The sequence below is a fragment of the Pelophylax lessonae genome (assembly GCF_965119305.1).
Source record: "Pelophylax lessonae genome assembly, chromosome: 5".
In the NCBI taxonomy this organism is placed as follows: domain Eukaryota; kingdom Metazoa; phylum Chordata; class Amphibia; order Anura; family Ranidae; genus Pelophylax; species Pelophylax lessonae.
Genome location: NC_138772.1, coordinates 315,593,902 through 315,665,990, shown reverse-complemented (window position 1 = coordinate 315,665,990; position 72,089 = coordinate 315,593,902). Strand labels below are relative to the sequence as shown.

General features: G+C 43.0%; 1 protein-coding gene across 1 annotated transcript; it reads left to right on the top strand.

The window, feature by feature from the left end:
• The first annotated feature begins 17,045 nt into the window (after positions 1 to 17,045).
• Positions 17,046 to 70,997, top strand: KDSR (3-ketodihydrosphingosine reductase). Its single transcript, XM_082258293.1, has 10 exons — positions 17,046 to 17,291; positions 23,217 to 23,306; positions 35,854 to 35,910; positions 37,445 to 37,510; positions 38,624 to 38,719; positions 43,530 to 43,721; positions 55,821 to 55,904; positions 56,487 to 56,570; positions 59,966 to 60,067; positions 70,693 to 70,997. The coding sequence occupies exons 1-10, from the start codon at positions 17,184 to 17,186 to the stop codon at positions 70,810 to 70,812; spliced, it is 999 nt and encodes a 332-aa protein (XP_082114419.1). The 5' UTR covers positions 17,046 to 17,183; the 3' UTR covers positions 70,813 to 70,997.
• Positions 70,998 to 72,089: the final 1,092 nt, after the last annotated feature.

The following is a 72,089-nucleotide window of genomic DNA, read 5'->3' as shown; positions in this document are numbered from 1 at the left end:
TGGGTCCGCCTTCTGTATTATCTACCTCGTGCTCGTCTTCGGGTGAACGGTTTTGTGTCGGACCCCTTTCCCATTTTTCGGGGCACCAGGCAGGGGTGTCCGCTATCTCCGCTGTTGTTTGCCCTGGCCATTGAGCCCTTGGCTGCGCAGATCCGCCTTTGTGAGGGTATTGCGGGCTTTGTGATCAATGGCTTGGAAGAAAAGGTCTCCCTGTACGCGGACGATATGTTGATATATCTGGCGGATCCCTATCACTCCCTCCCTATTCTGTTGAATGTTATCGAACGCTTTGGTCACTTCTCTGGTTTCAGGGTGAATTGGAGTAAGTCCACGCTGTTCCCCCTGGATCCCCAGGCTCTGCCCCCTTCCCTTGCCTCTTGTCCCCTCCAGGTTGTGGATCGGTTTCGATATTTGGGGATTGAGATTCAGCTCCCCTTGTCTCGATTCTTTTCCAACAACCTGGATCCCCTGGTTGCCCGTCTTAGGTCCTCACTGCGGCTTTGGTCTACGCTTCCCCTCACGGTGCTAGGCCGGATTAATATTTTTAAAATGATTTTTCTCCCCCGTTTTTTGTATGTGCTCAGCCATTCCCCGGTATATGTCCCTAAGCGCCGCTTTCAGGCCATTGACTCGCTCCTGACTTCCTTTATTTGGGGGGGTCGGGCGGCGCGTGTGGCCAGGGATGCTCTGCAGCTGCCGGTTCTCGCGGGCGGGCTGGCTGCGCCTAACTTGCGTCTATACTACTTCGCGTCTCAATTGGCCCACGCTCATTGGTGGTTCCACCCGGAGGATGCTAATGCTGCGGCTTCATTGGAAGCGGCTATTTTCACCTCCTATGAGTCACTGCAAAACTTGGTACATCGAAGGTCCGTTATGGGCAGACCGAACACTGCTCTTGTTTCTGTCACCCTGCGGATTTTCGCGGCTGCGGCCTTGGATGGTTCCGACCCTCCGGAGCTGCATTCTCCCAATGCCCCCCTTTGGAGCAATCCGCGGCTGAAGGAGTTCTTTAGTCGGGATGATGGCCTTTTCTGGTCCCGCTTAGGGGTGAAATCTATTTCTCATTTGTATGTCCGGGGAACCTTCAGGTCCTTTGCGGACATGCAATCTACCTTTGGTCTGCCCTCCACGGCTTACTACCGATACTTGCAATTGAGACACACGGCGGCCGCACAGTTTGGCCTCCGTGATGTCTCGCTTGAACCGACCCCCTTGGAAAACCTTCTTTCTGACTCTTCACATGAGAGGCTGGTCTCTACATATTATACTCGACTTTTACATTCTCACTCCAAACGGCTCGCGGTGGTTGAGTCTCAGTGGCGGGAGGATATTCCGGAATTGTCGGATGAGGTGTGGCAAGACGTCCTTCCGGAACAAATACCTGTTGTTATCTCCTCTAGGGATAGGGTTATCCAATTGAAGCTTCTTTACAGGGCGTACTATACCCCAGTACTCCTGCACAAAATGGGTACATTGCCTTCTCCGTTATGCTCCAAGTGTAATGCTGCTGATGGTTCATTTTTTCATATGTTCTGGGACTGTCCGCCTGTCCGGGCCTTTTGGTCGGAGGTCACAGCTTTTATTGCAGATATCTCTCAGTTATCCAATATTTGTAGCCCCCTTCGTTGTCTGCTGGGTTATGTGGATGACGAGGACGTCCCTGCTCGTACTAAATTGTTTCTCCGCTTGACATTCTTTTATGCTAGGAAGACTATAGCTACTAGATGGAAGTCTACTGCTCCCCCTGACGTTCCATTATGGATTGCTCTCATTAATCAGGCATTGCCTCTGTATAAAATGACGTATGAGGCCAGAGGCTGCCCCAAGAAGTTCCGGAAAATTTGGTCTTTTTGGGTGGACTCTGACCGGACTGCTTCTTCAGTCTCTGACTAGGGTTTTGTACTAATGGTACGGCTGACAGCTATGTATGTTATTTTTGTCATGGCTTTTGTTGTGAAATGGAATCTTGTGTGTGTCTTTTTTTGGCTCTTCAACTGACATGGTTCTGATTATTTCTCTGTTCTGTATTGTTTTGTTTGTTCAATAAAATACCTTTAAAAAAAAAAAAAGGTAGCACTATTTTAAGCACTATTATATGTAATTTTGAGCGTGGGTTTAAGTTTACGTTTACACATGTAGCATTCTATACCGCAGTAAAATGTGGGGTAACAGTGATGCAGAAAGTAATGAGGATCATAAGTCGGGGCCCTCTTGTGCAAGAGAAAAAAGTTCAGCGCTCAGCACACTGCCACAAAAATTGGGTGTGGTTTTAATTTCTCTGAATATTGGCTGAAGTTAAAACAGAAGCAGAGTGCAGGGGTCCAGTAGTAAGTGATGCAGAGCTCACAGTTCAGTAGTAAGTGATGCAGAGTTCACAGGTCAGTAGTAAGTGACACAGAGGTCAGCAATAAGTGTTGCAGAGTTCACTGGTCGGTAGAAAGTGGCACAGAGGTCAGAGATCAGTAGTAAATGATGAAGAGTTTAGGAGATCAGTAGTAAGTGATGCAGAGGTCAGTAATAAGTGAAGCGGAGTTCACAGGTCAGTAGTAAGTGTTGCAGAGTTCATTGGTCAGTAGAAAGTGGCACAGAGGTCAGAGATCAGTAGTCAGTGATGCAGAGGTCAGAGATCAGTAGTAAGTAATTCAGAGATCAGTAGTAGGTGAGGCAGGAGCCCCTGGTAAAGCTAGTACAAAATAGCCTAATTAGAGCACAACAAATCCCCAAATATTCTACTCATATTACATGGAATATTATCAATGAGGCTTCTGTGACCATTGAAACATAGCATATACAGTTTATTAATGCATACATTCTTAAAAACACACCATGGTGAAATTAAAAGCCCTAACTATATCCACAATCAAAATGTCAGTGGTTAAGCTCCGCTGCTGTGTACCCCCACCTGATGACAGGACACTCTGCTCTCTTGCATATAACCTGGATGGAGCCCTCAAAGTCTCAGTGATACCGGCTTCTTTGTCTTAGGGTGGTGCACCCTAAGCAGTGTAAACCTCTTTACTTGCTTTCCAACAATGATATATATACTACATGGAAGGTTGGGCGGTTGAGCAGAACTCTCAAGCTTAGTTGTTAATGAATACATGGAATGTCCATCTATAATGCCACATGATTTATTTTTAGTGACACCTCCCACCTCCCTGATGAAGGAGAGATTCACTCTCTGAAATGCTTTGGGTGGAGGAAGTTACAGCATATCATCGTTATCACAGTTGGTATTTTTATTGTTGTCCATGTATACACTGTGTTTTGTAATTTTATATTCTATGATGTGTTAATTAAATATATTTTTTGCAATTATCATTTCCATTTGTTGTGTAGCAGGTTTTACAGGCATTGGGCCTGATGTGGGTCTGCCATTGTTACCGGTTACCTCCCCAGCCCATGTAAGCTGTGACCCTGGGTGTGAGAACTGAGACATTGACAACTCCGGCATCTTGGTTTTGTGGTTTTATTTTAGATAAAGGGGATGGGAGAAGGGAATGAGTGGGATACTCATTTAGGCTTAACTAGATACAATTTGGGACTTTATCCAGAAAATGTCTGTTAACGCTGCCTTGACGCCAGCCGACGCTGGCCAACACTCACTGACGTTTAGAACACACTGTAACTTGACAGAAGTGCTGAATCCTCGACTCTAGGTCCAGAAGACTACTCTCTCCAGCCTGGCACTGGCTTGAGGTAGCTTGCTGTGAATTACTGTATAGCTGCAACTCTCAACTGATACTCTGCACAATTCAGGGCCCAAACAGTAGGCGCCCTCTTTACACTTTTAGCTCTTCAGGGTCCACTGACTGTACCACCTCTGTTACTTCAGGGTCCTCAACCTAGGTACCCCCTTTGCAGCTAGCTGACACTGGATCCCAGAACCTCCTCCGGAGTGGTCTCCTCTAACTCTTCAGGTAGACCCCCAGGGGCAATCCTCAGTACTCACGACCTGTGTAGGCTTTCCTGGGACTGGACCCCTCTTGCTCTCCACTGGTTCTCGGCACACCGGATCCCCTCAGCTCAACTCAGCACTCTCTGGATTCTCGGACGGCACCCCGAGACCTCCGCTTCCTCAGACAGGAGGAGAGACAGCCGTTATCTCCCTCCTGGGACTCTGCTCCCGCCAAATATGCCGGGTCACGCGCTTCCCCCAAACTTATAACCACTCCCAAAATCCTTTGCAGCATAATCTGCCTTCTGGGGTAGTTACAAGCTTGGATGTGTCCCCTAATTGGGCTTCCTCCACTACCCTATGAGAAGCCTCTCATAGGAGCCAGTGGGGAGACTTCCCCTTCAGCAGGCACACCTGGAACCCATGACACCCTAACCAAAAGAAATCATGGCCTTGCTGTTAGGCAGACAAGGCCCACTATACATTTGCCTAGCACCTACCTGTAGGGTGCTACAGTTGTATGATCAAAGTGCCTTCAAAGTCCCAACATTACGGGAATTGTCGCATTTTTTCAACTACAGGGAGTGCAGAATTATTAGGCAAATGAGTATTTTTGAGGATTAATTTTATTATTGAACAACAACCATGTTCTCAATAAACCCAAAAAACTCATTAATATCAAAGCTGACTATTTTTGGAAGTAGTTTTTAGTTTGTTTTTAGTTTTAGCTATTTTAGGGGGATATCTGTGTGTGCAGGTGACTATTACTGTGCATAATTATTAGGCAACTTAACAAAAATCAAATATACAGTATACCCATTTCAATTATTTATTTTTACCAGTGAAACCAATATAACATCTCAACATTCACAAATATACATTTCTGACAATTCAAAAACAAAACAAAAACAAATCAGTGACCAATATAGCCACCTTTCTTTGCAAGGACACTCAAAAGCCTGCCATCCATGGATTCTGTCAGTGTTTTGATCTGTTCACCATCAACATTGTGTGCAGCAGCAACCACAGCCTCCCAGACACTGTTCAGAGAGGTGTACTGTTTTCCCTCCTTGTAAATCTCACATTTGATGATGGACCACAGGTTCTCAATGGGGTTCAGCTCAGGTGAACAAGGAGGCCATGTCATTAGCTTTTCTTCTTTTATACCCTTTCTTGCCAGCCACGCTGTGGAGTACTTGGACGCTTCTGATGGAGCATTGTCCTGCATGAAAATCATGTTTTCTTGAAGGATGCAGACTTCTTCCTGTACCACTGCTTGAAAAAGGTGTCTTCCAGAAACTGCCAGTAGGACTGGGAGTTGAGCTTGACTCCATCCTTAACCCGAAAAGGCCCCACAAGCTCATCTTTGATGATACCAGCCCAAACCAGTACTCCACCTCCACCTTGCTGGCGTCTGAGTCGGACTGGAGCTCTCTGCCCTTTACCAATCCAGCCACGGGCCCATCCATCTGGCCCATCAAGACTCACTCTCATTTCATCAGTCCATAAAACCTTTGAAAAATCAGTCTTGAGATATTTCTTGGCCCAGTCTTGACGTTTCAGCTTGTGTGTCTTGTTCAGTGGTGGTCGTCTTTCAGCCTTACTTACCTTGGCCATGTCTCTGAGTATTGCACACCTTGTGCTTTTGGGCACTCCAGTGATATTGCAGCTCTGAAATATGGCCAAACTGGTGGCAAGTGGCATCTTGGCAGCTGTACGCTTGACTTTTCTCAGTTCATGGGCTGTTATTTTGCGCCTTGGTTTTTCCACACGCTTCTTGCGACCCTGTTGACTATTTTGAATGAAATGCTTGATTGTTCGATGATCACGCTTCAGAAGCTTTGCAATTTTAAGAGTGCTGCATCCCTCTGAAAGATATCTCACTATTTTTGACTTTTCTGAGCCTGTCAAGTCCTTCTTTTGACCCATTTTGCCCAAGGAAAGGAAGTTGCCTAATAATTATGCACACCTGATATAGGGTGTTGATGTCATTAGACCACACCCCTTCTCATTACAGAGATGCACATCACCTAATATGCTTAATTGGTAGTAGGCTTTCGAGCCTATACAGCTTGGAGTAAGACAACATGCATAAAGAGGATGATGTGGTCAAAATACTAATTTGCCTAATAATTCTGCACTCCCTGTATATTCACAAGATCATGCAAACATCATAGTCTTTTATAAATACATACAAATTAAGTAGGAATATACTGTATACATGCAACATAATTTTTACTATTTTCTGTGTAAATAAAGTGCATATGCTACTGTATATTTTAGTGGTCACAGCAGCCTCATTCTTTATATGCCATGTATTATAAATAGAATGTTGGGGGTTTTGTGGAACTATAATCTGATATTTTTTTTGTTGTTGCTGACATTACAGATGACCCCAAGCCTGCTGGAAGTGAAGCCCAGTGGGGGCTGAACCCCACAGCTGCCAGGTATCTATACTACGTAACCAGCGGGCACTACCAAAGTGCCTGCTGGTTATTTGACAGTTGTCATCTGGAGAGGAAGGAATGTGTCATCTGATCCTCTTCCCCTGCCACTTCCCTGGCACCCAATCTCCTCCACATCACCAGCACTGGAGCTGCAGCAAAGATTCATATAGCTGCATAGCCCTGCCAGGGTAGTGGCAGGGGGAGAGGATCAGATGGTGCATCCCTTGCTCTCCAGATGACAGCTGTCAAGTAACCAGCAAGCATTTCGGTATCACCTGCAGTTTACACAGTATGGATGCCCAGCAGCTGTGGGGTTTGGCTTCCACTAGGCTCCCCTCCCGCAGGCGTGAGGTTAACTGTGATGTGCATCCCACTTGGCTCTTTCCCCAGTCAAAAAGACAGAGAACCAGCATCTCCCAATGTTGTGCAATGTGTGAGGGCACAGTAGCCCCCCCCCCCTCCCTTGGGTCCCATGTGCACCACACACATTGCACCCATGGATTATACACCACTGAGAAGGTAGATGCATCACATTATTACCAGTGGCCTAAATAAATTTATTTCTAAACAGAGTACAACTATTTCAATAATGAAATCCATAGTGTCCAATTCTAAATAAGAAGTAAAGGACAAATACCTCAGGTACCTTCCTTACCTAATTCCTGCTTTCTCAATGGGTATCTCTGTTTGCTGAGGGAGCCCCCATGTTTCCACTGTCATCCAAGAGAAGGGGAGCAGCATCCTCTGTTAAATCTCCCACCCCTCCTGATGTGGGCATTTTTTTTTCTGCCAATAGCACCAGCTGTGGTAAGGACTGTGCCTGAGACAAAGTATTATATTACCAGTGGGTTCCTCCCACCTGATGGGAATAAGGATTTTATTTCTACCAGCTCCTGTTCTGCTCACTTTCTCCTGCCCACTTCAGGTTGCTGAAGCAGGCAGAAGAGAGTAGAATCCTCCTTCAGCAACTGTTGTAGTCCTGGTCTTTGCTCTCTTCTCCAGATTCCTGAGATGAATTAATGATCACTCCGGTCATTCAGTCAAATGGAGAACGGAGCACTAACACGCTCCCCACACCCCCTCCTTCACATAACCACACAGCGCCCAGGGCAGGTGCCCCCCCCCCCCCTCCACCCCCCCATCCTGGCCCTGACTGTGTGTCAAGAAGAAGCATATAGGAACACTGACCAAGCATCCAAGCCATATTATTTGTACTAGGATGTGTAAATAATACAACAGTTTCATCAAACTGTTTATGGAATTTTCCATTTCTGCAGTTATTCCTAATGACATGCTTGTTGTCAACGGTTTCGTTCCGGGCTTTTGTACTATATGTGTGATATACAAAGTGGGGATCTGGCGCTTCAAATGGTGTATGTGTTCTATATGGTCCTATTTCAGTCATTTTTACCATGTCTAGCACCATTTTATAAAGACGTTTGTTAAATAATATTGGTCTGCTGGCCACTGTAGTCCCATAGCAGCAGACATCATGATCACGTTTGTGTATTTAAACTGCTCTCCTCCAGTAAGCAGTAGGCCAGAAGAAGGAGCTGTGTGCTCCGAGCACGTAGCCTCTATGATTGGCAGCCCTTGGTCCTGACTTCCGCCCTGCTCCGGTAAAGTCATTTCCACATCCGCGTACCACGCTGGTTAGCTCGGAGTCCCTGTTGTTCTGCCGAAAACTCCAACTTGCAGAGAACTCCGATCACGTCACTTCCGATGACTTTACATCATGAATAATTGGAGATTTCGACAACTTGGTGTTTTCACAGAACAGGCGGCAGCGTATGCACTCCTGTACACGCTATAATGAGTGGCGATTGTTAGTCCGCTCACTAGTAACCAAAAACATGGCTGCCTCCAAGGTGGCGACAACTAGCACGCCAACTAACAATGTCCACTCATTATAGCATGTACCAGAGTGTAGAGGCTGCCGGTGTTCTTTGAAAACACCAAGTGGTCGAAATCTCAAATTATTCCTGGTGTACACTCACCGGAAGTAACGTCATTGGAGTTCTTGGCACGTTGGAGTTTTTGGCAGAACACTGGTTATCTCTGGACGGATAGGTATTCCATCTGGCTCTCCTCCTCCCCAGCCTGGAACGTTTGTGGAGCCTGTAGGATGGCAACGATCGCTAGGACTGTACATTACCACGTTGGGCATGAATTTCTTATACTTCTTCTATTTACTTCACTTTCACTTCTTCGTCTTTTATTCTTGTGCAATAAATTATGACTTTTTAATACTACACTTAGTTGTCACCTCCCTCTCTCTGCTTTCTACATGTACTGTATGTGTGAAATCATAGAACTGTGGAATCCTCTGTTTACTTCAATAAACTTCTTTTTACGACAAGTAAAATGTGATGCTATATGTTTTTTTTTTCTTCTATTTATGTTTAGTATTTTGCTCTGAATGATGCAGAAAGCATCTGTCAAATTTCATCAATTTACAGTGGTCAGAACATTGGAAAGGTGTTGGTTGCTCATTGTATTATTATAATGCTTTGTATGTTGCAGATTTAAAAATGCTTTTCTAAAGCCTCATACACACGAAAAGAATATCGGACGATTGATCGTCTGGTTTTTTTTTTTTTTTGCATGCTACTTTCATATCGAAAACCAATAGGTTACTAAAATTACGAAAATTCTCGTACGACAGAATACAATTTTGGAAGTGATATAATATGTTGTATTGTATTGTAATGTATTCTTTCGTTTCCGTGCATGCGTGGTCTTGGTTACACAATTTTTTTCATACAAATACTATACAAATTACTCAAAAATCATTCATTCTGTTATCGTACAAGAAAGTTTTTGGTGCTTGTTCCCGCAGATAATTTCACATGAACTGTCTTGATTGGCTCTCCAAAGCTGTGTACTAATGAACAGATTATCAGATGACCGTTCCAAAAGCGGTATTTTTCGGCCGATTTTTTTAATCGTGTGTACTAGGCATAAGTGTAATCTTTTAAAGTACATAGAAACAGACAAGGTTTTAGCATTTATCATCATTCATCATCAGGAAGTAGGTCATAAGATAAATATGGGGGCTGTCATTGCTAACTGTAAATGCTAGTTGCCTGGCTGTCTCTTGTTTCAACACTGACCTGGAACAAATATACAGATAAGGAATTCTGACCTTTCTTACATTTTTCTAATCTTCATATTTATTCCAGGTAAGTTATTAAATGATGTATTGATGGCAAAAAACATAATAGCCTAGCAAACAGCATTTTTAGAAAGAGAGGTCTACAATAGCCGACTTCATGTTTAACCCATGACAGGTTTCCTTTACCACTTTCACTGTCAGTTACAGAATTCTAAGGATTACAACAAGCTTGTTTTAAAATAATTCAGCCAGCTCCTAGCTTTATTGTAGAAGTGATCATAACCAGTTTTAAAACTACCCAATGACTTCTACAAGCTAATGGAAGTATCGCCTCCTTCTCTGGAGTTCCTGTGCTCTCATGCTCCTCCTTGGAGGCCAAGAACACAAAAACTTAGGTCATAATGGTTGGTGGTGTCTTTGGAGCAGAATGCAAGGGTTACCTCGGAGCTCTTCAAGAAGAGCACCTTTCACCCTAACAATTCTATCACATAGGGGGGTGGAAGCCACATTGTGATGGCAATACAGTTAAGTAAGAAAATCTTTGTTTTAAAAAAAATAATAAAATCTATAAAAAAAAAAACGAATTTAAAGGAACCTAATCTCTCCCACTCCCTGGCACACACAAATATGTAAAAACACATGCACTTAGGATGCACTTAGTTACATAAACACTGAGTGGGCAACACCTACTGGGTATCACCATGCATGCCAAAGTTTAGAGGGATAATTCTAGGACCATAATTTATGATTAAAGATTAAGTTCACCTTTCCAGTAAAAGTTCCCATGCATTCAAGCATCCACAGTAGCTTAAGCCTTTTTTTTCTGTGACCGAAGGAAAGGGGTTGTATGTTTTGAAACTGGTGGAGTACTTATTCCTGCGGTGCTAGGGGTATGTGTCCAATGCATGGTGTGGCCTGGACTCTATGCAAGATGAAGTGGGTGGTTCAGGCTAGGGGTTTTTCTGACAGACATGGGCGAGGTTGTGCATGACCTACAGGTATGTAGAAATTTGACTGGCCTGCACGGAGTCGTGACCTCAACCCGATAGAACACCTTTGGGATGAATTAGAGCGCAGACTGCGAGCCTGGCCTTCTCGTCCACATCAGCGCCTGACCTCACAAATGCGCTTCTGGAAGAATAGTCAAACATTAATTCCCATAGACACTCTCCTAAACCTTGTGGACAGCCTTCCCAGAAGAGTTGAAGCTGTTATAGCTGCAAAGGGTGTGCCAACTCAATACTGAACTCTACCGACTAAGACTGGGATGACATTAAAGTTCATGTACGTGTAAAGGCAGGCGTCCCAATACTTTGTGTATTTAGCTGTTTGCCTGAAATTCAGGAAATTTTGTTTTCTTGTAAAAAAAAAAAAAAAACTGTATAAAATTGCTCCTTTGGCTAAGGTGTGCCTTTACATTTTATTTTATGTATAAAAATCTCTGGCTGTCTTCTGTTTTAACACTGACCAGGAACAAGAATACAGATAAGTGCTTCTGTTTTTTTTTTTTTTTTTTTTCTTATCTTTCACTACCAATTATGGCATTGAAGGGATTAAAACAAGTTTTCTTTAAATGTGATTAGCCAGCTTCTAGCTTCAAAGCCATGTTCTCCTGTTCCTCCTTGGGGGCCAAGAACTCAAAACCTTAGGTTATGATGGTTGGTGGTGTCTTTGGAGGACAGACCTGATGAAGAGTGCAGGGGTGACATTAGGAACCTAACAGACCTCTGGTGTCTCCATGGAGAGCACCTATCACCTGCACAATTCTATCAACTAGGGGGATGTAAGCCTTATTGTGATGGCAATACAGTCATGTAAAACGAATGTAAAAAAAAAATAATAATTTAAGGAAACCTAATCTCCCCCAAATATGTAAAAATGAATGCACATAGCTACCTAATACAAATTGGCAACACATATCGGGTACTACTACACATGCCAAAGTGAGGGGACAAATTCTAGAACCATCATGTATGGTAAAGGTTACAGTAAGTTGACCTTTCCAATGAAAGTTCCCATTCAATTGATCATCCCCAGTAGGTTAAAGAAAACAGCAGTATAAAATTTACATTGTTGTGTTTGCTAAAGTGTACCTTTCCTTTGTAATCTGTAGCCAACAGTTATTTTCTGTTTAGCACTGCCCCCTAGAGGACTGCTGAGAATTGCACTTTCTGGATTCCCCTGGGTTACCCTTAGCAACTTTTAGCAGACAAAAAGCATTTAAAGTCCTTGGCTCAGTCAATAGTCAATCCAGGGTTATGTTGGTTTTTTTTTGTATTTTATTTCGAACAGGGGTATGAGAAGGGATGAGTGGGATACTCCAACTATGAACTATGCACAGTTCTGAGGACACTAGCTGCAATCTGTGCGGCAAGGCCGCTGCTTCACCTTGCCACTGAAGTGAAGATAGAAAGTATGATCCTGTTTAACTACTTCCGGTCCTCGCTATAGCTGAAAGACGGCTGCAGTGCGGACTCTAATTTTCGGGAGGCCGTCTTTAAACGGCCTCCCAGAAACAGACTCCCCACGCGCTCCCGCGAGCGCGCATCGGGGAAAATCTGTGTCGGCCGTGTCCCTTGGACACAGCCAATCACAGATCGTGGTAAATGGCCAATCACAGCGGCCATTTACCACATGATCGGCCCATGCAATGAGAGATGATTTCATATGTAAACATATGAGATCATCTCTCATCGCCAGCGCTCCTTCCTCACACAGAGGCTGCAGTGTGAGGAAGGAGGAGAGCCGATCAGCCGCCGGGGACACAGAAGAATGTAATCAGGGCACTGATCACCAGTGCCCTGATTACACAAGGTAAAAAACATACACACAGTGCCCGCCATCAGTGCCCCCAATCAGTGCCCATAGTGCTGCCAGTCAGTGCCCATCGGTGCCTGCTCATCTAGGCACTGATGAGCACTGACTGGCAGCACTATGGGCACTGAGTGTGGGCACTGATGGTGCTGCCCATCAGTGCTCATCAGTGCCACCCGTCAGTGTCCATCAGTGCCATCCGCCAGTGCCCATCAGTGCCGCCCGTCAGTGCCGGCTCTCAGTGCCCAGCAGTGCCACCTCTCAGTGCCCAGAAGTGCCACCTCTCAGTGCCCAGCAGTGCCGCCTATCAGTGCTCATCAGTGCCGCCTATCAGTGCTCATCAGTGCGGCATATTAGTACCTCCTCATCAGTACCCATAAGTGCCACCTCATCAGTGCCCATAAGTGCCACCTCATCAGTGCAGCCTATCAGTGCCACCTCATCAGCGCACATCAGTGGAGAAAAATGTATTTATTTTCAAAATTTACTCGCAGAAAATAAGAAAAACTTTTTTTTTTTTCAAAATTTTCTGTCTTTTTTCTTTTTTTTTTTGTAAAAAATAAAAAACCCAGAGGTGATTAAATTCTACCAAAAGAAAAAAATGTGATAAAAATGTCATATGGGCACAGTGTAGCATGACCGCGCAATTGTCATTCAAAGTGTGAGAGCGCTGAAAGCTAAAAATTGGTCTGAATGGGAAGGGGGTTTAAGTGCACAGTAGGCAAGTGGTTAAGTTACTCTTCAGGGTCTAACTTGGCACCCCCTTTCTCGCTTGCTGTGTGTGTTGAACTCCTGTCCACTGACACTCCACTGGAGTGGTCCCCTTCCTGGGCAGACCCCTGGCAAGCTTCCCGGTACTCACGGACACTGTTTTTCCCAAGGTTGCTTCTGCCTCAACTCCACTTGTCAGCTTCCTGAACCTCCTGACACAGCACCACACTCTTGGCTCACTAAACCAACTGCCTGTGACCACCTTCCACATCAGACAGGAGGAGAGACAGCCGTCACCCTCCTCCTGGGACCTGGCTTCCCGTCCAGAGACACCCTGTCAAATGTGCCATTAGCTTTTATAACATATCCCAGGATGCACCACTGATTGTGCCAACCCACTGGGATAGTTACAAAAGTCTGTGTGTCACTGGCTGGGTTTCCTCCACTGTCCAACAGGCTCCCCTATTGGATACAGTGGGGACACTCCCTCAGGCCAGATGAATCACACATGGACACATGCAACAGTCAAAACTAACAATCAGGCTCCCCTGATAAGCAGATGGAGTAGTCTATGCTTTACCTGCTACTCCCCTGCCTAGCACCTATTTAGGAGGGTGCTACATCTGTAACTGATAAAAAATACATTTTCTTCCTAGTATGATGGCAACAGTATCGAGTTTGCAGGCAGGATTAAAAAAAAAAAAAAAAACTCTTTTCCCTGTTTGCTACTCCAAATTGCCTGTATACAGTTTGAGGCCAAACTGAAGTCATAAGACTACAGTGTTTCTCATTACAAAACTGGGTCTAATCACGTGAATATAGTACCTGCTACTCAGCACCTATTATAAAAGACTAAACAAATACTTTGGAATGGATTTACAGAACAGAAAAGGATCTACAATGTTTTCCACACTCTAGCATTTTTAGCAGGCCAATATTGGCAGGCTACATATTTGTTGCACTACAGTTGTCCTTTAACCACTTTACCACCGGAGGATTTTGCTGTCTTCCGTCCAGGCCACTTTTTGCGATTCGGCGCTGTGCGACTTCAACTGACAATTGCGCGGTCGTGCGACGCCGTACCCAAACGAAATTTACGTCCTTTTTTTCACACAAACAGAGCTTTCTTTTGGTGGTATTTGATCACCTGTGCGATTTTTACTTTTTGCGCTATAAACAAAAAAAGAGCGTTTATTTTGAAAAAATAACAATATTTTTAACATTTTTTTATATGAAATTCCCCCCAAAAAAGATGTAAAAACCAATTTTTTTAAAAATTTTTGGCCAATTTGTTTTCTGCTAACTATGTTTGGTAAAAAAATCACAATAAATTTTGATTGGTTTCGCAAAAGTTATTGCGTTTACTAACAAAGGGAAAGATTTCTGTCATTTTTGGTGTTTTTTATTTAACGCGTAATGGCGGCGATCTGCGATTTTTTTTGCGGGACTGCGACATTGCGGCGGACAGATCGGACCCTTGACTGACATTTTTGACACTTTTGGGGGTACCAGTGACATTACTGCAGTAATCAGTGCTATATATATGCACTGTTACTGTAAAAATGACACTGGCAGGGAAGGGGTTAATTTTATTGGAGAGGGAGGGGTTAATGTATGCCTGGTGCTTACTGACGTGTAGGGGGGGAGGTGACTGAGTGAGTCATGGACAGATCGGATGTCCAGCTATGCTGAACAGTCCGATCTGTCACTCCCTGTCACTATGGAGATCCGCCCACTGTGTTTACACAGGCGGGCGGATCTCCACACTAGATCCCCGGCGATCGGGGCAGAGCAGCGGCGATCGCCGCTGCTCCTCCCCTGGCCCGACTCCCGCTGTGAATAAAAACAGCGGGAGCGAGCCTCCGGTGGCGCGCAAGCGCCGCCCAGAAGGGGGAGTGTCTGACGACGTAGTACTACGTCGTCAGACGATAACGAGCCACTCTGCCGCAGTAATATTACTGTGGGCGGTGGTAAAGCGGTTAATCTTAGACTTTATGTTTTTTAAAAAAAGCATTTGATTATATCACAAGTGTTATTAATTCACATGTTACCTTTAGTAATGCACACTTGTCACAACTGAGGTTCCAACAGTTGTTATTATTGATTTATTTATATATTTCTTTGATTGTTTTAAATTGATATTATTTAGCGCAGCACTGAGGTTTGTTTTAGTAAATCGTTTTTAAGTAGCCTTGTAAGATTTGATAGTAACTCAATTTTATTTGGGTTCATCATAGCACGACCGCGCAATTGTCAGTTAAAGTAACGCAGTGCCGTATGGCAAAAAATGGCCTGGTCATGAAGGGGGTAAACCTTCCTGAGCTGAAGTGGTTAACTACTTCCCGCAAACCGACATAGCCCTACGTCGGCTGTAAGAAGTGGTTGTACCGGGGAGATGCCTCTAGCTAGATGAATCATCCCGGTACCATTTTTTAGAGCTGGCGGTCGGCTTTCAGGTGGTAATGACCCATGAGGCTCGGGAGCCGCTCGATCATTACCCCAGCGAGCAGGAGGGGACCCCCCTCCCACTACCTTCCGCGGCTCTGCCCGGGTCTCCCGTCCCACCGGGAGACCTGAGCAACCAGCCAGCACGTCCCAAATCCCGAAACAAAGCCAGACTCCGATGATGTAACCCGGAAGAGGCGTTCATGATGTCACGTCCGAGTTACTTGGCGGCTAAAGGCTCCGAATTTAAAAAAGTGACAGTATTCAAAAATGCAGTTTTCGGGATTTTGAATACATTGAAGTGCAGTGGAAGGGTCTGGGGTCTTTTAGACCCCCGATCCCTCCATGAAGAGTACCTGTCACTGCCTATTGCTGTCACAAGGGATGTTTACATTGCATGTGACAGCAATAAAAGTGATCAGTAAAATTGAAAAAAGAAATAAAAGAAATAAGAAAAAAAAAAATTTTTAAAGCGCCCCCGTCGCGGTGAGCTCACGCTTGAAAAAAAATGTATATGGAAGTCGCGCCTACAAATGAAAGCACTGTTCAAACAACACATGTGAGAGATCGCCGTGATCGCCAGAACGAGAGCAATAATTAAAAAAAAAAAGAGCTACTCTGTAACTCTAAACTAGTAACCGTTAAAATTTTTTAAAGCGTCGCCAATGAAGATTTTATTCAATTTTAAACCATAACATGTTAGGTATCTATTTACTCGGCATGACATCATCTTTCACAATATACAAAAAATGGGCTAACGTTACTGTTTAGTTTTAAATGCAGTGAAATGTATTTTTCCCAAAACAAAAATGGCATTTGAAAGACTGCTGCGCAAATACCGCGTGACAAAAAATATTGCAACAACCGCCATTGTATTCTCCAAAGTCTTTGTTAAAAAAAAAAAAATATATATATATATATATATATATATATATATATATATATATATATATATATATATATATATATTAGTATTATTATTATATTATATATATAATAATAATTAGGGGTTCTAAGTAATTTTCTAGCTAAAAAAAAACAGATTTTATCTTGTAAACAAGTATCAGAAATGGGCTCGGTCCAGAAGTGGTTAAACCAGCAGCAACATCCTGTGAAACGCCTGAGGAATTGATAACGGCATTCTTGAATAATGACACTAGATGGCAGCATAACATCTCTCGCACGCCAGAATCCACAGAGAGCCCTCTTGACTGTAGAGAAAGTGAAATATAAACAGGAAGAGCAGCTGAGTGGGGAGGAGCGTGCAGAGGGACTCAGTTTGGGAGAGGTGCATGCTGTCATATAGACTAGGCAGCCTCTGTCAGCGAACTACGATCTCTGCTTTCGGTCCCATCTTAGGAAGGAGCTGTTGACTTGATTTCAGCCTGCATGTACACTGCTGTCCCCTGAATGTTGTGCACACTTGTCCCTGCCATCTTCTTCCTCTTCTAGCATGTGCTAGCTCTGTAACCTGTCCTCCTCCTTCCTCCAGGATATCTGTATTTCTATTCGTTCAGTTATCCATGCTTCTGTCTGTCTGTCTGAGTCCTGCTGCACTTTAGTCTCCCTTCCAAAACCCTTTTTTTCTCTTGCTTACCTCTGGCGCTCTCTATTTTATTCACTCATCCAGTGATCTCCTTCCTGGGGCATCTGTCAGCCTTCCTTGTGTATTGCCCTCATACTGTGACTGAGCCCCTATTTCCCCCTGTGTGCCATCCATTTCTTCAGGCTGGACATCTTCACGCAATCCGTCATGCTGCTGCTGGCTGCTGCCTTCCTAGTGGCGTTTGTGCTGCTGCTGTACATGGTGTCTCCGCTCATCAGTCCCAAACCCCTAAAGCTGACAGGTGCACATATAGTGGTGAGTCTAAACCGACCCTTAACTGTCACTTTTTTTGTGTTTTTTGCAGGTTGTGCGTTATTGCACATATAGTACAGTAAAAGGAACCTGTGTGCGTAGACCAGGGGTCTCCAAACTGCATCCTGCACGCTGAGTGTGGCCCTTTGCCTGCCTTTATCTGGCATTATTCCTTCCACTGAAGCCAAAGATGGGGTACAATTCCTTCCACCGAAGCCAAAGATGGGGTACAATTTATTGATCGACCAATATCGTTTTTTTTTTAACACCGATACCAATATTTTGGTTATCGGATATCAGTATCGGCCGATATTTTCGGACATTACATTTTGTTTTTTTTTATGTCTACAGGTACTGTGGTGGAGGGATTGGGGGTCTAAAAGACCCCAAACCCCCTCCTCTGCACTTAAAAGCATTCAAAACGCCAAGTTTGGCTGTTTGGAATGCTGTAAGTTTTTTTTAATTCGGCGCCGCCAGTTCCCGGAAGTCATGACATCACTTTTCCGGTTACTTGGCGCCGCCTAATTAAAAAAAAAAATGGAGACCCGGTCAGAGCCGAATGCAGTGTCTTCTCTTCGGTGGCCCTGCAGGTAAGATGCCCAGGTCTCCCGGTGGGACTGGAGCCGCGGAAGGCGGCAGGAGGGGGGGGATGTCCCCTCTCGCTCCTTAGAATGACAGCCGAGCAGCTTCTCCGCTGCATCAGCTATGGATGCCGGTACCGGGGTGATGCCTCTAGCTGCAGGCATCACTCTGGTACAAGCAATTTCCCGAAATATCGGTAATATCGGTAAATCCAAAGGCCGATTCCGATATATCAGGGAAAGTGCATATCGGCCACCGATATATCGGTGTTGCCGATAATCGCTTAATCACTAGTACAATTCTTTCCACTGACCCTAGGGATGGAGAACTAATTCTCCCAATAGTTCATATTCCCATCGCACACCTTCATGGATATAGGCACATCAGTTGTGGGTGCTGCAGTGATCACCAGCTGGACACTGGATCCATCACAGATGCATACATATTCGCCAGCACACCAAGGATCTTGCACAGCAGTCCGAAGAAACATTTAATTGCAAAAGGATCACATCAAGATAGGTGCAATGTTTCAGAGTCCTGCAGGACCCCTTCGTCAGGCATCTGAAGATGAAGGGGTCCTGCGTGACTCCGAAACGTTGCACCTATCCTGATGTAAACCTTTTGCAATGAAAAGTTTCTTTGGACTGCTGTGCAAGATCCTTGGTGTGCTGGCGAATATCTATGTATCTAATTCTCCCATTGACAACAATGATGGGGCACGATTCCTCCCAGCCACTGACACCAATGATATACATTTTTACTCCCACTGACCACTGAGCCTATGGCATTGTTTACTTCCACCAATGCCAGGCTACGGTCTGACCAATCTAAAGGGGTTTTTTTTTTTTTTTGTTTTTTGAAGGGCAGTGAACTGACCCTTTGTTTAGAAAGTTTGGCGACCCCTGGTGTAGACTTTAGCCTGTACCTTTTGCTGATTTGTTTCTGAAAGTGTTTGCTTTTGTCATCTTTAAAGCAGTAATGGTCAAAAGCTGAAAAATATAGAAGTTTTGCTAAAAATAACAATGTTATACTTGCCTGCTCTGTGCAGTCGTTTTACACAGAGCAGCCCAAATCCTCCTTCTGGGGTCCCTCGTCTGTGCTTCTGGCCCCTCCTTCCTGTAGAGTGCCTCCACAGCAAGTGGCTTGTGCTCCGTGTCCATTCAGACATGGATCCCTGGCCTGGCCTTTCTCATTTTCTGACTGAATTTGACAGCAGTAGGAGTCAATGGCGCCATGCTGCCATCTCAGCCAACGAGGGGAATCCCGGGCAGCCAAGAGACTCCTGCAACATCACTGGATCTAGGTGGACCTCAGGTAAGTATTAGGGAGGGGGGGCTGCTACGCTCAGAAGCCTTTTGATCTTAATGCAAAGAATGCATTAGGATAGAAAAAACCTTCTGCCTTTACATCAGACTTGCCTGCAAACGGATTCCTCCAGCGCAGCGCTGTCATGGGTCTCCCGATGCTTCCATCCTTGCCCAGTGTTCCTGCTGGGTTGATATCTTCAGCCTCTTGAATGGCTGGGCTGCGCCAACGTCACTCCGGCACTTGCGCACGGGAGTCACATCGCTGCGGCACACAGAGTGGGCCATAAATGTTGTCTGAGCTTCGCATGTGTGGCTCAGATCACATAACCTGCTGACAGGCTGGGGGGATGTTTATGACAGAAAAGACTTCTAGGGTCTCTTTTGTTCTAAAAAAAAAAACCCTGCCTGTCAGCAGATTTAGATAGCATGACTTTACTACCACTTTAAAGAGGAACATCACCCTCCCAATAAAATTCTAGAATAGACTAGTATAGGATACATTCTGATTTACTTGCATTCATCACCATATTATGGACATTGTTCTTTCATGTAATAGGCCTAAAATGGGTGTAAAATGCATACTGTCTCTTTTTTTTTTTTTCCTTATTTCTGCATGTCCTCTATGGAAGCATTATGAGCAGTGCTGTCTGTTTTCAAGTGTTTACCGTACAGTGATGCAAAGCTGAACATGCTCAGTATTTCATTTTGGTCTGATATAGCATTTAGTCTGATGTAGCATAATGAACAGCACAGAGCATACTTTCATATGTGTCTGGGGGCAATTGCACAACTGCACTGATTTTATTAGAAATGTGGACCCTGCTTACTCTTATACAGGTTTAGCAGGACAGGATTTTTACATGGTTTTTAAGCTTTTTAGGGTTTTCGTGCATGAGCTTGCACCTTCATACACATGTTTTAATATGAATTTTCCAAAAGGTTTTGTTCTGTATTATGCAGTTTATCCATTAAAATGCCTAGATAGGTGTGTGTGTGTGTGTGTGTGTGTGTGTGTTTCTCCCCCTTCCTTTTGTATTTACGTTTGTGGCAGATGCATTTTGGAAGAATTTCTGCATGCGGGAATTTTATAAAAATAACAGTACCATGAAATATTTTGCAGTATGTGAATGACATGCTCTCTACAGAAAATGCCTTTGGAATACACATACACAGTGGATTGAAAATGCATTACAACACATGAATGTTAAAAATGCCTGTGTGTTTGTAAGTAGAAGTGTAACTGGGCTACAAGTCTTTAAAATCCAATTAAACTTCCAGTTTAAATCGGCTAAATTAGATGAACTGGACAGTGTGTGCTCTGGTGGAAGAATGACAGGTGACTGAAAGCTGGTGTAGGATGCAGAAAGGGTCTGGGCTGGCAACACATAGTAGGTGTATTCGTAATATGTTGAAAAGGTCTGGGCAGGCAGCAGACAGTAGGTGAGATCAATGACTGTAGCAAAGTTCAGGGCAGACAGCTGAAGTCCATGAAAGTAGCAAATTGCAATGGGTCAGGGCAGATAGTTGGCAAAGCCCTTGAATGTAGCAAAAAGTTAAATCAAAATTCCTCAGAATAGTATCTTTTCCTTCAGTTTGTTTAATAAAAGCATACGATTTTTGCTTCTTGAGTACAGAATTCCTGTTGCTGGTCGAATTGATTGCTTTGGTGGATATGAGCCGAGCCAGCACCTGAAAAGTGATTGCAGACTGTTTAGCCTGATCTCCCCTGTGGCAGCATGTGAAACCTCTTAGGCTTAGGCTGATGAAGTTTAAATAAGGCGCCTCTTGCCTGAAGGGTCAATCCTCAAAGAGGAAGTAAACCCTCTTCTGACACTTTTACCTATAGGTAAGCCTATGATAAGGCTTACCTATAGGTACTGTAAATATCTCCTAAACATTTACCGTTTAGGAGATATTTACCTTTCATGCAGCCAGTAACGTGACTGGCGCATGCGCTCTGAAGGAATGGCCGCTGGTGCCGTTCCTTCAGAGTCCCGTGACCATTGGCTCCCGCGCGCGTGCGCGGGAGTGACGTCACCGCGGCTCCGGCCAATCAGATGGCCGGATGCCGCGATCCCGGAAGACGGGCACTTGGACATGTTGCCCGTCATAGAGGTAAGCGAACTGCACGGCGGGGGCTCGTACTAAGGTAAGTATTGCATAATGAGCTAGTATGCGATGCATACTAGCTCATTATGGGTTTCTCTTTCAGGTCGAACAAAAAAAAAAGTGTGTATGAGTTTACAACCTCTTTAAGCAGGAAGGTGGGAGCTGAGACCAATTGGCTGGCTACTGATAAGAATGCTTTGGAATTGCAAGGCATCAACAAATAAAGGCAGGCTGAATATCAGCTGGTTCAACAGAAACCAGCCGACATTCAGCTAGTGTGTACAGCAGTCTGTCTGACAGAAGCCAGTCTAACCACTGGCTTTTATCAAGCAGGCATGCTGGAAAACCAGCATCCTATCTGCGCTTGCAGCAAATGGCTGTAAGCACTGATCAGTGTGTTCTGGCGGGGGGCCGTCCCCCTGTCAGAACACAATACCTCAACTAAGGAGACTGTCGCAGTAACATCACTTAGTATTGAAACCTCCTAAGTTGTTTTCGTCCAGCCTGCTGGATTAAGCAAGGGGAAAGAAAAAAACCTACCCATGTATACCAGGCATAAGAGCTAGCAGGAGTCAGGAGGCATGTCATGTTGCCCGGCAGTTGAGGTGCAAGCTGCTGCTGAGGAGAAAGAGGCCACATCCTGTTGGCTGGCAACCGAAATACAGCCCACAGATGGGAGGAGACATGCTGCCTCCTGTTGCTTGGCAACAAGGACGCAAACTACCACTAAGCCAGAAGCAGACGGCAATGGCTGTCGGCAAATTGGCAAGGATGCAGGCTGCCTGCGGAAGTGGAGCATATAGCTCTTAACTCTGCAAAGCTCCTGCTTCCCACGCCCACCCCCCTCCCAAAGAGCAAGGGTCCCATTCTGCAGCTTGCTGGGAAAATACAGGCTTTCTACTTTGTTTTGCTTTAAAGATAATAAGGGGAAATTAAACAAGGAGTGGTACTGTAGTAGCATAATGCTTGTGCCACTCTTTCAAACTTGCAAAAATTGAGCCAATGCTTCTCCTAATTAATGAAAGGGGGCGTTAAGTTCTCTGTTCTGTTGTGGCTGTGACACACCACACAGAACAGGAGAACTTGAGCTGCATGCTCTGACCTCTCTTTCCCAGCACCCCTTCAACACACACACACACTCTGCTCATCTCCGCTTAGCTCAGAGTGAGAGAGAGAGGTAGCGGGCTCTGCTTGTGTAGTGCAAACACTGCACCGACAGAGAGGCATCTGGTCTGTCGAACAGCTCATGTCATATACACCCGGTCAGACTTGGCAGGGATCTGAAGAAGTTTTCTATATGACAAACTGCTCACATCCCCTCTGTTTAAGTCCAGTTTAGTGAAATAGAAACTGGCGCGGGTGTTGCAGATTAGACCTGAAACGGGTCTAACTGTTATTGTGGCACACACTACTCCCAGCAGTTTTGCCCAGGAAGCCTAATTAGTTCCCAGGATTTGTTTGGATGCATCTGAAATCTATTTAGCTGATTTTAAAATGAAGGTTCAATTGGGCTTTAAAATGCTATTACTGTATGTATTCAGCTACCCTACATGTGTTTGTATGTATTGTATTTAGCAACATAATACCTTCCAGCTACATCGGAAGTAGTACAACCAGGAGTGTGCCAATTCAGTTTTGAGGTGCCTGCACCTTAGCCTGACTTGCTTTTTTTTTTATACCGCTCCTGTACATTGATGGACTGTTAGTGAGCCCTTCTTACCGCACAGAATGTCAATATATACAGGTCCTGATTCGCCTCTTCAAATATGGGGAGTGCTATAGTCCTTTTTTTTTTATCCTGAAACAAAGCTGGATATGAAGTGTAGAAATTAGGTTTATTTGATTATGTGTGCAACACTCACACCAGAACAAAAAGTATAAAGTCTTGCTAATACATGTTTAACAATTTTTTTTTTTTTTCTTTCAATAGGTGACTGGTGGTTCCAGCGGTATTGGAAAATGTATTGCCATTGAATGTTTTAAACAGGGAGCATTTATTACTTTGGTAGCACGTGATGAGGTAAAAATAAATGTAATTGTTTCAGATTTGCATTTTGTCAGGTTTTTGCATGCATTGTTATGTATTGTATTACTAATGCATGTTAAAATGACACTGAACTGATAATCAATGATCCCAAAATATTAATCTAGCCATAAACATTAGGGTGTATCTAAAACTAAGCAGCTTGCTATGGAGGCACTCCGTGGGGGAGAGGAGCCAGGTGTGCTGGCCAAGGACCCGAGCAGAGAAGGATTGGGGCTGCTCTGTGCAAAACCATTGCACAGATCAGGTAAGTATATAACCTGTTTTGGGTTTTTTTTTTTTTTTTTTTTTCCTTTTTAAAAACAAAAATGTTAAATCTGTTTAAATCTTGGCAACAAATATTTGATCAGTAGAGACCAGGTTGGCTTTGTACTTAAAGGCAGGCAGTAGGCCACATCTGGATTTTGCACCTGTTCCACATCTCCAAGGAAAGACCCTGTCCCACGTTCTCATTAGCTCTAGATCTTAAAGCCTTCGATTCTGTACTGTGGTCTTACTTAACCACTTGCTGCCCAAGCCAGTTGTGACACCGCTCCCATACATTTAAAAAATCGGCATAATTTTTTTTACGCTTTCATTTTTTTATTAACTTTATTGCTATCAACACCCCTTCTGATGGCATGGGCAGTGACAAGTGCTCATTACTGAGAGATTTATTGGACCCCAGATCTCTTCTCTTTCCTCCAAAAGCATTTAAACCCAAACTGGAAACGACAAAATTCTCTTCGGTTTTATACACCATATAGACAATTTAGGAACGGATGTTTCTCCTCCTCCATGGTTAGCCGGTGTTCTGCCAAAAACTCAAACTCGTGGAAATATCCAACCACATCCCTTCCGGTGACTGTACAGCAGGAATGATTGGAGATTTTGACCACTTGGTGTTTTCACAGAACACCGGCAGCCTTTACACTCCCGTACATGCTATAATGAGTGGACATTGTTAGTCCACCCACTAGTTGTCGCTGCCTTGGAGGTGGCCATGTTGTTGGTTACTAGCTGGCGGACTAAAAGTTTCCACTCATTACAGCATGTAATGGAGTGTATACGCTGCCACCTGTTCTGTGAAAACGCCAAGTGGCCAAAATCTCCAATTATTCCTGCTGTAGAGTCACCGAAGTGACGTGGTTTGAGATTTCAGCGAGTTGGAGTTTTCGGCAGAACACTGGCCCGGATGCCCACATCAATTCTGGGCTCCCTGGTGGAACAGGAGAACCTGGGAAAGACAATGTCCTGTAAAAGTTATCAGATGGCTATATATCTGCTTGGATCACTTTTTACAGAAAAGAGAAAAAATGTAATACCAGGATCATGGATGATATGCTTTTAATTTTGACTAATCGTTTTATGTTTCTCTCCCGAATGTAATCTCGATACAGATCTCTGCCCAGGAAACAATTAGCCTGCCTACAGACCTAATTTTCTAGTTTACATTTACTTGCCATACATGGTGATCTAGATTACACCCTTCTACAATACCTTGTTCATGGCAAATTATTAATGGGGAAAAATACCAGATTTCATGCCCAGGCCACTAAACTGTAACCAAAATGACCTTCCTACCAAAGTTTTCAAGTTCTCCCTCCAGAAGCTGCTTCTCTCCTTTATCTGGGCAATTTTAGACCTCAAATAAGACAAAAAATCTTTTTTCCCTTCACATCTTTCAGGACTGCACCAGAGAGATGGCTCCTCCCACTTGCCAACAGGAAACACCATTTCCACCAAACTTTAAAGAGACTTCTCCCCCCAGCTCATCAGTTTTTGTTTCCTCCAGCCGAGGAATGCCTAGTGGGGAGACAGGCGCTCTTAGGTGCTGTCCTGAGAGACCAGGCTTTCTGCTCCACCATATCTGTTTTTCTTTGAGAGTCCGTTCCTCCCATACCCCACAACCTGTTGGATGGGCTCCTTCTCCCTCTTCGATACTCGGGGAAAGCCTGTACTGCTTATAGATTCCACTCCTAGGCGGGGGCACAGACCGGCAGTGGACATTTCTCTTTTCCTGGACCCACTTTCTGGTCTAGTTGCACAGGTGCCGCTGACTTTTTTAAGTTGCTGAGTGGAGACTCGCCCGGCATCCGGCGAGGGGCGGTGTTCGTGGAGCAGGCACGTGGCATCACTTCCCTTGAAAAAAGCGCAGGGGGAGAGGGGAGGAGCGGATCTGGTGCCTAGTTCCGGTCCGGCGCAGCGGTATTATTGGAGTCCAGAACCGGCATTCCTAGCCACTACAACACCGCTATGGACACGGTCGCGGCAGCAAGTGGCACAGGCACCAGCAATGCCCAGGTAAGGGGTGGATTGGTCATCCTTCCCTGATTACTGTGGGGTCTCTTTCATTCCTTTCTTCCTTCCCCTCGGTGGCTGGGGCCTGTCTGGGCACATAGAGTTTTGTATATGCTTCCTGTGCACCTGGGTTGACCCTGATGAGAAATGGGTTGACTCACTGGGATGGTTTGTCTTGTGTTTTTTTTTTTTTCTCGTTATGGCAGGCTAAGAGCTCTGACCTGCGGGTAAAAAGAAATGCCCTTCGTTGAAAGCAAAGTTACCTGAGGGTTGGAAGAAAACACTCTGATATGCATTGACTCCCTGGTTAAAGAGGAAACTTCTGCTGCATGTAGCGACTTAATTGCATCTGTTAAAGAGCTGGATGCTACCAATCAATCCTTTCGCTCTTCGCTAACAAGCCCATCCTTAAGTCAGCCATCTACCTCACAATCCTCTCAGGGCTCACCGTTAATCCCTGCAGTGAAGGTTGAAGTAGGCCCTCCTACCCAAGAAAGACATTCCTCCTCCTCTTTAGATCAAGTTGATTGTTAAAGGCAGTTTGTTACCTTGGGCTTAGGAGAAGAGAAAAAAGCATTATCTCTGCATGATCGGATGTATGCAGGTCTGAGTGAACCTAAAGGTTGCACTTTTTCAGTACATTCAGTAATCTCTGAGGCCATTAAAAAATAATGGGCAGAACCAGAGAGAACTTTTTTCCTAAAGGCCCATAAAGGTGTTTTCCTTTTTATAAAGACCCAGAGGCACTTTGGAATAAAGTACCTAAACTTGCTGGCATTTGAGGACATGGGAATACTAAATGATCCCATGGACAAAAGGATGGATCAACAACTTAAAAAAAGCTTGGCAATCCATCATGAACTATCTCAAGCCAGCTATGGTGACTTCTTGTGTATCTTGAAATCTAAGTACTGGATAAATCAACTCAAGGCACATATCGCAGATTTGCCCAAACAAGAGATCTTTGATTCTTTTTTGACTGTCAGCGGCTGTAACCTACATTGCGGATGCATCAGCAAGATCTGCACCCCTAGCTAACTCCACCAGAAGACTTCTGTGGTTGGAGTCCTGTCCAGGGGCTGCAGCATCCAAAAGCAAGCTTTGTGGTATTCCATTTATAGGGGATCTACTATTCGGTCCTGATTTATTACTCTGTTCTAGACAGGACAGCCGACAGAGATCATTCCCTGTTAAGAAGAAAAAACAACCAGCTAAACAGCTTTTTTGACCTTTAAAGAGCTCAGGAACAGGGTGGCAAGCTCCAAGGGAAAAGAGAGAATTGGTTGTCGCAGAGGGGTAAAGGCAGAGGATGCATCCTTTTTCCACCCTCCTGCATCAACCAACAAAACACAATGACGACTCGTTACCAGTGGGAGGAAGAATTCAAAAATTCCTCCCCCCACTGGGCAGGCATGGCAGAAAATAATTATATTCTAGCCATGCTGTCCCAGGGATACCAAATACAATTTTCGGATCCTCCTCCAGAAAGTTAGATTGTCACAAACCTTCCAAAAGACACAAGAAAAGCCCTGGCTATGAAGGACCTGTTAAAGGACCTGAGGCGACAGGGGGTTGTGAGTCAAGTATCACCGGAGGAACGGAAGCAGGGATTCTATTCCCATCTCTCGTAAGGAAGCCATCCGGGAGTTTTCGTCTCATCCGCCCGTTTCTGGACAACTTCCATCTTTGCTCCTTCCTGGGAAAGATTGCAAAAAGACCTTTGCAAAGCCTGCAGCCAGTTGGAAACCCGGGGTTTTGAACCTTCAAAAGTAAAACTTTACTCCAGCTCAGCTAGTACAATTTCTAGGTTACCAGATAAATTCAGTAGAGCAAAGAATCTTCCTTCCAGAAGAGAGGAAAAACCAAAGTCCAGAAAGTAGTAGCTATGCTACAGCCAAATCAAGAAATGTCGGTTAGAAAGGTTATGTCAGCCTTAGGGACCCTAACCTCAACTATGCCAGCCATTCAATGGGTGAGGCTCCATTTCTGGCCACTCCAAAGTTTCCTACTGAAGGTATGGGATCACAGTCCGGAAACCCTAGAAACCAAGGTAAAGATCCCCACCAGGGTCAAAAAAACTTTTTGGTGGTGGAGGAATCAGTCTTGTCAAAAGGCTTACTATGGTCCTTTGTGATCGAAAGAAAAGTGACCACAGATGCCAGCCTGTGGGGATGGGGGGCCCACTGGGATCATAATCTGGCACAAGGAGTCTGGTCCTGAGCCGAGGCAATGAAGTCCTCACACTGGAGAGGCATTTGGCCTCTTGGTACATCATATAGTGAACTACTATATCCCAGCACAAATCCTCAGCTATTAACCTCTACCATCTAAATTAAAACGAGAGGGAAGAGGGGGGGGGGTAGGAAGAGGGGAGTTATGGGACTTTACATGAGACTCGTGCAATTGAGTCTCCATCCCTATATGCGAAAGAACAAAAGAACACAAACGTGTTCAAACCAGTTGGGACTTTATATGAGGTGTGACCAGTTTACGGATAATAATAATACATAAAAATGTGTTGGTAAACATAAGGAAAGCAAATACCGTATATACTCGAGTATAAGCAGGGTTTTTCAGCACATTTTTTTTGTGCTGAAAATGTCCCCCTCGGCTTATACTCGAGTCAAGGGGAAAAAAAAAAGTCCCTGGCAGCTTTGACGGGCTTAAGCTTTAAAAATGGTGCCGCCCGTCGCATACATGTCACCGCGCACGCACTGCCGCCGCTCGGGAGAGGCCGGGAATAGCCGAAAGTATACGAACGGCGGCGGCGCGTGCGCAATGACGTGTCGGCGCCGGGCGGCGCCATTTTTAAAATGAAGGCGCCTCTGGAACAGGTAAATGAAACCGCTTCACTACCTGCCATTATGCAGGGTTGCGGGCACACTACAAGGGATGCAGTGCTGCGGGCATGGTCCACCTGTACCATGCCCACAGCACTGCATCTCCTGTAGTATGCCCACAAACCCGGATCCTCTTGTACCATGCCAGTCACCCTGCATTCTCCTGCACCATGCCAGTCACCCTGCATTCTCCTGCACCATGCCAGTCACCCTGCATTCTCCTGCACCATGCCAGTCACCCTGCATTCTCCTGTACCATGCCAGTCACCCTGCATTCTCCTGTACCATGCCCGCCGCCCTGCATTCTCACCCTAGGCTTATACTCGAGTCAATGATTTTTCCCATCTTTTTGTGGTAAAAGTAGGGGCCTTGGCTTATACTTGGGTCGGCTTATACTCGAGTATATACGGTATATAAATAAGATCACATATTTGTTAGAACATCCATTATTAATAAAATAATACATCTGGATAAAAACCAATGAGTTGAAATAGACATAATAAGATTAAATGGTACAATAGAACCATAAGCAATAATGAAGGGTAATGAAAAAATGTCCAATGAAAAAATGTCCAAATAATATTATTGATGGGAATATATAATTTGAAAAATTCAGGAAAGTAGATGGTTGAATGCATAATGGAACTTGCGATTGTAAGAATTGCCTCCTTTTTGGGCTCAACGTGTTTCGTGAAAGGTCACTTCATCAGGAGCAGGCACAATTCAAGTATCTAAAGAGGACACATGTACATGAACAGTGTATCCAATGGATAAACAGACCTACATTTCTAATAAGAGGTATAACTTACAGTTGGGTATCAACTGTTATTAGGTTGCAAATAGTCCAAAATGGGAACTGAGGGAGCGAAGCCATGCATCAAGCAGGAGCATAAAGCCTGTATATAGGATTAGGGTCTCCATAGAGGGGGTCTCAAAAACCTCAACTCACTATTCAGATGAGATTCTATAAGAATATCAAAGGTTGGATGCATATTGTAAGAAGAAACATAATATTATACGAGTGAGGTTGAGTGAGACCCCAAACCAAAATACAGAAGGAGAAGAACACAGAAATATTCAAGTGTATGTGTGCATAAAAACAAACCCAAGTGAAATATATGAGCCAAATCTATATGTGAATAGATGTGAAATATCACCATCAAATAAAATTGCATAAACATAGAGAATAGCCATATAACAATGCAACAGGAAAGAAAAGGTCAAAGTGCGATTAAATAACTACCACCAAAAGTAGTGTTATAAGAGAGAACTTCATTAGCAGAGTAAAAGAGTACTTACTAGTGTGACCATATATTCCATACTACAAGAGTGATGTGCAAAAAGTGTGGATGAGAAGAAAAGAGCACCCTACACAGATGCCTAAGCATTGGGAAGCCGCCAGGCAGGTATGAGCCGCCCAGCATAACCTCCCTCAAATGAATGCCAGTGGACAACACGTGTCGGGACGCCGACACCACCAATGACGTCACATCCCGCACGGAAGGCGTGGTGCCGATGCGCCGCGACCGAGTCCCCTGCCTCCACCCCAATCACGTGGGTCAAGGCGGAGGGGGAGGGAAGCAGAAGCGGCCAGGGCGCATCGCAGTTCCCAAAGATGGACAGACCAAGGAGAACACCGCAACCCCAGTCACACAATAACTGAAGAAAACAATTATGGGTGGACCCAAATGTGGGAACAACCCAAATTATCATAATTTAGGTATATTTGTAAAAAACAAAGATATAAAATTAGAATAAACATGTTGAGAAGGAAAATTGAAAGAATAACCCACTGGTATCACACCTCCATCCCTAAATCTAAATTAAAAAGAGAGGGGGGGGGGGATATTTGCTTTTCTTGTGTTTTACCAACACATTTTTATGTATTATCATTATTATGATCCGTAAACTGGTCACACGTAGGGGGTGGAGCCTGCGAACCCGACGCTGTGCATCTCCCTGTTGCCGTTGTGTTTCTGCCTTATGAGCTAGCACTGCTGAGTGCTCTCTAAATGTGAGTACAGCCACTATACATTAATAAAATTGTGGGCAACCTTACAGAGAGCACTAGATTCTTCTTTCATTTTGTCCCTTTGCATATGCCTGATTTATATCCGGAGGTGAGAGGCTGGAGAGATTCCTCCCCCCCCCCCCCCCCCCAGTCTGATCTGTGTCTGCATTGTTGATTACATGCTGTTGCTGACGCGTTTGCGTTTGGGTCCTGAGTTGAGGTGAGAGACCATTTCACCTGGTGGAGGGATTCACACATTGTGTTTTTTTTTTTTTTTTTTTTTTAATTTTCTGACACCTTGGACACCTGCATTAATTGATGGACACTTTATGGACACTTCTTTATGGATCATTTAGCACATGTCACTGTTTAAGCACATAAATTGTTTTTGATTCATACTTTCATTCTTATTATCACTGATTTTTTTTTTTTTTGTATCTGGCGCATCACTCTTATTACTCTGTACACCTCATATAAAGTCCCAACTGGTTTGAACACTTTTTTATGTTCTTTTGTTCAACCTCTACCATCTGTTAGCAGCTCTACCACTTTGGTTTTCTCTGGAAGTTCAAGGAATTGATCCCCCTCTCAGTAGAAGCAGTGTTGTGGATTCCCCCTAGTGTTCGCAACCAAATAGCAAACTCAATTATCCAACATGAAGTAATGTACAAATATCCAATTTTTAGCCTTCTTCTTTGCTTTCCTTTTATACAGCAGAAAAACAAGTTCAAGGCAAAGCTTGATACCCTTTACCCAATTGATAATACAGGTGAAGAATAAAATGGCATAATACCTCTTCAGTGAAAAGATGTCTACGATCCCTAAGGACAAATTACGTAAATTTGACTGGATCTGTAAACCTTGGATTTAATTAACATTTATTCTTTTAGAAACTTTGACCCTTGCTCTTATTCATCTGCTTGCTTCATTGGGCTACTCTGTCTGGGGAAAGATCGACTCCTGTCTACCCATCCCCTACCTAATGTACTTTCTCAGGCCGTCTCCTTTCCTTTCTCTTACTTTTAATTCCTTACCCCTCTAGTTGACCGTTCTAGCACAATTAAGATATTTTATGGTATTTTTTGTTGGAGAGTAACGTGAACATAGATTATGGGCATGGCACTTTTATGGGCATGGCACTTCTATTTCCAGACCATCACTGTATTGCACTTTTGATTTTTGGAAATACTCCCCTTGACTGAAAGTGCGCTTGCTGTCTTGTATGTTTACAAATCCACAAATCAACACTGACTAAAACTGAATATGCACTGCCTTCTAAACTATGAAGGATTCCATGGTATTTGTAGTCCTTAGATATGGAAAATCAAATTAATGGGCAAGGGAGAAGCCCCAAAGTATCAAGGAAATTTATCAGATGGACACATTTAACAACATGAAGAGATTTTTCATACAAAAATGTATTTTTTGTCCATATTGTCAACTTGTAATCGAGCATGAGCAGGGTATTTATGAAAACTGCATAGTAAATGAAAGCATTATGTGCTTAACATTATATTTTTAGGTAGGCAAATTAGTCACTTTATTTGTCAGTCCAGCATTGATCCGCTGTTAGGGTGACAAAGCCCAGGTACTGTCTGGCTATCTTGGTCTTCTTCAGTTAGCTGCCTCTTCCAGGTTGAGGCCGCCAGTTCCCGATTTATCTGACCTGCTCTCCCTCTGGCTGCTGTGCCTATGCCTAGTCGTGCAGCCTCCTGGGAGATATGATGTGAATCCCTGAATCCACACTCTCTGGTGCTTTTACTTATAATTGTTAATATCCTTTTTTATTTTCTGGGCATTTAGGAATACTTTTTAGGAAGACCATTAACTGCACTGGTCACTCCTGAGGGAGACCATTCCACATCTTCACAGCTCTTTCTGTGAAAAAGCCTTTCTGTATTTTAGGTTAAATATTTTCCTCCCAGATGTAAAGAGTGCCCCCTTATCCTTTGCAATGACCTGGAAGTGAATATCTCTACAGTATATGGACCTCCTATGTATTTATACACGATGATCATATTTATCCTTTTTATCCGCTTCTTGAGAGAGAAAAAATTCTGTTTAGGTAACTTTCTCCAAAGCAGAGCTTCTCCATGCCTCTTTTAAGTTTAGTTGCCCTTATCGGCCCTTTCTCCAGTTCTCCAATACCTTCTTTCTTTTTTTTTTTTTTTTCTGTAGTGCATTCACATTTTTGAAGAAAATACAGCACAGATTGATCCTAACCACTTCCAGAAGTCATGTATACACTAGCCACCAATTGTAAAGACTTACCCACTACTTAGCAGTTTGCCACCTAATTCTTTTCACTTGTTTGTCAAGTTAAAGTGGGTGTTAATTCCTCAAATGTATTTTTCCCCTCTTAAGCCTTGTAGACACGATCAGATTATGATCTGTCGTCCGTTTTTTGTTGTATGCTAGTCTAATGTCGAAAATGAAGAGGTTACTTTCATACGAAACTTCCCGTACGACAGAATTCAACTTCAGAAGTGAGGTCACGTGTTGAATTGTTTTGTTTTGTATGTGTTCTTTCGTTTCTGAGCATGTCTAGTCTTGCTGTTACGATTTTTTTTCAGAGGAAAACTGTAGTAATTAAATGAAAATCGGACGTGTTGATTTTTTTCTTTTTTTTATAGCCTGCACATCCAGTTTTTGTCGTCCGAAAATCCGTAATTGGCCGTCAAAAGCACTATACTAACAATCTGAAAATCTGCAGATCGTTCTTCGGACTAAATTTTCCTTCCGATTTTCATATCGTGTGTACGGGACTTTACCTGTGTTGCTGGGTTATCTTCAAAATACATATTCACCTGCAGATCAAACCCACCATTCTTCTGTGATGTGGTGTTTTTGCCCATGCTGCCATCTTGGTCCTCTTCAGCTGGTTATTCATTCTGGGTGCAGGAAGCCGGTTCCTAAGTATGTGCCAGGCATGCCCTCCTGCCCGCTGTGTGTCTTTTCTGCCATCCTCCTGGGAGATGTGACATGAGTTTCCACGGAGGCTGCAGGACCTTGGACATGTCATTCTGGTCTTGGCTACAATGTTGGCGGGGCCAAAGTAAGGGACAAAAAAAAGACCATAATAAATTTCCATTTTAAAAGGTGTAAGAACAGTCCATTTCAATAATCTGATATCCTCTTGTGATTGAAACCACTGCAAAGAGGGCAATTCAATAATAGCTTCTCACTGGCTCTGGCTGAAAAGATGTTTTCTAGAGATTTGGGCTACTTTACTAAAGGAGTTGAGTGCTGGTGAACAAATATAAACTTTGTGTGTATATATACCCTACTTAAGTAGGTGTGTGTGTGTGTGTGTGTGTGTGTGTGTCTCTCTAATTGCATCTCTCCCTCTCCTCCTCTCCTCCTCTTCCTCTCCTCTCTCCAAAGCATATCAGTTATCTTCCCTCTGCAAACCATCAAAATATTAAGTCTTATCAAAGGAACATTGATTAATTTTGCATGATATATCCAATGTAAAATGAAAAACGATTTTGTTTTACTTGCTTGCCTTTTACTAATATGAATGAAATATACAGTGGGTACGGAAAGTATTCAGACCCCCTTAAATTTTTCACTCTTTGTTATATTGCAGCCATTTGCTAAAATCATTTAAGTTCATTCTTCTTCCTCATGAATGTACACATAGCACCCCATACTGACAGAAAAACACAGAATTTTGACATTGTTGCAGATTTATTAAAAAAGGAAAAACTGAAATATCACATGGTCCTAAGTATTCAGACCCTTTGCTCAGTATTTAGTAGAAGCCCCCTTTTGATCTAATACAGCGAGGAGTCTTTTTGGGAAAGATGCAACAAGTCTTTCACACCTGGATTTGGGATCCTCTGCCATTCCTCCTTGCAGATCCTCTCCAGTTCTGTCAGGTTGGATGGTAAACGTTGGTGGACAGCCATTTTTAGGTCTCTCCAGAGATGCTCAATTGGGTTTAAGTCAGGGCTCTGGCTGGGCCATTCAAGAACAGTCACGGAGTTGTTGTGAAGCCACTCCTTCGTTATTTTAGCTGTGTGCTTAGGGTCATTGTCTTGTTGGAAGGTAAACCTTCGGCCCAGTCTGAGGTCCAGAGCACTCTGGAGAAGGTTTTTGTCCAGGATATCCCTGTACTTGGCCGCATTCATCTTTCCCTCGATTGCAACCGGTCGTCCTGTCCCTGCAGCTGAAAAACACCCCCACAGCATGATGCTGCCACCACCATGCTTCACTGTTGGGACTGTATTGGACAGGTGATGAGCAGTGCCTGGTTTTCTCCACACATACCGCTTAGAATTAAGGCCAAAAAGTTCTATTTTGGTCTCATCAGACCAGAGAATCTTATTTCTCACCATCTTGGAGTCCTTCAGGTGTTTTTTAGCAAACTCCATGCAGGCTTTCATGTGTCTTACACTGAGGAGAGGCTTCCGTCGGGCCACTCTGCCATAAAGCCCCGACTGGTGGAGGGCTGCAGTGATGGTTGACTTTCTACAACTTTCTCCCATCTCCTGACTGCATCTCTGGAGCTCAGCCACAGTGATCTTTGGGTTCTTCTTTACCTCTCTCACCAAGGCTCTTCTCCCCCGATAGCTCAGTTTGGCCGGACGGCCAGCTCTAGGAAGGGTTCTGGTCGTCCCAAACGTCTTCCATTTGAGGGTTATGGAGGCCCCTGTGCTCTTAGGAACCTTAAGTGCAGCATAAATCTTTTTGTAACCTTGGCCAGATCTGTGCCTTGCCACAATTCTGTCTCTGAGCTCTTCAGGCAGTTCCTTTGACCTCATGATTCTCATTTGCTCTGACATGCATTGTGATCTGGAAGGTCTTATATAGACAGGTGTGTGGCTTTCCTAATCAAGTCCAATCAGTGTAATCAAACACAGCTGGACTCAAATGAAGGTGTAGAACCATCTCAAGGATGATCAGAAGAAATGGAAAGCACCTGAGTTAAATATGAGTGTCACAGCAAAGGGTCTGAATACTTAGGACTATGTGATATTTCAGTTTTTTTCTTTTTTAATAAATCTGCAACAATGTCAACAATTCTGTGTTTTTCTGTCAGTATGGGGTGCTATGTGTACATTCATAAGGAAGAAGAATGAACTTAAATGATTTTAGCAAATGGCTGCAATATAACAAAGAGTGAAAAATTTAAGGGGGTCTGAATACTTTCCGTACCCACTGTACATATATGCTTGTGTGTTTAGGGAGCATTGCTTCAGTCCAGACAGGTCAGCTGTATCTTGAATAATAGATATGCATGCTGGTGGACTTCAACCTGTATTCACAAATATGTTTATTGAACTGTACTGACCTCTTGCCTATCAACTAAATATCTGCTTCAGGAAATACAGCCATGTCTGGCTGAGTCTTTCTGTGCATGTTGATTGTCTTGTTTTTCTTGTTACAGGGCAAACTACTTCAAGCCAAAAAGGAAATAGAAAAGTATGCTATTAATGACAAACAGGTAAGCCTATGAAGAAATGATTGTGAAATAACTATAAGCTGAGTATTTTATTGGCACTGTGAGAAAAGGACACTTGGACACAACTCCAGAATATTGGAGAAAGAAAGGAAAATATATATTTTAGGTTTTTGCTCTGCTTCAGTTGAGCTGTGACAAGTTTAGCCACTTGCTGTTTTGCTGTTGCATTGAAGTGGACAGACAATTCACTCCTGCAGCTGGGAGTATGTATTTAATTGTACTCCCACTCATGCATGCCCTCTATTGTGCGCAGCGGCTGGCTCTGTGATCGATGCCTTTGTTGTGGAAATTTTATTAGGACTAGTGTCGACATATTTTTCAGGATGTGTTTTATTTAGCTTGTCATTATGGTTCCTGTTGCCGGTTCGCTTGCAATATGCTCTTTAGAGCGTGTATGGGCTAATCGGCATTGAGGAAAGATGACTGGCAGTGAAAACCTTCCCTTAGATGTGTAGACTCGTTCACTCTAGACCTCTCTGCTGGCGAACACTCCATGCGTTATGCGCGGGTCTGTTTACCGGTAGAGATCTATGCATATTGGGGTGCAGAGTTCAAGGATCAAGCAGTAAGCCTATGACGGCCAGCGGGGGCCCCTGTATAATGTGCAGATTTGTCCGCTCAGCGGGGATTTGTTTGCTCTGAAGTCAATATTGTTTTGATATTGATCTGCCTTTTTTACACGCTCATGTCTTTCTACTGTGCCTTATACAAAAGAGTTGAAAACTGAGCTTGGTGTATATTAATATCCAAAAGTGCACTTATTAGACACCTTTCAGATGGGTGTGTGTGGTGTGTGTTTTTTTTTTTTTTTTTAAATCTTGTTTCAAAATTTTGATCCTTAGACCTACTATGCCTGTAATACTTTTGGAGGGTCTATTTTACAAAATATGGGTATTTTGTGACTGTTTCTGCGGTCCTGGCAGTTCAGGGTGGGTGATCGGGAAATCAGATGCAGTATTTATTTTTAAGGTCCTCAAAACCCTGAAATCATTTAGAAAGGCCCCTGCGGGTAAGTCATCGTGCTAGCATGCACCAGATACTAGCACGTTATGACTGACTTGCTTAAAAAAAACTGATGCCGCCTCCCATCCTTGAGCCCCCCCCCCCTCGCCCACGTCACTCCCGTGGATGCGCACAATCACTGCACAGCACTCTGAATAGACGGTGTACTTGGGTTTGCCATCCATGCTCCGATGTCACCGGGTGCTACAAATGTGAAAATCTGGGAATAGGTGCACGTTTAGATTTTCACTGTACCTACAGGTAAGCCTTATAGCAGACTTTATCGCTTGAAGGTGCTACATGGATTTTGGGCCTCTGCGCACCTCTACAGTGAAAAATGTTTTGACGTGTAATATCTCCATGCTAGGGAGGACATGTATATTATTTGTGATGAAACTCACCCATGCTTTAATATGTGCAGTTGTAAGTCTTCCAAGATTGTGTTCCGAAAAGAGAAGTGCTTTTAGCACACTGATTTGTTATTGGCATGCTTCTTTTCTTCCTCTTTTACTAGGTGGTATTATGTATCTCAGTTGATGTATCCAAAGAGTATAGACAAGTGGAAAATGTCATAAAACAGGTATGTTCCATTTGACTTGACAATTACAATGGGTTCTTTGGTAAATGGAATGTCCTCCCTAAAAATAGTGACTATTATTCCTAAATTGGATCTGGGTTTTTAAAAAAAAAAAAAAAAAACTGCAATTTGGCCAATTTTCTCATCAACCTTTTTAGGGTCACCACATATATGGATCTGTTTCTATTTTCTGTTTTTAATGTATATTTAATACCTATGTTGACAAAAAGTTTAAAGTCTAAGTTCACATTTTACCCTAACACCCCCCCCCCCCCCGCTTGCTGTACCGGAGTCCCATGATTCCCCCCCCCCCCTTACAAGAACCGACAAGACACTTCACTGGTCCAAGGGTTTGAAATCCCTGCGGCTTAATCTACTATCCATACCTCTCAGCATGTACAGATGAGGCATTCTATATGGTCAGCAGCTTTACATGGACAGTGCTGACCAACCAGAATCTGTTTGGCCCATCCTGTCAGCACTGCAAAGAGGAGAGCAAGCCATGAGGATTTTAAATCCCCCGGACTGGTGCAGCAGAATCGCGGGACTCTGGTACAGCAGGACCCGAGGGGATGGGGAGGGGGTCCAGTGTAAGGTCACCCTACAGATTTTTCAGATTTTACACTTTTTTTTTTTCTCTTCAACTGCAAAGGATGTAAATCCAATTTTGGTGCACCTAAAACCTTTTCGGATCCAGAAAGTACCTAATTGAATGTAATGGTGACATTGCTGTGCTTCACATTATTGGTGGGACCCCATAGGTTCACCAACTAACTCCACCTTTAAAGTCCCAACTTGACTTGGGGTTTACTTTTGGATATGGTGATGTTGGTGCCTTGGTTACCAATCCTACCACTGTAATCAATGCACACCCATTACAGGTTGCCTACAGAACTCTACAGGGGTCTTGTACAAGACCAGTCACAATGCACTAGGGGGGTGGAGGGGAAGCGCATCTGTGAACCAGTCTTTTCTTCTGTGTAGGGGGTTACCTGCAATTTATTTTTTAATTGCACTTGTTTTTTTTTCGTTTTTTCCGGTGTATAAATAAGCAGGGTTTAAACACAAATTAAGAAAATGTTATTAAGTATGCAGAAAATAATTGTTTTCATTTAGGCTCAGGAAAAACTAGGACCAGTTGATATGTTGGTGAATTGTGCTGGCATGGCAATTGCGGGACGATTTGAAGAAATAGAAATCGGTAAATTTGCTGTAAGTATGTGGTCTTTTTGTTTAATTGGTTGTATGCTGGCCAGTAGCCCCATATTGTGCATTTTTATTTTAAAAAAATGCATGTTGTGTGTTTGTCTTTATTTATTTATTTTTTTGTTGTCACTTTTTAGTGTATAGAAAGAAACCTTTTTTTGGTCAGTTTTTATTGCAATCTGTGCTCCCAGTGGAAGAGATTCATGCTTTATTGTTCCTGCTGAGCATGGAGAAATCCAAATTGCTAGGTGTCGCCAAAGCAAGAAGTCAGAGAAAATTATCTGATGGACAGATGTTGTTGTGATAAATGCCTTAAGCTTTCCATACACTGATCAAAGATAGCAGGGGTTTCTGAATTCGAGCTTCCCTATGTACCAGTACAACTTTAATGTACCTCTGTTGAAGGTTTGAAAAAGCTGCCTTTGTTTTCTAGGCAAAGTCTTACCAGGGCCAGACTGGGAATAAAAACCAGCCCTGGAAATAATTTCATACCAGCCCAATAGCATTATTGTACCAACCCAACAGCATAACGTCATTTATTTTTTTGTTCCTAAAAGGGAAAACCATGCATTTTGAAGCACATTTGAAGAGTGTATTATATTGAAGAGTGTATTATATATATATATATATATATATATATATATATATATATATATATATATATATATATATATAGATAGATAGATAAGATCGATATGAAAGCATATAGGGCTTTATAAGAGCAAATGCTGGTAAAAAGTGATAAGTGCGGACATGGTACAGGAGGACGTGTCAGAGGCTGTGCGGACATGGTACAGGAGGACGTGTCAGAGGCTGTGCCGACATGGTACAAGAGGACGTGTCAGAGGCTGTGCCGACATGGTACAGAAGGACGTGTCAGAGGCTGTGCCGACATGGTACAAGAGGACGTGTCAGAGGCTGTGCCGACATGGTAAAGGAGGACGTGTCAGAGGCTGTGCCGACATGGTACAGGAGGACGTGTCAGAGGCTGTGCCGACATGGTACAGGAGGACGTGTCAGAGGCTGTGCCGACATGGTACAGGAGGACGTGTCAGAGGCTGTGCCGACATGGTACAGGAGGACGTGTCAGAGGCTGTGCCGACATGGTACAGGAGGACGTGTCAGAGGCTGTGCCGACATGGTACAGGAGGACGTGTCAGAGGCTGTGCCGACATGGTACAGGAGGACGTGTCAGAGGCTGTGCCGACATGGTACAGGAGGACGTGTCAGACACTGTACGGACATGGTACAGGAGGACGTGTCAGAGGTTGTGCGGACATGGTACAGGAGAAAGCAGTGGGCACAGCAGAGAGTCTTACCAGGCTGTGATGAGGTGCGGACGGAACACCATTGCTGTATTACATTTAAAAATGGCGCTACCCGACGCCATTACATCACTGTGCATGCACCCACCTGCCCGAGAATGGCCGAGGATGTACAGGCTTTCCCCAGCAGCGGCGCATGTGCAGTTGACATGTCGGCACGGGTCCGGCCGCAGCCATATTTTTTACGGGCATTGCTGCCAAAAAAAGCAGCCCCAGGGCAGGCGGCTGTGCCGGCCTACTGGGAAATTTCTGGGTCTTACCTCCAGCCTCTGCTTTCTTCTATAGAAAACTCCTCCATGACTTCTTGGTATACATCCTATAGGACATGAAAACTGTTAGTAGAAAGGGGGAGTACTTCAGCAGCTGACATGAAAAACACACCCTGCGCCTGCCTTTCTCCTCCAGGAGATTGCTCCCTCTGTACTTTCATGCTTCTCCAATGCAATCATTGTCAGCGAGCACAAAATGCTCCATGAGCTACTTTGCCGCGTGTATCACAGCCCAAACATGGGCTGCACTTTACGTGTTTGGAAAAATGCAACAAAGTGTGCTTCCACTATGCTAGCTGTGAAAGAGGCCTGAAAGTTAAATTGGGATGTTTACACCCTCCCTGTCCCCTGAGCTGAACTAAATTTCCAGAACAGTGACGACGGAATGTCTCCCTCCAATACACTTGTATAAAGTTGACCATATGCTATGTAATCAATTGAACTGCAAAAAGAAACATACAGGAGGGCACGGCCATCTCGTGCATTACCATTGATAAGTTTTATTGAATCCACATAGACTAATGGATACTCGCATGCCAATAAACTTCAAGCAAACCTAATCTGATGCAACTTGGACAAAATGTAACCCGCCCTAGGAACAGATGGCTGGCTGATGTGTTTGAGGGGTCATGCTCCTTATCTCAGAGCTCCTAAAGGAAGTGGATTAAAGCTTTAGCGCTAAAGTGTTTTGGACTCCAATGTAATCTGACTGTACAAAATCTGTTTGTACAAAATCTGTTTAATTTCCTTTTAGGTTTACCAAATGTTGTAATAAGAGGACCCACCTAAACAATCTATTCAATTTTTTATCAAATGGCACCCTGTACTAGATGGTAGATCCTAAGAAGATTGTACAATACTCTACATGTGGTCAGCTTTTTAAAGACAAAATAGGAAAGTGAGTGGAAGTAAAAAAAAAAAAAGTGGTGAAGTAATAAAGTGGGTGCATGATGGGATTTGAATTTTCCTGGATGGTGACATGATACAGGAAGTCAGGGCTCGGAGTGCTTTTTTTTTTTTTTTTTTTAATTTTTGAACTTTTGAGGGGCAGATTCAAAGCTCCCATGGACTAGGTAGGTGAGATATAAGCACATTGGGATGGCTTGGGCAGAAAGGAAATTGGAAAAGGCTGAAGGATCCAGGACTGTTATTCTGATCCTGATCCCAACATGAGATTGGAGTTCTGCCTTGTTATACTTGAATGGCTTTGTGCATGTGAAATGTTTCATAAAGATTTTCAAAGGTTACAAAACATCCTAAAGAATATGGAATACAAAAACACTCAAAAATCTGTGTTGGCAGACTGTTAAGGGAAACATTTTGAGAAAAAGTGTGCTAAAGCAGCCCAAAAGAATTACAAAAAAAATGGTAAAAGACAAAAAAAGGAGAAATGGTGTTCTTGTCCTTTTTTTAAAAATGGAACCCCTCCCCTTTTCATCTGAATGGGGAATAGAGACCAACTGTATAATCTATTTAATTTAATTTAGAAAGGATCCCCCCCCTTTCCTCCCCCCTTCCTTTTCTTTCCTTTTTCCCCCTCTCCTTTTTCCTCTTCTTCCCTTCTTCCCTCCCTATTACCCTCCCTTGGTTTTTCCTGCTTTTTCCTTTCATCTTTTTTTCCCCCCTTCTTGCCAACTCTATATTTTCTTTTTCTCCTTTTGCATTCCTTTTCTTTTTCTTTTCTCCGGCGTGTGATTCTCTCACTCCCAGGTTTCTCTGTTTTCTCCCTCTCTGTTCAGTTCTCTATTATACCCCTTCTGGATCCTTTCTACTCTAAACACGGTGTTTGTGTTAGACCCTCACACCAGGGTTTTCACTTAACTCCTTGTTTTTTTGCATCATTACCAGGGATGTTGGTACCACATTACAATTATACAACAAACATTTGATTATTTAATTTAATTTGTATTGCATAATAAAATTGTGCAATGCTACTACAACTATGATGAAAATCAAATCCATTTTAGTTAACGAGTGAAAACTAAATGAAAATGTGAGGCAGGGACGTTGTGATCATGAACTAACTTCCAGTTTTCAGAGCTCTGCCTGCTTCCGCTCCCAGAAAGCCAGGGGAAGCGTCTGTGTGCACCGTCATGACTGCCAGATGCGAGCAGCACTGTTCATCACAGCCAGGCCTCCCAACTCCAGACGAGAGTCCAACTCCCGAGTCATGAGACTACTGCCCACTTCCAGAGCAGAGACAGCAGACCGAGCACCCACTGGGAGTGTGTGGTGTACATTACAACTACAGCAGGCCTGAGCCCCCCCCCCCCCCCCCTCAGACCACCATCCGTCCAGAGCACTGTGCAGCATTACAGGCCTCTCCGACCACCGTCCAGAGCACGGTGCAGCATTACAGGCCTCCTCAGACCATCCAGAGTGGCTAAATCTTTATCTATGAGTTTGTTTAAACCTTAATCCATAAATAATAACCTATTAGATCTTTTTTACTCCAGGAGTATGAGTTTGGAATTTCTATAGAAATGCTTAAATATGCATTATATTTAAACTAAACCCATTGGATTTTATTTGACTAAAATGTACTGGACATTTGTCAACTAAAATGGGACTAAAACTAAAATGGCATTTTATAGTCAAAGACTGACTCAATCAAATTTCGATGCCAAAATTAACACTGCTGTACATACTTTAATCCTTTTATGACACTGTTAGGTAACCGTGAACAGTGTTCTATTTGACTAGTGTATAGCCTGATATAAGTAAGCAAAAATAACTTTAACTTGATTTCACGGTCTTGTCGCTGAAACACAATACTGACTATAAACAAGCAGTTTTATTAACCCAATAAGTCTGCCAATTTGTAAGTTACATTAAAATTGATTTTGATATACTTTTTTTTTTTTTGTCTTGTGCTTTTTTTTTTTTTTTCTGAATTGGTTAGATTGGATTAATTATTCTCCCTCTGCATCTGTTTGGAACTATTCATGCTAGTTGCACTAAAGCATGTCTAAAGTCGAACTGTGAAAGGAAATCTCACTGAGAAAAATATATTTATTTTTCCATCCAAAGCTTGCTCTGTGAATTAATGTATGTGTGCGACCTAATGTTCTGTGCATTTGTCTTCATGTCGAAAATAAAGCACTTGTAGCACAATTTGGGGATACCTGTATTGGTGAGATCTGCTGTCTCATTCTCTGTCCAAGTCTCACTTTTTTTTTTTTTTTTTTTTTTTGTTTCCTTCATGTTATGTCTCTTCTGTAGAGACTGATGGAAGTGAATTATCTGGGCAGTGTATATGCTAGCCGTGCTGTGATTTCCATTATGAAAGAACGGAGAATGGGACGAATTGTATTTGTGTCTTCTCAGGCTGGACAGCTGGGATTATTTGGCTACACTGCATATTCTCCTACAAAGTTTGCTCTCCGAGGATTAGCAGAAGCACTACAAATGGAGGTATGATGAACAAGGCCATTTTATCTCCTTTTTATACTGTCCTCCTTCACAGTTCATAGTCTTATCTCCTGATCATGTTTGAAAGCACAGCATTACCTTTAAAGCAGAACCTAACTGTATCTGAGCACCACTAATGCTAGAAGCATAAGAATAAAAAATGGGTCATGTTGATTGAGAGAGTTTGGTTCCACTTTAACTGATTGGAGGACAGCATGCATGGGTAACGTGGAAATTTAGTCTACACCCACACAAGTATAATGAGTGCAGTGATGAATTTCCCCAAAGAGGGATTTGCATCCCTCTTTTTTTTTTTTTTTTTTTTTCCTCCAGCCCCTCCTTTTTCATAATGCATTTACATTTTTTACGCCTTGGTTCTATTCCCTGGCTCTTCACAACGGCCATTGACAGCAGGGCTGATGTAGTTTGATACAACCCCATAGAATTTTTTTTTTTTTTTTAGCTAGGGTTGCCATGTGTAGTGGTAAAGACCGGAACACAGCTCTGTAGCACAAAATATAACAATGTAAGGCCTAACACAGATGAGCAGGGACGCATCACATAACCCCCCCCCAGTTCTTTCAATCGCACCATCCATCGCCTTCCATCACCATCCATCGGAAGTTCTAAAGCTTCCTTTAAAGACTGAGTGGTGGTGTAATATTGAGTAGAGTATTGTGTAGTGAGAATTGTTGCAGCCAGAAGCCTTTGTTTAGGGTGTCTGCCCAGTTATTCTAAAATTAGTTACTCGTGTAATAGTGTCGCAGTATATACAGTGGGGATCGAACGTTTGGGCAGGTAAAAATTTGTATTAATGTGCATAAAGAAGCCAAGGAAAGATGGAAAAATCTCCAAAAGGCATCAAATTACAGATTAGACATTCTTATATGTCAACAAAAGTTTGATTTTATTTCCATCATTGACACTTTCAAAATTACAGAAAACAAAAAAATGGCGTCTGCAAAAGTTTGGGCACCCTGCAGAATTTATAGCATGCACTGCCCACTTTGCAAGGCTGAGACCTGCCAGTGTCATGGATTGTTCTCAATCATCGTCTGGGAAGACCAGGTGATGTCAATCTCAAAGGTTTTAAATGCCCAGACTCATCTGACCTTGCCCCAACAATCAGCAACATGGGATCTTCTAAGCAGTTGTCTAGAAAACTGAAAATAGTTGACACTCACAAAGCTGGAGAAGGCTATAAGAAGATAGCAAAGCGTTTTCAGATGTCAATATCCTCTGTTCGGAATGTAATTAAGAAATGGCAGTCATCAGGAACAGTGGAAGTTAAAGCAAGATCTGGAAGACCAAGAAAAATATCAGACAGAACAGCTCGCAGGATTGTGAGAAAAACAATTCAAAACCCACGTTTGACTGCATGATCCCTCCAGAAAGATCTGGCAGACACTGGAGTTGTGGTACACAATCCCACTATAAAGAGATACTTTTACAAATATGGTCTTCATGGAAGAGTCCTCAGAAGAAAACCTCTTCTATACTCCTCACCACAAACATCAGCGTTTGAACTTTGCAAATGAACATATAGACAAGCCTGATGCATTTTGGAAACACGTTCTGTGGACCGATGAGGTTAAAATTGAACTTTTTGGCCGGAATGAGCAAAGGTACTTTTGGAGAAGGGGCACAGAATTTAATGGAAAGAACCTCTGTCCAACTGTTAAGCATGGGGGTGGATCAATCCTGCTTTGGGGTTGTATTGCAGCCAGTGGCACAGGGAACATCTCACGAGTAGAAGGAAAAATGGATTTAATAAAATTTCAGCAAATTTTGGATGGTAACTTGATGCCATCTGTGAAAAAGCTGAAGTTAAAGAGGATGGCTTCTACACATGGATAATATTCCTAAAAAAAACTTCGAAATCCACAGGGGATTACATCAAGAGGCGTAAACTGAAGGTTTTTCCATGGCCTTCACAATCTCCTGACCTCAACATAATTGAAAATCTATGGATAGACCTTAAAAGAGCAGTGCGTGACAGACAGCCCAGAAATCTCAAAGAACTGGAAGACTTTTGTAAGGAAGAATGGGAAAAGATACCTCAAACAAGAATTGAGACTCTTGGCTGGCTACAAAAAGCGTTTACAAGCTGTGATACTTGCCAAAGGGGGCAGTACAAGATATTAACTCTGCAGGGTGCCCAAACTTTTGCGACGCCATTTTGTTTGTTTTCTGTTATTTGAAAGTGTCAATGATGGAAATAAAATCGAACTTTTGTTGACATATTATAAGAATGTCTAATCTGTAATTTGATGCCTTTTGGAGATTTTTCCATCTTTCCTTGGCTTCTTTATGCACATTAATACAAATTTTTACCTGGGGTGCCCACACTTTCAATCCCCACTGTAAGTATACAGTATTACATGACCATTTTTGCAGGTAGAATGTTTGTTTCATTCAAAGCTGATCTCAGTTTCCTGTCACCTTTTTAATAGTTTGTTTGGACCAAGCTGGTCCAAATGAAGTGTTTTCTTCACTAAGTGCTGCAGTGTTTCTAAGAATTGTATATATTGCATGTAGCTTTAGCTACATGCAGTACAGTGCTGGGTTCCAGTTGTGAGAGAGATTTTCAGTCTCACACCAGGAACAAAGCAGAGTCAGTCTGAGTGGAGGTCAGCCATTCATAGGCAGCTTTGTGTTCTGTGAATAAATACAAAGCTTTCTCTGGCTGAGGTTAGGGGGGCCAGTTGATGACTTTATGCTCTCCAACTCGACAACAAATCATAGGAAGATTTGGTCCAAACAAACTATTGTGACAGGAAACATGAAAATCAGTTTTCAGTGTTCATTTGTAAAAACAATGTCAGGATTTTATTTATTTTTATAGTGTGTAGTTTTTGCAACTGTACAGCCTCTCAGACTGCCATGAGTTAAACGTAGCAGTAACGGAGTTTAGGGACAGTCTAGGAGACTCTGGGTACCAAATGCAAGAGGCAGGGACTTTTTCCTCCACCCTCTTGCATTCGCGTGGGACTGACTAGGCTTAGGTGCATATGCAGTACGGCTGGTGGTGTCATGAGTGGGGTGGAGTGATCTGGTGACGGCCATCTTGCATTCCTACTTGAGAACAAAATGGACTAAGGGTCTAACTAAAGGTTTCACCAGAGATTCCTTGTGGGACTACAGATCGCAAGACTGATTTGCTGGTTTAGCTACAGTTTGCAACAGTACCTTCTATGTGGCGCTACTGGTCACAGTAAATGCTAAAGGGCCACACAACCTTCCTTGTGAGGATGGTGAACACTGGCAGATTTTAGTAGGAAATCTCCTTTGGTAACGGCATACTTGTAACTGGCACAATGTGCTCTGCAGGGTTCCCTATATACGTGTCAGGAGGCCATGCCTCATCAATGACAGAGGGAAGGTAGGAGGGAGGAAACCTAGATACAGCCCCCCGTGGAATGTATCCCTGGGGGTCAGTATGTTCCAGGCAGGTCTGACTCCCTCCACCTATCTGCTACTTCTGGGGCACCTCTTTCTACTTTTTACAAGGGAACAGTTCACATGTGCTTAGGGCTGAAACAACTAATCGATTATGAAAATAGTTGTCAACTATTTTCATAATCGATTAATCGGTAAGCCGTTTAGTTGTCCTGCATACAGAATAAATAATTTGTTTACATATCAGAAAATACAGTGCAGCGCACATATATCTCAGTACACAATCCATACATGTATGTAGATGGCAGAGAACTTGTGAATGTGTGAGGAGCAATGCCTCATGGGAAATGTAGTCCTGGGCAAGAGAAGGAACCAGGTGATTCTAAAGGCAGAAGTTTTTTTTACCTTTCTATAGGGACACTCTATATAGTACTATACTTTTGCTGCTTCCTATAGGGGCACTTTGAAGGTAGGAGGGGCCAGAAGTGCTGTGGGCGGGGGGGGATCAGAAGAGGAGAATTAGTGCTGCTAAGTATGACAAGATTGTTGTTAAAAAGAAAAAATCCAACGTTTACAATCATTTTAAGGGCTCTGTGCTGGGAAGATGAGCATCTGAACCCAGAGAAGGAGGCGGCTGATAGACTAGAGGTGATATAAGGCATTACAATTACATTTAAAGTAAAAGTAAGATTATTATATCCATGAAAAAAAAAAAATCTCAGCTTTTAGTACTATTTTAATACAAAAAATTGTATCCCCCCCCCCCCCCCTCCATCCTTCATATACGTCTGACTCCCAGTTAAAATATCCTGCATATCTGACTTCTGGGCATATTTTTTTATATACATACACATGATACAAGATATAATACTTAAACTGTTTCACAGTAGAAATTATAATTATATTACAGTAGCGATATCTGCTGTTTTTTATTATAAAGGGCTATTTTTTTGTTGTTTTTTTTTTTTTTTAGAATGTTAACGCTTTATTTAACCACGTGTGAAAAGTTTAACATTTTACTAAAACATGAAGCTTTCATTTCAACATAGTTGTGAAAGAAAAATCACTGTTAAGTGCAAAGACTACCCAAATACAGTATTTCAGTGTGTTCTGCATCGCAGGAGATTCCAGTGATGAGAGCACCTACAATATCACCATCCACCAAAAAGATCACACTGCATTAAATGACTGAAAATAGAACAGCTGGAAATCCGGGTTCAGAGGTCTAATTCTTGGAATCAGAACAGTTAGGCTACATTTTACACCGTTGACCAGGGCTGGTACGAATAGAAGCAGGAATCAGATTCCTGATGTGGTTCTCAGCTGCTAGGTATGGCCACCGTCCCCATTCACTATATTTTTTTGTTTTTTACATGACAGGTGATAAAAAAAAAGAATGCTGCTTCTACTAAAGGTCTTCTGCTGCCCATACATGTATTGGATTTTTGGACAAAAATATTTGCATCTATATCTGTACAAAAATTATTTGTATATTCGTTGAATGGACGAGTGTTTGAAAATTCCACTTGCTTTTAACATTCAAATTTAAAATGAATAGAACTTCTGAGCAAAAACCACATACACTATTTGAAGATTTGTTTGATCGAGAAGTTTTTTTTTTTTATTCTGCTCCTTCAAGTTTTCCTGTCACTGTGGTTGGCAACGAACACTGAATAGACCCCACGAATGGTTAGAAAATCAGATGAATGTTTAATCAAGCGACCTGTCTATTAATAAGGAAGTCTTTTCATGAATATTATATACCAATCCAGTCTGAAAATTTGCAAAACAGTGCTTTAGGTCTTTTTTAAAAATATTGATCTGAGTCTGATATGTACCACATTTAAACCTCTAATAGATATACCTTTCTCAGAGTGGATTAAATATCCAACTATATAGCTGGATATTTATATTTACCACTGCATATAGATATTCAAGAATATGAACTAAATTATACACCAACCTGTTTTTTTTTTTTTGTTTTGTTTTTTTTTGAGGTTTTTATTCGATTAGTTGATTAATCGAAAAACAATATTCGGCCATCTAATCGATTATGAAAATAATCGTTAGTTGCAGCCCTACATGTGCTATTGCTGGGATGTAGCTGCAGCTTTCCGACTTGGACTGCCTTGGTTGCAAGCAGAAGCTTTCCTCTGCCTTATTAACAGAGGTGGAACTAGAGAAAGATGTGAATATTCTGGTAGAAGGAGACACTGAAGAATCCTCCTCGAGGAATCTACTCCAGAAGAACCTTAGTGTCGGGGTTTATCTTGGGCTTCAAAAGGCCTTTTGAGTTTTCTTACGGAAGTTGTCGGAACTAATTTTTACGTTGCCCCTTCACGAGTCCTCTACATCCAAAGGTTGCAGGATTTGGATCATGGCATCTGCCATGACATCCTTAGGCCTTCCCTGTACATCCTCCTTTTAAAGGATGCTTTGCACTCTGACTGTACTCACCCTAACACTGTGTTCATTCTGCCAAAAACGTTTGCTCAGCGGTACCCCCATGAACAGCAAATTCACTAGGAAATGGAGTATGCCTTCAGTGTTTTCGGCAGTCTGTTATTTCAACAAGACCCTCACATGCCCAGTGGACAAGGCTCTGGTATATAGGAGTTGTTAAGTCAAAAGGTTTTTTAAAAAACCTTGTGTGTAGCAGCCTCCCCAATACTTAGCTGAACCCGATCTCTGTCCAGCACTGTCCATGAGTCCCTCTGCCTTCTGGGACTCTCCCTCCTGGTTGGCTAAGACACAGCAGCGGCGCCATTGGCTCCCACGCCTGCCAGTCAAAGTCAGTCAGACACCTGGGAGAGTGGGTGGGGCCGAAAGGCAGCTACGTGTCTGAATGGACAGACGGAGTGCCAGCTCAGATCGGGTGTCCCTATAGCAAGCTGCTAGTGGTGGTGAAACACGACTGAAGGGAGGAGCCAGGAGATGCAAAGAGGGACCCGAGAAGAGGCTCTGGGCTGCTCTGTGCAAATCCACTGCAACAAAGCAGGTAAGTATAACATGGGTTATGAAAACAAAGACTGTAAGGATGCCTCAAACTTCTGGAGGTTTTTTTTCAAGGCCTTATTTGTGCTGGTGGGATCAGGTTTACAACCAGTAGCTGTACTTTAAGTCTGGGCTCATTGCATAATAAGCAAGATAAATCTTTACTAATGGTGATACCAAAACGTGTATTCACCTGGAGGATTCCCATGTGCATTAGCTCCTTTTGAATGTTTCAAAAGGATTCCATACAGCAACTTTTGTGTCCTGGGGCCTTATCTGTACACATGCACAGGATCTTATGACTAAAGTGTTGATCAGCAGGATTGCCCTTCAAGAAACATGTGGACCATTAAACTTTTTCAAGGAAAACCTATTGTTTAGTCCTGCTTTGGAAGAATATATCCAGAAGGTTACTGTGGGTAAGAGTACATTGTGGCTTAAAATTAAGGCTAAGCCTAAGTTTCAAAAGCCTGCTACTCTTTACTTTAAAAAAATAATTCCATTCACCAATCTCAGGCCTCTGGCTTGAAGCCCATCCCCCCCAGTTCTGTATGAAACCATTGACTCCAAAGCCCGCTAAGCTAGGAAACCAGTCCACTTCACAATGAGGGGGACTCCTCCTAGTCACTCATGTAGGGGGACAATTGCTGGCCTTCATGGAGGTTTGGCAGGGGAAGACTGCTTTCCAAGTGGGTCTGTAGTTTGAGGCAACAAGCTAATCTTTCAAAGCTTTCCCCTCTGCGCTTTATGCTTTTCGAGGTTTTCTTTGAATCCCTAAAAATTTTCTTTCAATCCCCTTTATTTTCAAGCAATGATCATTCTAGTTTCAGGAGACAAGAGTTTCAGTTTCTACTCAAACCTTTTCACTGTTCTGAAATAATTGTGATGTTAGTCACATCCTCCATCTCTCAAGAGACTCAAGTTTCTACAAGTTCAAATGGAATCGGTGCAGTCAGTGGTGGTTCCTCACCAGGGTTCTCGCTCAGGTTCTGTGGCTCCTGTGTACGTCTGGCAAAGATGTTAGCCTCCTTGGAGGTAATACCATTTGCCCAGCTTTATTCCAGGCCCCTTCAACAGAATGTCTCTGACATGGAACAGGAGAAAACAGTTGTTGGATTCCCCAATGTCATTAAACCTCAGCACAAAACTGTCTGTCTTGAACTGGTGGATCTCCTCACAGATGCTGGAGATCGAAAAACTGTTCCTCCCTATCCTGGAGGGTCCTAATGACCAGTGCCAACCTGGGGTGGTGTTCTAGACAATCTCTCGTTCCAAGGAACGTGGTCACTGCAGGAGAGGTCATTGCCCATCATCTTGGAACTCAGAGCAATTCGCCTTTCCCTATGGCATTGGTTGGTGCCTCCTGAAGGCCCTTTCTGGAAGGGTCCAGTTGGACAATGCCACTGTGTCAGCGTGCAAAAAACTGTAAAGGAGGCACCAGAAGTTGGGCTGCTCAGAATTGGATCTCCTCCCACCTTTGCAGAACGTTATGGTCTCACACTGTCTTCATTCCAGGTGTAGAAAATAGGATGTGGATTTTTTCAGCCAGTAACAAGAGTCTGTGGTGAAGTGGGCTCTTTACCCAGACGTGTTTAAGGAACCCTGTCAATGGTGGGGCACCTTGGGTTTAAGGTGAAACTGGACAGGTTTGTCTCCAGGACCAGGGATCCTGAAACCTTTGTGGTGGATGCTTTAGTGACACCGTGGGACCAGTTCTTATGCCTTCCCAAAATGCTTTAGTTACTGGCTTTAAAAGCATGGTTGTTCAAGCCAGGGGAGTCTTTAAACCAGTCATTCCCACCCTACTGAAAGCTCGGTAGGTGACTTCAAGAAAAACTTACCACAGAACTTGGAAATCTTGGTGTGAGTTTAATGAGTTGTTTTTTTTTATCCTCGCAAGTATGTTGGTTGCATCCTGGCTTGTCTGCAATCTGGACTGGCCTTGTACGATCAAGGGTTCGGTTTTAGGCATTACCAATTGCGTCACATTCCTTGGTCCATGCCGTTTGCGCAAGGCCTCGTGCATATTGATCCACTTGTCAGACCTCAACTTGGTAGCGTCTGTACTGCAGAAATCTCCATTTGAAACCATCCAGGATATTCCTTTAGTTTATCTGACTTTGAATGGGTTTTTTCTGGTTGCCATTACTTTGGCTCACAAAGTTTCAGAATTTTGCTGCTCTTTCCTATAAGGAACCCTTCTCGATGCTCCACCAAAGGGTGGTTCTATAGCCTCCGCTGTAGTTTTTGTTCCATCTCAGCCAGGACATTGTGTTGCCATCTTTCTGTCCTAAGCTGCAAACACCGGGGGACAAGGCACTTCAGTTTGGATTTGGCTCATGCTATCAGGTGTTACCTAAAGTCAACTGCTGCAGTTCATCAGTTGGGTTCCCATTGTGCTTCTTGAAGGGTCATGCAGCTTTCAAGTAATTTCCTCACTGAAATGATCAGCTTATTTCTCATACTTACAGTCTAAAGGGCAAAGTTCCATTTTTGGGGGCTGCTCATTCTACCAGGAGTGTGAGTTATTAATGGGCTATCCAATATAAGACTTTGAATTTATATTGCGTGGCATTACCTAAAGTGCTCCACCAAAAACGTATACATATGTATCTGTGCAAATGTGATCTGTATATCTGCAAAATATAATCAATAGGTAAACGACATGAATTTGATTAAAGTGCATTCAATAATAATAATATGATAACAATATAAATAATAAAATATACAATAAAAGGTGACTTCAATATTTCTGGTGCAAAGTGCAATAAGTATTTCTACAGTGGCAATAAATATCAATATTTGTAATGATAATCAAAAAAATAAATATAAAGTGCATAGCGTGCTTATTTAATTTTATTATATTATTTGCTATATATTATATAACAAATAAATCAACATGCGCAAATTAACCAAGTGAAAGCCATTATTGAAAAATAAATCGTAAAGAAAAGTGTCTAGTGCTATTTTTCAGTGCTGGATATTGCACTTCCCATCGGTTTCTGAAGAATAGTCCATTTTAAGAATGTGCATCCAATCAATAGTGACCTCCACCGCAACACCCTGTGAGTCTGGGTTCTCACCTCCACTCATGCGACCTAGTGGTTAAGCTAGGTCTTGCAGCGCGGATTGCCCTAATTAGGGTCACCTTTCGCGGACCCGGTGGTCTGCTGGTCTCCCACCAGATCGCCATCAAATCCAATTGCCACTAAAGATGCTTGTATGATTGGTGCGCTTGAAGCACCCACTAAATGTGAGTACATTATTACTTTTATTTAATAAAACTTATTCGAAAGATATAAGCACTATTGGAGTCCCCCCCCCCCCCCCCCAACCCATGTAACATCGCATGGTACTATGAGGGACATAAATTAAGGAGAAATAACCCCCTAGGAGACCAGCAGACCACCGGCTCCGCTCAACTCCGTTTCGGGGTCAGTTTTCTTATAGCCTAGGCCATCTTTATGTAGAACAACAACTTTCTTTGCCATGAGATGCCATGTTGAACTTCCAGGGACCAGTATGAAAAAGTGAGAGCGATAACACCAAATTTAACACACCTGCTTCCCATTCACACCTGAGAACTTGTAACACTAACAAGTCACATGACACTGGGGAGGGAAAATGGCTAATTGGGCCCAATTTTGGACATTTTTCACTTAGGGGTGTACTCACAATTGTTGCCAACGGTTTAGACATTAATGGCTGTGAGTTATTTTGAGGGGACAGCAAATTTTACACTTCTACACAAGCTGTACACTCCCTACTTTACATTGTAGCAAAGTGTCATTTCTTCAGCGTTGTCACATGAAAAGATATAATGTGTGGGGTGTACTCCAATTTTGTGAGATACTCTATATTAGACATATGCCGGTTTTCGGTAATTCGATATATCGCGGTATTGCATAGCCACGGTATTGTTATTGTGGCATTTTTAAAATACCGAGTTTCTCTGTCAAGTCTGCCTGATTTGTGAATTGATACATTTCAGTGAGCTGGATGACTCATTCACTCACACAGCTAATGCCTTTCAGCATTAAGTCTCCCAGTAACTATAAACAAAAATGATTACATTGTATTTTTTCCTTCCCTCTGCCAGGGAGAAAGGAAGTTTAACCTCTTAAAGACTGGATCTTTTTCTGACACTTGTTGCTTGCAAGTTAAAATCAGTTTTTTTTTTTTTTGCTAGAAAAGTACTTAGAACCCCCAAACATTTTATATATTTTTTTAGCAGAGACCCTACAGAAAAAAATGGCGATTGTTGTAATATTTTATGGCACACTGTATTTGCGCAGCAGTCTTTCAAACGCAATTAATAGACTTTAATGAATAAAAAAAAAAAAAAAAAACGTAACAGTAAAGTTATCCCAATTTTTTTTTTTGTTACACAGAGAATCGTGATCTTTATTCCAAGCTAAAAAATTGTGATTCTCATTTTGGCCAGAATCGTGCAGCTCTAATATATATATATATATATATATATACACACACACACGCATAGCAGCCCACATTACATTATTATATAGCCATCAAGCAGTGTCTGGCCTACCTGGTGATGACTGGTCCTGGCGCTCTGATCCGATGGCCTGGTCTTTAAAGGGGCAAATCCTTGCGATCCAGAAGTGGTTAAACCTGCAGGAGGACCGGTGTTTTTATCTATTAATGACTTTACTATTGCTTTAGGCCTGGTTCACATGTATGCGGGTTGGTGGTTCACATGTATGCGGGTTGGCGGTTCACATGTATGCGGGTTGGCGGCCCACATTTGCACAGGCATAGCAGACCATTGATGTGAATGGGCTTGAGCTGCTATGCCTGCGTTTTCAGCTGAAAAAAGGTGCATGCAGAATTTAAAAAAATGCAGTGGCCATGAAATCCATCCTTCTTTTGCACCATGCGACTTACCTGCCGTTGCTGCACACGCAAACTGTTTTTAAATGCTGTGCCCACGTATACAAAAAATGCAGAAAGCTTGCCAGAGCAGGAACTGCAGGTTAGTCGCATGGTGCAAAAGCAGGATGGATTTCAAGGCCACTGAATTTTAAAAAAAAATGCTGCATGCACCTTTTTTCTGCGGAAAATGAGGGCATAGCAGCCCGTTCAAATCAATGGGCTGCTATGCCTGTGCAAATGTGGGCCGCCAACCCGCATACATGTGAACCGCCAACCCGCATACATGTGAACCACCAACCCGCATACATGCGAACCACCAACCCGCATACATGCGAACCAGGCCTAAAGCAATAGTAAAGTAATTTATAAACAACCCCTCCTTCAGGTTTAACCACATCTTGACCACAAGGATTTGCCCTCTTAATGACCAGGCCATCGGATCGGAGCCGAGCGCCAGGACCAGTTATCACCAGTTAGGCCAGACACTGCTTGATGACCTATTTTAGGCCTGGTTCACAGAGTCTGTACTGACTGACTATATAATAATGTGCATAAGTGAACCAAAGCCCCTAAATTCAGCAATGAAATTGAAGTGAGGTGGAAATTTAATAATTTAAATTTAATAATAGAATACAGTGATAATACCGTATACCGTGGCAAAACCTTAATCAATTAATCGCAGCATGAAAATCTGATACCGTCACAAGCCTACTCTATATATTGTTTCACACATAGTGTGTGTGCGTAAACACTTTGCATATAAGCTGCCATAATTTAGTAGTTATATTTATTGATTCTTTTTTTTTTTTTTTTAAGGTTAAGCCATATAATGTTTATGTTACTGTTGCCTATCCTCCGGACACTGACACACCTGGGTTTGCTGAAGAAAATAAATCAAAGGTAGTATTTGCATATATCTTTACTGTTCACTTCTATATCTAGGCTAAAGGTGGTGCTGCTGGAAGTCAGTGACACTGACACTCCAGCGTTTGTACTGGAGAGAACCAGTATGTGCCTAAATGACGACATACATTCCTAAAGAGAAGCGTTCCTAATATGTGATTTAGCTAGCACACTTGCGATATATACAACTGAAAAGACAACACTATCTTGCTGCTTGTGGTAACATGGTTGCCTTCCTTGACACATGTAAGGAGAAAGTGAAAGTCCTGTTCAGGCTTTTATGTGCACTGTGTGCGTTTACATGCATTTATGTTCCTTTTCATGCATTTTGTGGTGCAAAAGAATGCAGCTCCCTATACTTCTTCCTTTTTTTTTTTTTTTTTTTTTTGTGCCCATAGGATAACCTTAATTTTTGGACTGTCTGTGCAGTAGGATTGCATTAAGAAATGCATGTCATTGCACCTGGTATAAATGGGTCCTAAATCAATGAAGTGAAGTGCAAATATAACTCTTGTAACCACTAATTTCAAATGTAAATGATTACTGCTTAGTGTATTCCATGTTTTGTTTCATTTCAAGCCACTGGAAACCAAGTTGATTTCAGAGTCTTCAAGCCTTTGCCAACCTGATCAAGTTGCCAGAGTGATCGTAAGAGATGCTGTAGTAAGTATATGATGAGGCTTCTGCGCACTTTTTTGCCTGCGAAATACACATTTTACTTCTGATCATGCATTGGGAACAGTTTATCCCAGTCTAGATTCTTTTTTTTCTTTTTAACCCTTGTATATGATGATAAAATAAAAACAAATTTTACAGTTTGGGGGAATGGGCACTTACAAACCCCTATGTGAAATAGTATAGCACTTGTGGAACCACTAAAAAGGTATTCTCGTTTCTTTTTTATGGCTTTTACAGAATGGTGTGGGTCTGGATATTTTTTTAAGATTTTTAGGGTAAGCAAAAAGTAGAGCTTTGGAAACCTTGAAAATGACAGTATAGTCTTTGTGCTGGAGTCACACAACCATATGCCATAAAGCCAAAAGGATGTCACAAACAGAGAATGATTGGATACATCTAGTTTTTTAACATGGCCATCTGGATGGCAGCATATAATCTCAAGTGACCTGAGATACAGTATTATACATTTTAATTGGATTGTGTATATAAAAAAAAACTGGCCCTACTATGTGTGTATGAATGTGAGTTAGGGACCTTAGATTGTAAGCTCCTTGAGGGCAGGGACTGATGTGAATGTGCAATGTATATGTAAAGCGGTGTGTAAATTGACAGCGCTATATAAGAACCTGAAATAAACAAATAATAAAATAAGTTTGTTAGAAGTATAACATTTAATTATCGAAAACCAAATAAGAATACTTCACTAAAGATGCTGTTTCCACCACAGGCTGATCTGTATATTATGGCGTGACGCAGATGACCAGAATCAGACACATGCGTGATGGCAGCTCTGATATGATAGTTATTCCATGTTGTTTTTGCTGTTGTGTGTGTATGGTATGTTTGTATGTATGTATGTATGTATATATGTGTGTGTGTGTGTATGTATATATGTGTATATATATATATATATATATATATATATATATAATATACTCAAATGTAGTGAAATGCTCAACTCCCTCTCATTGGAGGCTGAGTAAAATTACCTTCTAAGGAAGATTGCACATTCCTGAAAGGAGATTAGTGGGTTGGCTTGTCCTTAGTCACTCCGCTTAGAATGACATTCCTATAGTGTGAAGTCATGTAAGGTAACTAGACTTTGGAGGATTGCTTTTTTTGATACTGTGAGTCAATATGCAACATTTCCTGATCACACTCTACATGGAGAGAGCCTCCATATAGGCAGGGAAAGCTCCTCTCCCCCAGATGACCTCTTGGCATTGGTAACATTACTTAAACTGTGGCAGAATTCAAAAAAATTATAAACCATTCACTAGCTTTTTTTTTTTTTTTTGAGATTCTCAATAAAGTGTACCTAGCACTCTTCGACCCCCCCCCCCCCCACCCCCGAGCCTTTTGAGTGTTTGATTACACTGCTGAATTATTATTAATAATATTATTTAGGATTTATTTAGCACCAACAGGTTATGCAGCACTTTACCATATAAAAGACCGTACAGTTAAAATACAAGAGGGTTAAGAGGACCCTGCTCATAAGAGCTTACGATCTAATAGGGTGGAGCAAGTAGTACAGAAGATTGTAAATGGGGGATGAGCTGATGGAAGTGATCCAAGATTAGTTGGAGGCATGATGGACTTCCATGAAGAGATGAGTTTTCAGGGATTGCCTAAAGGCAGCCAGAGTAGGATGTAGCCAGACATATTGAGGTAGAGCGTTCCAGAGGATGGGAGAAGCTCTTGTGATAGTAGCAGACACTGAGCGGTTGGTAAGGTTAAAGAGTTTGGCATCTCAGTTATGTCAGTTAGTAATGCGAGAGGAGACTGAAGGAGTGAGGTGAGTAGAGAGATAGACTTGGGTGTCATCGGCGTAGAGATGGTATTGAAAGCCGTGGGAGGATTTCAAGTGACCAAGGGAGGAGGTGTAGATCGAGAAGGGGTCCAAGAACAGAGTCTTGGGGACCCCTACAGAAAGAGGAAATGGAAAGGAGGAGATGGATGTAGGTAACACTGAAGGGAGCGCTGTGACAGGTAGGAGGAGAACCAGGATAGAGCAGAATCCTGAAGGCAAAAGGAACAGAGTTTTTTGAGAAGGAGCGGGTGGTCTACAGTATTGAAGTGTGTGTGTTTGTATATAGTATAACAGAGCCATGGTAAGCTAGTATAAAACCTGAAATCTGCCTCCTTTTGAAGGTTGCAGATAAAAAAAAAAAACTTGATCATTTCTGTTGGTAATAGACCTCTGTCTGCTGATTTTACGATCACTTGGAACATGAACAAAATGACTCTAACCCCAAAGGCAGGAGACATGGTGGTTTTGTTATTTAGATCATTTGTTACTTTTCATCTTTCATTGCAGGACACAGACTTGTTAGTGTGAATGAGCCATACCTTTGCCAGCTGACATACCACAGAATTAGAGTACATAGAAAGTCCTGTTATCATATTCTGAGCCCTGATTGTCATAACTTATTTGTACGGTTTATTGTATGGTGATTTAAAGAACACTTGTAACACTAAAAATTAAATATAGCTTGAGCGCAGCGTCTGCTGAAATAGATTTCATTTTACAGAAAAAAAAGAATCAGTTTGTTGGATAAAATGTACTGCGCTTGTCTCGAAAGCACAGAGAGAGAGAGAGAGAGAGAAAAGAGTGAGAGGTCCACCTCCTTTGTAGAGCGTCGTCGAGAATAGAGGGTGCATGCTGTTAGCCTTATAAACTCAGTTTGTACTACACCCAGAAGCAAGGGATAAAAAGCAACATACACTGTGGGACTGAAGCCTGCAAAAAATACAAAGTGAAACTTTAATTGCGATACGCTGTATAAAGAGGCTTTAGATAGATTTATCTATTCTGGGGAAATAGGAGGTTCATCTTACAGGAAGAACTTTAAGCAGCCACTGTGTACCTTCCCTGCACCTCCTCGCTACTTTAAGATGTTGGTACTTTTTTGGTATGGAAAAACTCATGACTTTTCTCCTGGCTACCTGCAATGCAGCACTCTGTGTCCAGTTAGATTTTTTTTTCCAAGGAACAAAGCGGCATAGTAGAGTTGTTGAAATTACCTAAAATAAAAGATCAAACCTAATTGTTTCTGGCAAGAATTCTATTTGTGTGCTCCTTTTGTACCCAGTTTTATTGCATCCAGTCTGAAGGGAGGATCAAATATGCCAATTTCTAGGTTTTCTACACCCACAGATGTGTTTTAATGGGCTACTTTAAACCGAGGAAAGGACTAGAGAATAATTCACACCCGCTCTAATATTTCTGTTGACATGATTTCACTTTTAAGCTCATGTCATGTTTTTTTCAAATGTTACTGCTCCAATTTCAGAGTCATTTTTGTATTATTCTGAATTTCATATACTGCTATTAAATGTTTTTTTTTTATTTTTTTATTCTTACCACCTAATTGCAGCAAGGTAATTTCAACAGTTCTGTTGGATCTGATGGTTATATGCTGTCTTCTTTAACATGTGGAATGTCACCTGTCACCACCATCACAGAAGGGCTCCAGCAGGTAACTTAATACATTTGTAACTTGTTAGTTGATTCAGAAAGAAAAGGTACCAGGATGTGCCCTCAATTCCAGATTGACAACTATCCCTTTTCCAAGACATGGGTTTAAATTCTACATGCTGGACACAAAGAAATTTGCACCCTGCAATTAGGACCATTGCCACATGCTTTGCTGTTTTTATTATTTCACTTGCTGTAGTGCAGGTTTCAGACCTTTTTTTAAAAATTTAGTTTTAGGGGAAAAAAAAGGCTACAAATATAACGTACTGCGCAAAGAAGAAATGCTGTAAACCTTAAAAATGCTTTCAGAAATATACATTTTGTTTGATTTTTATCAATTTTATAAAATGCAAAGTGAGTGAACAGAAGAACAACTTAAATCATATCAATATTTGGTGTGACTATGCTTTTGGCTTCAAAATAGCATTAGTTCTTACACTTGCACAAAGTCAGGGATTTTGTAAGATTAGAGCCAGTTGTATGATTAATCAGTTACACCAAGTAGGTGCAAATGATCCTCCATTTCACATGTAGGTTGAAACCGTCATTAACAGAAACAGCTGTGTATGAGGTTTAAAACTGGGTGAGAAACAGCCAAATGCTGCTACTAAGATGAGGTTGCAGAAGACTGTTTGATGTCATAAGTCATACACAATGGCAAGACTGAGCACAGCAACAGCACACAAGGTAGTTATACTGTATCAGCAAGGTCTCTTAAAAGCAAAGATTTCAAAGCCGAGTGAGGTTACAAGATGTGCTGTTCAAGCAATTTTAAAGAAGCCCAAAGAAACCGACAACGTTGAAGAACCTAGGTGCAGTGGTCGGCCAAGTTAACTTGATGCAGCAGATGAAAGGCACATCATGCCTACTTCCCTTCAACATCAGAAGATGTCTAACAGTGCAATCAGCCCAGAACTGGCAGAAACCATTGGGACCCAGATAACCCATTTACTGTCCAGAGAAGTCTGGCCTGAAGTGGTCTTCATGTATAATACTGTATAAGAATGTTTAAAGATATTCAATTGGGGACAAAAAGCCATCCCTTCAACTGCTAAGTGACTCAACTATTCACGAAAACATAGAAACTGGGGTTCCAAAAAATGGCAGGAGGTGTTCTGGACTGATGAGTCAAAATGTGAAAAATTTGGCTGTAGCATAGGGCAGTTTGTTCACCAATGGACTGGAGAGCAGTACATGAATGAATGAATGCAGGCAACAGTGAAGCATGGCAGAGGTTCCTTGCACGTTTTGGAGCTGCTTTTCTGCAAATGGAGTTGGAAATTTGGTCAGGGCCAATGGTGTCCACAATGCTGAGAAATATAGATGTAAGGTACCTGTTAAAAGGTTTAGTCCAGAGTGGAGCTTTGGCTGGGGGTTGAGGCATTAGTGTAGTCAGGCAGTAACCAGGTCAGCAACCAGTCTTGACAGCGAGGTACAAAGTCAGAATCCAGAAGTGTAGTCGGAGACAGGTAGGGTCATACCCACTAAAAAACAAAAAATAAAATAATTGGCACAACAGGGGGACAAGGATGGGTTAAACAGTCCATGGATGGCTAAAATGCTAGGAAGAAATAGTCCAACAATGTCCATGTAAAGAATGCTCATTTCTGTGGCAGCTCAGTCGTTGGCGCAAAAAGCAACTCTGGAGAGGAGGAATAAGAAGGGAAAAGACCAGCACCAGTGTAGCAATTTAAAAAGCTTTAAAACAGTTGAGCCCTTTCAATCACCTAAAATACCTGGTGCTGCCCTCCCCTATATATATATATATATATATATATATATATATATATATATATATATATATATATATATATATATATATATATATATATATATATAGTTGGGATTGCACAAGACTGCTGATTTTGTATATGTTAGATTTAATGCTGATATTAGATCAACAGTAAATCTAATATATACAAAAGCAGCAGTCTTGTGTGATCCCCGATATTTTTGGGGATCACACATAATTGCTGCTTTTATATTACAATTTTACTGCTGATATAAATATTGGGGATACTGGTCTGACTGGTCCCTATCTCCTTTTCTCTTACCTCCTCTTCGTCGTGCCATATGGGAGAGACAGCAGGAACTGACTGTAGCAGGCTCCTGTGCTCTGTGGGTGGAAGGAGGAAATTAATGTCACGTAGAGGTGCTGTGCGCAGCACCTCATTGGCTGGAAGCAGTGGCATCTGTTCTGGAACACTGCTGGTATCTAGGCCGCAGCCTAATCCTATTCATGACCAGGATTGGCTGCGAACATCAACCAAGCCAGGTCGCGCTCGCTCAGTCAGCACAGGTGACCGTGAGTCCCGCTCGCACTGCACACTTGCACCTTGACAGGAGGACACTCATACTCAGCAGTATGCCAACTGAGCTGTGGAGTCTTGGGGTGCTGGTGAACATGATCAATCTGCTCACACAGGCAGAGTCCAGAAGCCAGGCCAGCGTGCACCCTTCCTAGGCAAAAGTGCACCTCTAGGCAGCAGTGAACACTAGGCGGCTGCCTACTTTGCCAAGCGCGAGCGCCGGCCCTGGCTGGGGAAAAGCATCCCCACCACATGATACTGCCATCACCATGTTTCACCGCGGGGAGGGTGTGTTCGGGGTGATGTGCAGTGTTCGTTTTCCGCCACACAGCGTTTTTGCTTTTAGGTCTCCTCTGACCAGAACTTCTTCCACATGTTTGCTGTGTCCCACACAGAGCTTCTTGCAAACTGCAAACATGACTTCTTATGGCTTGCCTTCAACAATGGCTTTCTTCTTGCTTGATTTGTGGATTGCACAACTAAAAGATGTCCTGTGGACAGATTCTCCCACCTGAGCTGTGGATCTCTGCAGCTCCTCTAGAGTTACCATGTGCTTCTCTGATTAATGCTCTCCTTGCTTGGCCTTCAGTTTGGGTGGATGGCCTTGGGTGGATGGCCTTGTCTTGGTAGGTTTGCAGTTGTGCCATACTCTTTCCATTTTCAAATGGATTGAAAAATGCTCTGCGAGATGTTCAAAGCTTGGGATATTTTTTTTATCACCTATCCCTGCTTTAAAGTTTCTCCACAACTTTATTCCTCTGAGGGTTTCACAGAACAGCTGTATTTATACTGAGAATAAATTACACACACACACAGCTGGACTCTATTTACTAATTAGATGACTTTTACTAATTAGATGACTTCTGCAGGCAATTGGTTGCACTAGATTTTAGTTAGGGGTATCCGAGTAAAGGGGATGAATACAAATGCAGGCAACACTTTTCAGATATTTATTTGTAAAAACAATTGAACAATTTATCATTTTCCTTCTGCTTCACAATTATGTGCCACTTTGTGTTGGTCTGTCACATGAAATCCCAATAAAATACGTTTGCATTTTTGGTTGTAACATGACAAAATGTGGAAAATTTCAAGGGGTGTGAATACTTTTTTCAAGGTGTGTCATTGGCCCAAAACCTTTTCTGCAGTAGGACAACAACCCTAACCATACAGCCAGTGTCATTTAGACCCATCTTCAGTGTAAAGAACAAGGAGTCCTAGAAGTGATGGTTTGCCCCCCACAGAGTCCTGAGCTCAACATAAAGTCTGTCTGAAATTACACGAAGAGATAAAAGGATTTGAAGCAGCCTACATCCACAGAAGATCTGTGGGTGGTTAGTTCTCCAAGATGTTTGGAACAACCTACTTGCTGAGTTCCTTCAAGCGTACCTAGACCTGATTCTGTTTTGAAAGCAAAGGGTGGTCACACCAAATATTGATTTGTATTTCTCTTCTGTTTTTACTTCCATTTTTGTCGATTGAGAAAAAAATAAGCTAACGCTTCTATTTCTGAAAGCATTCCTAATTTGCAGCATTTTCTTTTTGTTCATTGACGGACACAGCTCCTGATTCTTAACCATTGGGTTATAGTGCCCCCCTACAGGAGTAAGCCACTAGGCAGGAAAAAACTTGACTACGCCTATGGGAAGTCCCAGGGGGTATACACCCACTCTCAGCTATAGGCACTTTTTTCTGCCTATTGAGGAGTAAGGACCTAGTTCCTTGCTGGGATCTCTGGTACTGGTAATTTTTTAATAATTGTATTTATTTATTTTTTCCTCTTGATTGTAGTTCTTACAGGAACAATATAACAAAGTGCCGGACTGGGCAACAAACTGGATTTAGATCTTTAGGGTCCCCCCAGTCTGCCACTTGAGCACGTGCAGACCGCAGCTCCGTGCAAGGTCGGCCGTGACATAGCCCCACTGGACGGGGCTAGCCTGCGAGTTAAACGTCTCGCGAGGATGCATACGACTTGGCTTCGACCTGAGTCGCAGCATTTCCTCCTGGCCAACAGCACCCACATTACGATGGAGTGGTGCTCATTCTGTTCTTAGTGTGGTAAGTAGCTGTCCTCCCCCACTACCCCTGGAGGGTTTTGGGGTGAACGTGGGCCCCCAAGTTCCCCTCCCTTCCCCCCGGGTGAGGTGATGAGCTGGCTTTGCCACATGATCTTAAGTGGGGTTGGTTGTAGTGGTGGCTGCTGACCGGGTTTTCCAGGTGCGCAACGGGCGGGATTGAGCAGTGTTCCCGGCCACCAGGGGGTTGGTGACTAAGGCAGGGATGACCTCTGGGCTCCCTGCGGTGGTTGTTGGGCTGGGGTAGCGGAGGTTTCTACCAACCGCTCTTGCGTGCCTCACACTGCCGTATACGGCCAAAAATTTAGGCCGCGGCTTTGCACTCAACTCGTTCGCATCTATGTGAGGCGGCCCCTGTGAGGATGGCTGAAGCCGCTACCTCCCATTTGGGCATCCTGGGGCTCACGTCCTGGCGACTGGACACCCCCAAAAATGTAGGCCGCGGCCTACTAGTCCGTCGCCGCCGTTGGGGGGGCAGCCCCAGCGCATGTAGCTGAAGCCCCCACTCTCCCTTTGGGCATCTGCCGGGCTGAGGATCTGTGCAATTGCAGCTGGGCTCCCACAAAAATGTAGGCCACTGCCTGCTGGGCCATATAGATATAGACCAGGTGGCGCAGTGAGGGCACTTCATTTTTACTGACAGTCTTGCCCCATTATTGTGTGGGGCACCTGCCTTTCTTTAGCCAGGGTACCCGGCTTGTCTGTGTCTGCGTCCTTTAAAGGAGCTATGTCCTATTTTATGTCCTCTTTAGAGGGCTCAGAGGGCGACCCCCCCCCCCCTGTTTTTTGTGGAGGTCCAGTAGGTGGTCCATTTGTGGACCCTTGGTCAGCGTCCCCTTTGCGGGATTGCAGTCGGCGGCCTCCCCTGATTATGTTTATGGGATGAGCTCAGTATAGCTATATAGCAACCCTACTGGGTCAGCATCCACGCACCCTGAGTGTTCAGATAGTGAGGATGCTTCCTCTGCTCCTCCTAGCAATGCTAGATGGGCGCTGGTGGATTCACTGTTTTGTGTCATTGCGTGAAACTTTAAAAATGGAGGTTGCGGTTGATGCTTCGTCGGAGGCATCTGTTCCTTTTGGCACCTACGGGCCCTCCAAAGTGGCTAGGGTGTTCCTCTTTCCGCTTACCTTTTCAACATTGTCACAAAAAAGTGGGGTTGTCCAAAAAGCAGTGGTTGCTAGGCGTTATTTTGCTTGCGGTATCCTTATGAGGATTTACTGCTTAACCAGTTGCCGACCGCCGCCCGACTATATACTGCGGCGGTCAGCCCCGGCCAGGCAGAGTGACGTATCGGTACGTCACTCGCCTGTCACTGACTTGCGAGCCTATCGCCGAGGCTCGTTCACAGACAAGTCAGTGCGTGTGACCGGCGGACTCGATGTCCACCAGTCACACTGCGATCGCTCCTGTGAAGGGAGAAAGACAGAGCGGCTTGTGTAAACAAGCTGCCTGTCAGTTCTCCCTGTGTAAAAGTGAAGATCTGTCCGTTCTACTATGTAGAACGGTTGATCTTTGCTTTTACACCAATAGGAATGTCCCTACACAGTTAGAATCACGCCCCTAGGACACACTTAACCCCTCCCTGTCCAATAAAGTTAACCCCTTCCCTGCCAGTGTCATTTTTGCAGTAACAGTGCATATGTATAGCACTGATTACTGCAGTAATGTCACTGGTACCCCCAAAAGTGTCAAATGTCAGTTAAGGGTCCGATCTGTCCGCCGCAATGTCGCAGTACCGAAAAAAAAATCGCAGATCGCCGCCATTACGCGTTAAAAAAAAAACACCAAAAATGACAAAAATCTTTCCCTTTGTTAGTAAACGCGATAACTTTTGCGCAAACCAATCAAAATACGCTTTTTGCAATTTTTTTTTTTTTACCAAACATAGGTAGCATAAAACAAATTGGCCGAAAAATGTTAAATTTTGATTTTTACTTTTTTTTTGGGGAATTTCATATAAAAAAATAAAAAAATTGAAAAATATTGTTATTTTTGCAAAATTTACGCTCTTTTTTTGTTTATAGCGCGTGATCAAAAAATCGCACAGGTGATCAAATACCACCAAAAGAAAGCTCTGTTTGTGGGAAAAAAAGGACGTCAAATTCGTTTAGGTACAGCGTCGCACGACCGCGCAATTGTCCGTTAAAGTCACGCAGTAAAAAATCGCAAAAAAACCCCTGGTCCTTTAGCAGCCAAATCCTCCGGGGCTTAAGTGGTTAAAAAAAGGTGGATGGTCACACCTGAAGTGGACTTGCCGGTTTCCAGGTCAAATTGAGCTTCCTTCATCCTTGTTGAGGAGTCCCCGATCTTTACAGGTCCAGCTAATAAGAGGGCGGATGTTCTGGCCTGCCATATGTGCTCTGTGGCTGGTTTGGCAATTAGGCTGGTAATTACTATTGCTCTGGTGTCGCAAACTCTGACCGAGTGGGCTAAGCTTTTATGCCAGAACCTGGAGGGGGAAATCGCTTCCCCCTGTCTTTGCGGAGCTGGTGAACCGGTTGGTCCAGGGGCTACAGTGTCTGTGATGCCTCTTTTGGATGCGGCTCCTTTGATTTCTAGGCTGTCTGTATCAGCAGTGGTTCTTCGGCGTATTGTCTGGCTGAAATGCTGGTCTGCGGACTAGACTTCTAAGAAGGCCTTATCTGATCTCCCTCTTGTAGAAAATCGCCTGTTTGGGGCTTCCTTGGATGACATCTTAAAGGGTCTCACTGGGGCAAGAGTACTCTTCTGAAGGCTACCAAGGGCAAGGAACCCCATCATAGACATAGGCCAGTCTCCTCGGCTCCGCCTCTTCCTCTCAGAATCTCAAGACAAGGGGTCAAAAGTCAGGGCCTCCACCAGAGGTTCCAAGAGGACCTGGTCTGGCAAGCCATGAGCGGGCACTTCCAGACCTGCTGACAAGGCTGTCTCTGCATGAAGCAGCCCCCTCATCCGTATCTGGGGTGGAGGGACATCTTCGCTAGTTTCTGGATCCATGAAGCTCCCTGCTACAGGACAAGTGCTTATTTATTTTTTTACTCAAACCTCTTTACAGTGCCCAGGAAGAAAGGCAAGATACATTCAATTCTGGACCTCAAGACGCTAAGCTGCTTTGTTCGAGTACAGAAGTTCCGCATGGAGTCCATTCACATGGTAGTGGCGTCCCTACATCAGGGGGATTTCTTCTCGCTTCTATCTACATCAAGGATGCCTACCTTCACATTCTAAGATGTGCTGGTCGCCAGCGCTTCCTCTGTTATGCCGTGGACAAGGAGCATTATCAATTTATGGTGCTAACCTTTTGGGCTCCCCTCCACACCTCAGGTCTTCACAGGAGTGTTGGCCCCAGTGCTGGCATGGTTTGAGTCAGTGGGGGATTGCGGTACTGGGGTTACATGGATGATCTTCTGCGAGTGAAGCTTTTTTTTTATTTTCTCTTTTTTTCTTTTCTTTCCTTTCCTTTCGTCTAGGAAATCTGCCTCTAAGATCTACCATCGTACGTGGTAGGCGTACATTGTGTGGTCTGAGTCGCTTGAAGTTCATCCTCGCTCCTTCTCAGTGGATCGGATCTTAACCTTCCTTCAACGGGGGGTTGAACTAAAAATGCCCTGGAGTACCACCAAGGGCCAGGTATCTGGTTTTGCCAGTCTTTTTCCAGACCTTTGGCCACACACTTCCTGGTGCGTACCTTTTTTCTACAGGATGTCTGACATTTGGTTTCTTCAGTGCGGCCTCTGTTGCTGTCCTGGAAATTTTTAATGTGGTAGTTTCAGCTCTACTGAAGCCTCTCTTTGAAAATATTCAGAAGATTTCCCTGCTTACGCTGCCCCAGAAGGTGGCCTTCTTTGGTGGCTATCACTTCTGCATGTAGGGTGTCAGAACTGACATCCTTATCCTGTCATTCACCTTCTGGTGATTCACAAGGATAAGGTGGTGCTTTGCCGCTGTCCATCGTTCCTTCCTAAGGTGGTCTCTGTCATTTGAATGAAAACATTGTGTTTCCTTCCCTGTGTCCCAGGCCCAAACATCTGAAGGAAATTGCCTTGCATGTCTTGGATGTGGTCTGGGCAATTAGGGTGTACCTGGCATCTACGAAGTCTTTTAGGAAGTCACTTTGTGCTCACAGACGAACCTCACAAAGGGTTGTCCACTTCTTCTGCAACCATTTCCAGATGGATCAGATGGTGGTTCAGGCCTATTAGGTCAGGTTCCGCCTTTCCCTGTTTAGGCGCACTCTACTAGGGCGCTTCAGTGACGCAGATTTGCAAGGTGGCCACCTGGTCGTCTGTGCCCACTTTTACAAAAATCTTTTTGTAAGTGGTTGTGTTGGCATTTGCGGATGCTTCTTTTGGCTGCAAGGTTTTGCTAGCTGCTTTTTAGAGGACCTGGTCCTCCTTTGAGGGTGTATTGTTTTCAGGTGAGATCCAGTTGTTTATGGTTGAGCTCTGTTACCTGGTAGGCTATGGTTAGCCTTGGGAATTTTTTTCTGATGTTTTCCCACCCCTCTATGTTTAACACTGCTTTGGGACATCCCAATGGTTAAGAAGAATCAGGAGCTTTGTCCGTCAAAGAACTAAAGCAAAAATGGGATTTTTGACTTACCGTAAAATCCATTTCTCTGATGTTCATTGACAAACACCGCACCCACCCCTCTGTGAAATTGGCTTTCTTCGGACACTTCTTGTAACAAAAGTGCCTATAGCTTAGAGTGGGTGTATACCCCCTGGGACTGGCCATAGGCATAGTCAAGCTTTTTCCTGCCTAGTGTCCTACTTCTGTGGGGGGCAGTATAACTCAATAGTTAAGAAGAATGAGGAGCTGTATCCGTCAATGAACATCAGAGGAATAGATTTTACGGTAAGTTACAAATCCATTTTTTTTTTTCACACCTTCCTAAAACTTGTGCACAGTAGTGTATATTTTACCTGTGTGCGCCTCCCCAGCAAGGGCAAATCCGTGCCCTCATAAAAATTTAGATCCACGTTTTGCCTGTTTCTTTTTTTTTTTTTCTTCTCTCTGCTACAAATTTTAAATGGGTAGTTACATTTTCCATCACTTGGCTGCATCTTCCACAATTTAAATCGGTGTGCCTATCCTAGAATCCCATTTATTAAAGAAAAAAAAAAAATTTGAATCTTTTACAGTCACTTTAAGAATAACAAACCTATTCTACCTACCTGCTCTGTGCAAGAATTTTCCACAGAGCAGCCCCAATCCTCCTCTTTTCCGGGGTGCCCTGCTGGCACTCCTGGCTCCTCCCATTCATTGGGTGCCCACACAGAGCTGTTTTCCATGCGGGCACACGCCCGAGTTCTGCTGCATCCATTGACCAAGACAGTGGGATTTGGCCCTGCTCCCTTGTCACTGGATTTGATTGATAGTAGCAGGAGCCAATGGCTCCTGCTGCAATCAATTTATTCAGTGAGGATGGAGACAGCGGCTGGAGCCGCTGGGCTTGTGCACATCGCTAGAACACTTGGGTAAGAAAAACAGGGGTCTGGGGGCAGCTGCAGCACAGAAGTTTTTTTTTTACCTTCATGCATAGAATGCATCAAGGTGAAAAACTTTGAGACTTTACAATCCCTTTTTAAGCTTCATGCATCACTTAGCTCACTGTACTGCTTATGTGCATGGTCTGCCTAATTTTTGTTGCCACTATCCTATAGCTAGGCGCATGAAAAGTGGTGTGATGGAAGGAAAGGATATGCTGTCTTTTTTCCGTGCCGTAAGGAGAATGATTGCTGGATTCAATGTCCGTAAAAGGAGCTGTGTCACTGACCAGTAAAAGCACAATATTGGATAGGAGAATGGCAGTCCTTGGAACTTGACCATGAAGTCAGAGACTGCAAGGGCCAATAGTGAAGTGAAAATAAGGGGCTTCTTTTGAAAAACAGCAGTATGACCTCACACGTGCTTTATCAATATAGGCTGTGCTGCACCAGCATTTGAAGGAAAGTTGTGTTTAAAAAAAAAAAAGTTCTGGGAGGAGAACCTAGTCATGTGAACGGTCTAGTTCCATCACAACATCACTTAAGCAGAGAGAATACCATGGGGCTACACACCACCTCAAGATTTTTATGAATTGGATGGGTCACCATGTAATGAAGAGCCAATATTGATGTTTGCTCTACTTTATAAATGAGCCTCTGCATCATGTGGTGTCTCCTCTTATGAAAGATTTTTATTTATTTTTTTAACATGTACTACTTTGAAATGAATTAGTTTCAATAAAGTATTTAACTGGTTTCTATTCTAGGTCATCACAATGGGACTGTTTCGTACAATCGCATTGTTCTACCTTGGCAGTTTTGACAGTATCGTCCGTCGCTGCATGATGCAGAAGCAGACCTGTGAGCAAGCCAATAAAACAGACTGAACCTTGGACTGCCAATAACTTAATTCAAGTGCTTGCTGCTAGAAAGCATATGACCTGAAGATAATCCCACCATCTGACTAGTTTTATACTGTTCCCAACATGGAACTACATATCTAAATAAATAGGGAAGAGTATCAAATATATGCTGAGCACCAGCATGGTACTATGCAAATTGTGTTGAGAGGTTTATATTTTGTTTTTTTGTATTACCTGAAATATTTTCTGATGTGGGACTTGCTTAGTTCCTGATCACCTTTATGTTCTACCTGTTCTAAACTGTATTTCAAAATGTTAAAACTGAACTCTGGGCAGATATAAGACCTAAGGTAATGCAGCTCTGTATTCATTGACAAATCTTTAAATTTTTTTTTGTTTTTTAATGCTAGCCATGTGAGTACCTGAATTTGACAGGCATCAGCCACTTGTAGTCTTCTTTACAGCAGAGCTCAAATTGTGGATGGGAGAAGCAGCAAAAGGAGCTACTCCCTTGTACTACAGTCCAAGGAGCATGCTAAAAGAAACTGACAACGAGAAGCGCTCATTGGTCTACTGATTATCCCTTTTTACTGTCTAGTCACAGGGTGGTGGAAATTCCAGTTTCCTGCCCTGCCAAATAAGATTTTGTAGTGTTGCAAAGCTGTGTAAATCTCAAGACTGGATGGATATCAATACAAATTCTTTGCCAGACAAGTCAGCTACAATATATCTATTTTATCTGCATATTTATCTGTATCGGCCTGGATTTCAGCTTTAAGATGCAGCACTTTCTCCAGTATGTGATTTCAGTTAGAGCAGAAGAGACTAGAAGTGGTATAATGTTGGCCAGTTTGCACCTGGAATGCCATTTTATTTATTGTGAGATCCAGAATTTCCTCCACTAAATGTAATTAGATCAGTTACCCAGCAAATCTTCAGTTCTTTGCAGTTTGCAGCTATTGGAAATGTAATGTGTGCAGTGCCTACATGGTATATCTTGATGAAATTGTATTAGAGAGGATTTTGTTAAAGGCCAAAGACATTTTTCAAAACCTCACTTTTACTGTCAACCTGTAAATAGCTTGCCGTGTTGTAGAATAGTGAACTGTTTTGTTTGACTTTTCACTTCTAGGGGAATGCCAGACTGTTTAATACAATGTTGGTGCCTTTATGCAAGAGTCCAAATAGGTGTGTTCGTTGGGAATGATTATAACAGAAGAATGTTGGTACATTAGCAAGGGCTGGGCCCAAGTGCTTTTCCTACACCTTTATTTACACACACACACACTATACTACCAAAA

Excerpts from the sequence above, each read along its gene's own strand:
- KDSR (XM_082258293.1), top strand. The coding sequence starts at position 17,184 with ATGCTGCTGCTGGCTGCTGCCTTCCTAGTGGCGTTTGTGCTGCTGCTG. Across the intron at positions 17,292-23,216 it reads TGACAGGTGCACATATAGTG|GTGACTGGTGGTTCCAGCGG; the intron begins GTGAGTCTAAAC and ends TTCTTTCAATAG. Across the intron at positions 60,068-70,692 it reads TCACAGAAGGGCTCCAGCAG|GTCATCACAATGGGACTGTT; the intron begins GTAACTTAATAC and ends TTTCTATTCTAG.